Source organism: Natator depressus, chromosome 23, assembly GCF_965152275.1.
Source record: "Natator depressus isolate rNatDep1 chromosome 23, rNatDep2.hap1, whole genome shotgun sequence".
In the NCBI taxonomy this organism is placed as follows: Eukaryota; Metazoa; Chordata; order Testudines; family Cheloniidae; genus Natator; species Natator depressus.
In genome coordinates this window covers 8,710,144-8,779,287 of record NC_134256.1, presented here as the reverse complement: position 1 = coordinate 8,779,287, position 69,144 = coordinate 8,710,144, and the positions used below count along the sequence as shown (strand labels likewise).

At 55.9% G+C, this 69,144-nt stretch overlaps 3 protein-coding genes across 5 annotated transcripts; 1 reads left to right on the top strand and 2 right to left on the bottom strand.

Moving 5' to 3' along the window:
• Positions 1-13,906: 13,906 nt before the first annotated feature.
• On the top strand, positions 13,907-16,439 carry ATF5 (activating transcription factor 5). The gene is made up of 3 exons (XM_074937600.1): positions 13,907-14,056; positions 14,589-14,885; positions 15,290-16,439. The coding sequence occupies exons 2-3, from the start codon at positions 14,720-14,722 to the stop codon at positions 16,003-16,005; spliced, it is 882 nt and encodes a 293-aa protein (XP_074793701.1). The 5' UTR covers positions 13,907-14,056; positions 14,589-14,719; the 3' UTR covers positions 16,006-16,439.
• A 272-nt stretch (positions 16,440-16,711) lies between these two features.
• Positions 16,712-35,057, bottom strand: LIG1 (DNA ligase 1). 3 transcript variants are annotated; one of them, XM_074937593.1, is made up of 27 exons: positions 34,930-35,057; positions 34,211-34,358; positions 33,359-33,436; positions 33,060-33,252; positions 32,378-32,513; positions 30,881-30,979; positions 29,865-30,077; positions 29,057-29,180; positions 28,449-28,547; positions 27,681-27,737; positions 27,418-27,590; positions 26,428-26,594; positions 25,809-25,885; positions 25,211-25,302; positions 25,024-25,123; positions 22,756-22,841; positions 22,064-22,179; positions 21,879-21,974; positions 21,583-21,693; positions 21,340-21,411; positions 21,070-21,214; positions 20,857-20,939; positions 19,562-19,714; positions 18,730-18,783; positions 18,136-18,279; positions 17,743-17,835; positions 16,713-17,022 (listed from the first exon to the last, which is right to left on the bottom strand). In XM_074937593.1, exons 2-27 carry the CDS (start codon positions 34,228-34,230, stop codon positions 16,942-16,944), a joined length of 2,862 nt encoding a protein of 953 aa, XP_074793694.1. In that variant the 5' UTR covers positions 34,231-34,358; positions 34,930-35,057; the 3' UTR covers positions 16,713-16,941. The 3 variants fall into 3 exon arrangements, with proteins under 3 accessions (XP_074793695.1, XP_074793694.1, XP_074793697.1); XM_074937594.1 differs by lacking the exon at positions 30,881-30,979 and having other exon boundaries at positions 16,712-17,022; XM_074937596.1 differs by lacking the exons at positions 30,881-30,979; positions 32,378-32,513; positions 33,359-33,436; positions 34,211-34,358; positions 34,930-35,057 and having other exon boundaries at positions 33,060-33,194.
• A 1,857-nt stretch (positions 35,058-36,914) lies between these two features.
• Positions 36,915-57,471, bottom strand: ZSWIM9 (zinc finger SWIM-type containing 9). Its single transcript, XM_074937961.1, has 7 exons — positions 57,369-57,471; positions 56,373-56,663; positions 54,374-55,729; positions 50,771-50,861; positions 50,040-50,249; positions 40,428-40,684; positions 36,915-38,698 (listed from the first exon to the last, which is right to left on the bottom strand). Exons 2-7 carry the CDS (start codon positions 56,618-56,620, stop codon positions 37,345-37,347), a joined length of 3,516 nt encoding a protein of 1,171 aa, XP_074794062.1. The 5' UTR covers positions 56,621-56,663; positions 57,369-57,471; the 3' UTR covers positions 36,915-37,344.
• Between the last annotated feature and the right edge of the window lie 11,673 nt (positions 57,472-69,144).

Here is a 69,144-nt window from a genome sequence, read left to right as displayed (position 1 = left end):
AGAGTTGAGGTCTGTTATTTCTCACTTCTATGTATTGTTTATTTAAAACATTTTTGCTGTTAACAAGCATGTTACCTCTGGAGACACAAATCCACCATTTGAGAACTGCAAAACTAAGCATCTCTGATGGTATCTTCTAGACTGAGCACTGAGTCCCATTGGGTAGATAGAAAAATTAACCTAAATAATCTATACAGAAGCCTGTGGAACCCCATAAGATTGGGTCCCTAATCCATGAACTATTAGAACTCATTTATAAAACTTTTCTTAAAACATTACATGAATATATTGTCTCATACTATAGAAATAAAATTTATAATCCCTATTCCATGATGAAGTATAATGTACCTTAATTAAAACTATCTTTAGATATTTTTTCCTCAAAAATCCAATTTAAATTTAAAAAAATCGGATTTGAATTTTTAAAAAAAGTCATTGAGTTTTATCACCCTGATAGTTGGGCATGGTTGGGGGGGGGGAGGATTGGTCCCCAGCTGGAGCGAGGCAGGGGCCAGGGGGCAACAATAACACAGTGGGGAATGGGGGGGTGGGGGAGGAGGATTAGTCCCTGTTGACTGGAGCAAGGCAGGGGCTGAGGGCAAAAGCACAGAGGGGTGGGTGCTAGGGTTGGTTCTTGGAGCAAGAGAGGGACTGGGGGTAAACTGCAAGCGCAGCAGGGCTGGGGAGGGGGTAAACAGGGTCCCCCCCACCCCTGCCCACATAGAGGGGGTACCTACCTTTGCCTGGTTCTAGCCCAAGCTGAGGGTGGGGGTGCTCTGAGCACAGGGTTGGGGGTGCAAGGTCTGGGAGGGAGTTAGGGTGCAGGAGCAGGCTGGGGGTTGGGGTGCAGGGTCTGAACAGGAGGTAGAATGAGGGAGGGGGCTCAGGGTTGGGGTGTGGAGCGCTTACCTGGGGCAGCTCCCATTCGCTGTGAGGGGTGCAGGTGGGAATGTGGGGGGGAGGGTGCAGAAGCTCCCGTTTGGTGCTCAGGGTGGGGGTAGTGATGTGTGAGGGTGCAGGAGTCAGGGCATGGCAGAGGCTGGGTATGTGTGTGGGGAGTGCAGGAGTCAGGGCAGGGGTCTGGGGGGGTCTGGGGTCATGGGGGTGGTCCCAGCCCCCTGCCCTCAGTGGCTCATGGCAGGGGGCTGGAGGGGGTATGCCCCGATTCCACCCCCATCCCCAAGGCCTCTTCTCCGCTTCCTCCTGCTCCCTGGCTCTGGCAAACAGCTGATCGGCAGCAGGGAGAGGGATGGAAGTAGCAAGCTGGGGGAAGAGGCCGGGGACAGGGGAGCTTGGTTGCCAGCAGAGCCTGCCATGCAGGAGAGAGCAGGGGGTGGAGAAGAGTGGCTGGCCGGGGCCCCTTTGGAGCATGGGCCTGGCGCCCTGGCAAATCCGCTACTGTTAAGAGCTTTTGGTGAGAGACCTTGTCAAGGCTTTCTGAAAATCTAAGTACATTATATCCACTGGATCCCCCTTGTCCACATGCTTGTTGATCCCCTCAAAGAATTCTAGGAGATTGGTGAGGCATGATTTCCCTTTACAAAAACCATGTTGACTCTTCCCCAACAAGATTCTGTTCTTTACAATAGTTTCAACCAGTTTGCCTGGTACTGAAGTCAGGCTTACCGGCCTGTAATTGCCGGGATCACCTCTGGAGCCCTTTTTATAAATTGGCATCACATTAGCTATCCTCCAGTCATCTGGTACAGAAGCTGATTTAAATGATAGGCTACAGACGACAGTTAGTAGTCCTACAATTTCACATTTGAGGTCCTTCAGAAGTTTTGGATGAATACCGTCTGGTCCTGGTGACTAAATACTGTTTATCAGTTTGTTCCAAAACCTCCTCTAATGATGCCTCAATCTGGGACAGTTCCTCAGATTTGTCACCTAAAAAGAATGGCTCAGGTTTGGGAATCTCCCTCATAGGGTGACCAGATGACATGGGGGAAGCAAAAGAAAAAAAAAAAAAACCACACACCACAACGGACACAGGACAAAGAACTAAAAATCGGGACAGTCCCGATTTTATCGGGATATCTGGTCACCCTACTCCCTCACATCCTCAGCCATGAAGACCGATGCAAAGAATTCATTTCTCCACAATGGCCTTATCGTCCTTGAGTGCTCCTTTAGCATCTCGATCGTCCAGTGGCCTCACTGGTTGTTTAGCAGCTTCCTGCTTCTGACGTACTTTAAAAAAAATAGCTATTACTTTTGGAGTCTTTGGCTAACTGTTCTTCACATTCTTTTTTGGCCTTCCTAACTATATTTTTACACTTCATTTGCCAGAGTTTATGCTCCTTTCTATTTTCCTCACTAGGATTTAACTTCCACTTTTTAAAGGATGCCTTTTTGCCTCTCGCTGCTTCTTTTACTTCGTTGGTTAACCACAGTGGCTCTTTTTTGGGTCTCTTACTATGTTTTTTAATTTGGGGTATACATTTAAGTTGAGCCTCCATTATGGTGTCTTTAAAAAGTTTCCACGCAGCTTGCAGGGATTTCACTTTTGACACTGAACCTTTTAATTTCGGTTTCACTAACCTCCTCATTTCTGTGTAGTCTCCATTTCTGAAATTAAATGCTACTGTGCTGGGCTGCTGTGGTGTTTTCCCTGCCACAGGGATGTTAAATTTAATTTTATTGTGGTCACTATTACCAAGTGGTCCAGCTATATTCACCTCTTGGACCTGATCCTGTGCTCTACTTCGGACTAAATGAAGAATTGCCTCTCCTCCAGTGGGTTCCAGGACCAGCTGCTCCAAGAAGCAGTCATTTAAGGTGTCAAGAAACTTTATCTCTGCATCCTGTCCTGAGGTGACCCAGTCAATATGGGGATAGATGAAATCCCCCATTATTATTGAGTTTTTAATATTAATAGCCTCTCTAATCTCCCTGAGCATTTCACAGTCACTATCACCATCCTGGTCAGTAATACAGCCTTATTATTAGGGCATGGAATTTCTATCCATAGAGATTCTATGGTACAGTTTGGTTCATTTAAGATTTTTACTTCATTTGATTCTACACTTTCTTTCACATATAGTGCCACTCCCCCACCAGGATGACCTGTTCTGTCCTTCCGATATATTGTATACCATGGTATTACTGTCCCCCATTGATTGTCCTCATTCCACCAAGTTTCTGTGATGCCTATTATATCAATAGCCTAATCTAACGAGACACTCTAGTTCACCCATCGTATTATTTAGACTTCCAGCATTGGTATATAAGCACTTTAAAAACTTGTCACTTTTTAGCTTTTACAGTACATGGTGTAATTGAATGGGGCTTTTTTTTTCAGGCTGTTTTTTTTGACTGTTTCTCATCAGATCTTACCCGTCAGAGGCGGATTTACAATGAAAAACACAGTGCCCTGGCACGGGGCCCCCCCAACTATAGGGGGCCCCAGGGCCGGGCAGCCCAGCACCGTCCAGCACCCCCTGCGGGGGAGCAGAAGCTGTGGGGGAGAGCAGGGAGGAAGCCATTTAAGAGGCGTGCTCTCCCAGCCAGGAAGCCGGGCTCCTGCTGGCTCCCGGGACCCCTGCTGCAGGCTGGCGCCCCCACGCACCATGGCAGGCAGGCGAAGGGCCGGCTGGGGGCGCGCTGTAGGGGAGGCATGCGCGTTCCCCTGGTGGGGCGTCCGTCCGCGCCTGGCCTCTGGATTCCGGGCAGCGCAGGTGCACTGGAAAAAAGCCTAGGGAAGGTAGCAGCAGGCCAGGGGGTCTCAGCTCTCGCACGCTGCTGCCACCACAGCTCCCTTTGGCAGCGAACAGGAGCAGCGGCAGGGCAGGGACGCATCCACCAGCCAGCCAGGTCCGGTAACCCAGCAGCCGTGACTGGGACTGCCCCAGCCCTGAGCTCCTCCCGCCCCCCAACACCTATACACACAGGGCAGCGAGCTGGGGTGGCCCCCACACACACCCAGCCCACCCCCCTGCCTTCACTCCTGCACCCCCCCACAACCCCAGCCCTGACTCCTGCACCCCCCTCATCCACCCTCAGCCCCCGACCTCCCTGACCCCTGCACCCCCCACACATTCCCTGCCCTGACTCCTGCACCCTCCCCCACCTGCATCCCTTGCACCAAACAGAAGCTGCCCCAGGTAAGTGCTCCACACCCCAACCCTCTGTCCCCGCCCTGAGCCCCTTCCTGCACCCTAACTCCTGGCCAGACCCCAAACCCCCGCCCGCTCCTACACCCTAACTCCCTCCTAGGCCCTGCACTCCCAGCCCTGAGGCCCCCCCCACACACACACACTTTCTCTCCAAGTCCTGGGCAGACCCCGCACCCCTATGTTTGGGTTTGTTTTTTTTTTAATTATATATATAAAGCACTCTTCTCGAAAGCCCTTTACACTAGTTAGCTAACGGTACAAACAATATTTGGAAAGATCATTAAGTGGTCTGCCTCGACCCGTAGCGATTTTCAAGTGGTCTGTGGGGAAAAAAAAAGTTAGACTACAAAAACAATCAAGGTACCTCACGGTATTTTCATTTACTTCCTATTACTTACAATATAGGAGGAGGATGAAGAAAAAAAGAAGGAAGAACAGGGATGGGGGAAGATCAGAGAGAATGTGCTTTTTCTTGGCTGGGTCCCAAGGGGAGGCCCCAAAAGTGAAGCTGAGCACAAGGCCCCACCTACTCTAAATCCACCACTGCTACCTGTATTTCGTCATCTTCCCTCCTCTCCTCCTTATGAGGACAGAGAATCTCCACTAATAGATCCTCCCCAAAGGGAGGTCTCTGTCCGAACCACGTGCTCCTTCGCACCTGTTGGCTTTCCCCTAGCCCTCAGTTTAAAAGCTGCATTGAAGTAAAAGCATTGAAGTGTTCTAGTCCTTGCCTACAGACAGCCCCCCAACCTGAAGCAAATACTCACCAGCAACCACATACCACACAACAGAACCACTAACCCAGGAACCTATCCTTGCAACAAAGCCCGTTGCCAACTGTGCCCACATATCTATTCAGGGGACACCATGACAGGGCCTAATAACATCAGCCACACTATCAGAGGCTCGTTCACCTGCACATCCACCAATGTGATATATGCCATCATGTGCCAGCAATGCCCCTCTGCCATGTACATTGGTCAAACTGGACAGTCTCTACGTAAAAGAATAAATGGACACAAATCAGATGTCAAGAATTATAACATTCATAAACCAGTCGGAGAACATTTCAATCTCTCTGGTCACGCGATTACAGACATGAAAGTTGCGATATTACAACAAAAAAACTTCAAATCCAGACTCCAGCGAGAAACTATTGAATTGGAATTCATTTGCAAATTGGATACAATTAACTTAGGCTTGAATAGAGACTGGGAGTGGCTAAGTCATTATGCAAGGTAACCTATTTCCCCTTGTTTTTTCCTAACCCCCCCCCCACACACACACACACTCCTCAGACGTTCTTGTTAAACCCTGGATTTGTGCTGGAAATGGCCCACCTTGATTATCATACACATTGTAAGGAGAGTGGTCACTTTAGATAAGCTATTACCAGCAAGAGAGTGGGTTTGTGTGGGGGGGGGTGTGAGAAAACCTGGATTTGTGCTGGAAATGGCCCAACTTGATTATCATGCACATTGTAAGGAGAGTGATCACTTTAGATAAGCTATTACCAGCAGGAGAGTGGGGTGGGGGGAGGTATTTTTTCATGCTTTGTGTGTATAAAAAGATCTTCTACACTTTCCACAGTATGCATCCGATGAAGTGAGCTGTAGCTCACGAAAGCTTATGCTCAAATAAATTGGTTAGTCTCTATAAGGTGCCACAAGTACTCCTTTTCTTTTTGCGAATACAGACTAACACGGCTGCTACTCTGAAACCTTTAATTTTAAGAACAACTGAAATGTGCTAACATTATGAATTGAACTGTGCACCAACACTGGGTGGACCCGTATTACGCAATGTTCCAGTCGGTGACAGTGTTCGAATGTTAACCCTAATCCTTCAGTTCACAAGGTCTCTTCTCGCCTTTGCCCTTGTGAAGTGAGTCACAGCATCAGAGAGAGCCAAAGACTGGCCAATAGCACGTTCAAACAATAAATTAGCAAGCAATGTCAGTCTCTTATTGGCCATCGTCAATCAAAGATCCGTTTTAATGAGCCCGAGCTTCGAATAGCCGCGCTCCCCACCCGCGTTGGTTTGCGCCTGATCCCTGTAAGACAGGTCTGACCCACGGAAGTGCTCTGAGCTGTATGTACAGGCGCCTTCCCCATGACAGTGGGGTGGCGTGTAGGAGCGGGCTGGTACGGCCCACAGACTCATTCCTTCGTAATCCAAAATGGAGCAGCTTCAATGGGCAGGAGTGAAGGAGGCCCCTGAATATGCCCTCGCCCAGCAGGCAGGGCTTTGTCTTGAGGCGTGGGAGACCTCTGCTCGGATACGGGCTGCCCTGCAGGTGGGGGAGGGGAGTTGAACTGGGGTCTCCCACAGCCCAGCTGAGTGCTCTGGGGTAAAGAAGGGGGGCCTCTGTTTCAGCCCCTTTTGTGTGGAACGAGGCAGGCGCCCCACTCATTCACACAAGACACCCCCATCTCAGCTACCTGGCTCCAGAGAGGGGTTCCCGCTCATGGGCCACAAGCAGAGCTGGGTGCCTTCTTAGGCGTCTAATTCCATGCGTGGGGCAGGGCTTCGCACACATCCCTTTGGCTCAGCATTGTCCATTGGCTGGCATAGGCAGCTCCCTACCTGGTGTGCTGGCTTTTGGGGTCCCATCCGCGAGTGTCTGTCTCACCCCATCCGTTGTGCCGGGACCCGGGCCCCCCCAATGCAGGCTGCCTGGATCCCATCGTTGGTCTGCTAACGTTCTCAATGCCCAAAAGTTGGGGCAGGGGGGTGATACAGAGCATCACAGCACCTAAGTCCCTTTGTGGATCCAAAGAAACAAACCAACCTGCTCCCCGAAGAAGCAGCTGTAGGCAGGGGCCTGCCCCGCGGGCGAGAACTGGCGCTGGTGCTAATTAACCCACTAATTGTTGGGTTATAGCCGAGGACGACAGCAGGTGAGGGCAGTGGCTTCAGCAGATGTTCCTGAGCCCCTCGGTCGGCGCTGGTTGGACGGGTGAAGAATAACGAAGGGTTAAATCTGGTTTCAGGATGAGAACTGGATGCTGGTTTTTGAAATGTGCCCAGAATGTTGCCCTCATTACCCCGTGAGGGAAGCGGGAATCCGCTGTGATATTGGTGACCAACAGGCCAGGTTGGGGATTGTGCAGAAGGGCTGGGAGTGGTGGTTTGGAACCTTGATGGCTCCCATCAGCCAGGACAATCGACTGTGGATGGCTCTGTTTGCAGGCAGGCCTTCCTGTGAGTCAGGCTGGAAGGAATGAAGGCTTGGGGTCTTACAGTGACATGTGACCATGTCACCTGGTACTGAAATCCATCTTAAACTTGGTGCTTTTCCATTGAGGGGGGCGTGGGACCCAGAGAGACAAAGGATTCCCGCCTTGTGCCAAAGCCATGCTTCTCCTGGGGCAGGGGGCTGGTGTGACGGGGCGAAGGCATGACTGGCCGCAGCAGCAGCGATGAGCCAGCAGGAGCTGGCTGGGATCAGCACGTACCAAGGGAGGATCCAGAGAGGCAGTGGGAGCCCTGCTGAGCCAAGAACTGGCTCTGACCATGTGAACGCTGCGTGGCTGGCAGCAGAGGCTGGGGCCTGGAGGGGACAGGAGCCCCTGATAAGAGCAGGAATCACAGGTGCACACGCAGCGGCTCTGTTGGGATGGGGGGGAGTGTGGAGCTCAGGGAGCAGGACATGGCAACGCCCTGGCTTCCACCACCAGGAACCCTCACCTCAGCTAACCCAAGGACGGTCAGATTCCATGCTGCGGGCACTGATCAGTAGTTACCTTACGCCATGGAGGGGCTCAGGATATCTGCAGATATCTCGTTGGGCTGCACACGGAGGGAGAACACCTGAAGGCCCAGTCCGGGAGTCCTGGAGGGCGCAGGCCTGACCATGGCGTGGTCTGGCACACTCCAGGGGTCATCCCCAAGGGGCTGGTTGGTTACGGGCCATAGCCCAGCCCCAGTGGATCCCGGACAGCGTCACCTTGTTACAGTAATAAATGTTCTAAGTGGGAGAAATCTGCTTTTATTTGTGTCCAGAATTAAAAGAGAGATTTCACAGGGGTGGCAGATGGTGACAGGGCCCCTAACCATCACAAATGGCTCCCCCGGGCCCAGACCATGACACTGCAGAGGTGGCACCCAGCACCACTCTTGCCCGGCAGATGAGGGGGCGATCGCTGTGGAGCCGGGCGGTGGTCTGGGGTCCCTGCCGGGGCGATCTCATTTGGCAGGCTGGGCTGTTGGGGGTGCAGAGCTGGGCTCTGCTGGTCCCTCCCCAGGCTCCCCTGCCAACTTGTCTTTTGTCCCTAAACCCACCCAGGCGATGCTGCATCCATGGAAACCAGGTGGGGGCTGCTGTGGAGACTGTGGCAGTTGCTACGGCTACGGTACCAATGGGACATGGCACAGCTCAGCAGAGGGGTGGGCATCGGTGGGGGCAGGGCAGCTCCATTGCTGCTGGCCCGAGTTTAACCCCGGGGGACTGTGAAGCAAGGGGGCCGGAGTCCCAGGAGCGATGGGCATGGCTGGCCAACACGTAACCCCCCTCCGCACAGGCAGGGCCTGCAGTGAGCCCCGCCGGATGTAACGAGTGAGATGGGCCTCTGGGGGAAGGGCCATAGATACCCCACCCCCAACCCATCACCTGTGCTTGCATGTGACCAGCACCTCTCACCCACCTGGTGCCTGGCAAGAGGGAGGGCAGGGGGATGGGGAGTGTGCGTCTGCCCCCCAGCACCAGCACATGCCCCGAATGCTCGGCCAGCAGGGGAGGCTGTGGGGCTGTCTCGGCGCCATGGGGCCGCAGTACCCAGCTCCGTCCTGAGCCAGCGTGACGCCAGCTGGTATCTTCACCCCATTGCAGGGCTCCAGGAGCGGGTGCTTCGAGCCACTCCCAGATACCGCCCTGCCGCAGGCCAGGCGGGGGGCAAGCGGGTGGGTCCTGTTACGGCCAGCTGGGATCGAGCTATCGCTCAATGTATCCCTCCACTGTGCCCATATTGGGGGTGTGGGGATGGCCCCCCATTGAAGGGGGTGGAGGGGCAGGTATCCCCCTAGAGCTGAGGCGGGAGGGGGCAAGACAGGGGGCTTCATTCCCATGAGGAAGGTCTCATCTGTGCTGCTGCTGGGCCAGGCAGGACGGATACACAAGAGACAGCCCCTGCCCACCAGATTCACAGTCTAACTGGACAGCAGCTCAGCTAGAGTGCCACAGCCAGGGAGAGAACCCAGGTGTCTGGGCTCTCAGCCCCTCCCAGCTCTAACTACTAGACCCCACTCCTTCCCAGGGCTGGGAATAGAACCCAGTCATCCTGACTCCCAGATCCCCAGCTCTAACCCACTAGCCCCCACCCACCCCCATGCGGGGGTGAGGATGCTGTGAGCCTGGTGCATGCTGGGGCAGTCACTGGGGCCCTCTTTGTGATGTCTCCAGGCCCCTGATGTGCTGGCCCTATGGCACCTGGGAGGGAAGGGTGAGGAGCAGGCTCCTGTTAGCTCTCAACCCCCCTATGGAGGTCTCCATGGCAACCTGCCCCACCCAGAGCTCACACTTGGATACCAGCAGGTTGCTGTGGATACGGTGCTGCTATTTGGCAACACAATACACTCTAGGGACAGGTGTCTTGCTCAGCAGGGACCAGAGTGTGGGGGGGCTGGAGGGGTCTAGAGCCAGGGCCATATTCTCCCCTGGGGCCTGGTTGAACCATTAGTCTCTCCTACCAGCCAGGCTGGCGCAGCCTTGCAGGTGGGGGACTGGCAATGCCTGGCTGGCAGGGGCTGTGTCTGGGAGGGCAGGATCTCACCCCTCCACAGTTACCCTCCTGAGCTCTGCTCTATGGCTGGCAGTCATCCCTGCCCCGGCCCCACATCTAGCAATGACCCAGCTGTGATGAAGTGGGAATTTTCTGTATTATTTTTATGAGTCCAGTGTGTGCCTCAGTTTCCCCTGTACTTTGCATGGCTAGCCAGTGTACCCCCAGACAGTACAGTGTCAGGGGGCGGGGAGAGGGGCTGCATGTCCATGTGTGTCAGTCACCTCCCTGTCTGGGTGGAACCAAGAGTCGTTAAGGAACGGCTGAAACTGACCCAGATGAGCCCAGGGCCAGAGAGATGATGCCAGCTCCAGTGACTCCAGGCTCAACGCTCTCAGCAGGGAGCGGGGCACAGACCCCAGCAGGAGACGAGGAGGTGACCAGCAGGGATAAGTGTGGACTCTGGAAGAAGTTTCTCTTGCCCTCTCCTGGGAACTGACAAAGGAAGAGACTGAGCCTGAAAATGGCATTTACCCCAGCTCGCTTGGGTTCGGGGCTGACCAGAATGGGCTCTGCTTGACCCTTCCTCTCTCTGCACTGCGTGCCAACAAACCCGACTGCTTTGAAAATGCCACTGGGTGTCATTTTCAATCCTGGCTGAGGTGCATGGATCCCTGCAGGGTGGTGAAGGCTCTCGCTGTTGGACGCGCTGGGCAGAGCTTGCGGGGTAGAGCAGGAGGCTGGAACCCAGAGGTTCAGTCTAGGAGATGGTGAGGACCCATGGCCTGCCCTGGAGAAGAGCGAGACCCCTTGGGGGTCTGGCACACTAAAGGGTTCCTCCAAGAGACTTTTCCAAAGTTGGGGGCGTAGTACCGATCCTGTGGATCTGTGACCCAGCCCTGTCCTGACCCCCAGCAATGACTTGGCTCTGCCCCGGCCCCCAGCAGTGACCTGGCTCTGTCCCAGCTCCACCCTGGCTCTGCCCCAGCCCTAAGCAGGCCTTAGCCAGGCAGGGGCATCTCTCCCGGTGCCCAGATCACAGCCATGTCAGCAGATGCTCCCCCTCCTGGATGTTCCCCAGGACAGTGGCCTGGGGTTGGCAGGGCTCCCCAAGCTCCATGCCCCCCGCACTCCAGGCCCAGGGGACACACCACTGGCTCCTCCTGCCATGGCTGCAGTGTGGTGCCAGGTGGCTCCAGGGCAAGGGCCATGTCTAGTCTGGCTGGGCTCCACACCAGGGCCAGTGAGCACCCACCTGTCTCCCGCATGTCCTGGTGTGAGGGAAGTAGGGCCGGCTGTGGGGTGGGGCTGGCCCTGCAGCTCCAGTTCAGCCCCCTCACCCCATCCCTAAGGGATACCAACCTGTCTCCTCCCACAGGGACCAGGCCGGGCCCGGCAAGGGAAGAGGGGGTCACCAAACCCAGAGGTGGCCTTGGACACAGGGGCAAAGAGACCTCCACATACCTGCTCCACGGCCTAAGAGGCACAGCCTGACCCTGCAGCTCATGGGGGGGCAGTGTCAACCCCCCTAGCCCAACCCTGCACTGCCTAACTTCCCCAACACCCGCAGTAACAGCTGCCCCCCGCCCCCATCACTGGCAGGGCTGCCCCTCACTCCAGTGGGCACCTCGCTCTGGGCTGGGCACCACCAGGCTTAGTCAGGCGGCGGCAGGATGCAGGGCAGGAGGTTAGGTAGGAGCCTGGGGGGGAAGTCAGGGGAGGGATGGATGTCCCTGCTCCCTCCTGTGCTGGCGCCACACAGCGACCTCTGGGCTATTGATCCGTGGTAGAAAGAGCCAGGGGACAAGGGCCGCGGCGCCAGCCCGGGGCCAGGGAAGCCGGTCGAAGCCAGACTGGGCAGGTGGCAGCATGGCCCGGGCTGCTCTGCTCCTCCACGACCTCCCCCCATACCCTGCATGGGTCTTCGGGGGCTGGGGGGGAGCATGAGGTGGAGGTGGGTTAGTTTCATTGGAATAAATGGGGTGAGAGCACAGAGACCTTGGCCTGCCTGGTCCTCCGGCAAAAACGGGCACTGACAACCTGCTTAACCTGTTCCTGAGGATACAGTGCAGAAGGGAAGGGAAGCACAGCACCTGTCGGGCTGTCAGGGTGCCCACAGCCCGTTTCCCCTCCCGTTAGCAGGAGAAAGTTTTCCTAGGGACCCCCTCCCGCAAGGGTTATACCAAAGATGGAACTAACGGCCCTTTCAGGGAGAAGAGACACAGTGTGCTGGGCTGGGGGCATCGCTGCTGTTAATGTGCGATCCCGCTTCCTAGAAGATAAAACAAGACAAACGCACAGTGGGGAGAAAAGCCAATGCAGAGGCTGTCTCCAGGGCTGGCTCTCATGTGCAGCCTTCCTGCTGCAGGAACCCAGCCTGGCCCAGGTGGATCAGCCACTTGGAGAACTGGCAAACTCGTACCAGCGCCAGGCGGGGTAGACCCTTGCTGGAACTGCCCCTCAGGCAGAGCGCTCAGCACCCAGCTTGGAAAGGACGGAGATGCTCATTAAGCAGGAAGGGAGCGGGGAAGAAAAGTGACACAGGATGGACAGAGGGTGTCAGCAGGCACCCAACTCTCACATCCCAAGTGGGGGTAATAATTTTGCCGGCGGCACGCCAGCGGAGATGTTAGTGGGGGCACAGTCAGGACATGTCAGGATGATGAAGATGCAATGGTGCCATGTTGGATCCTGGGGTCCCAGGAGATGGGTGGGGGGCAGCCTGGATGGGGAAACTCCCTCCTCGCAGACCACACTTCACCATTTTGATCCCCCCAAAGTCTTTTCCTGCGGACCCCCAAGGCGGGGCAGGTATTTTGCCCACCAATTAGGTCTAGTTTCCAACACACTTGTTGATGCCCTGATCCCATGCCTCATTGCTTACCCATTGCGCTCTCCCATGCTGCTGGGGTGGGCTGAGGAGAATGTTTTGCACTAATCCATGTCCTTGTCTCCTGGCACTAATCAGTGTTATCACACAGCAGGCTCAGCTGGACTTTTTGTTCCCCTGGACACGAGAGTCCACAGACCAGAATCAGCCCAGGGTGGGGTGGGACATGCAGGCAAGCCCCAGCCCTATCGCCTGAGCCTGGTATTTGCCTGGAGACACAATGCCCTGGTTCAGGTCACAGGCTGCTGAGTGCCGTGTGCCCATCTCAGCAGCCCAGGACCTGAGGGAGGCCCCCAGCCACGCACCCAGCCTATGGCCCGTATGGGGGCTCCAGTGCTGGATGCGCCTCGTCGTGTCTCCCCCAGCCCCGCACCCGACTGGCCAGGAGCACAGAGCAGGGTAGCTCCTGGCAGTGCTGCAGGGCAGGGTTGCCCAAGACTGGCTGGCAGGCCCTGCTCCCCACTGGGATTGGGGCCATGGCAGCACAGAGCTGACACTGGCCTCAGCTCAGAACCCTCCTGAGTCAGAGAGGGCAGACCGTGGGTGCTGGAGTTTGGGGGGTACAGTGTGCTCATCATGGGCGTTGGGGGTGAGTGGCGAGTGGTTCTGGGGGAGGGGGAGCTGGATGCTATGGCAGCTGTATGGGGAGCACAGGGTGCCCCAGAGAAGTGCTGGGGGGGGAGCTGCAGCAAACTGGATGCTCAGGAAGATGAGGTTTGGGGGGTGCTCGGGGGAGCTGGGGATGCTAAGAGCTGGCCACTCGGGAAAGGGGGGTTGGAGAACCAGACAGACACTTTGTCCCAGGTGACGTCTGACAACACCTACCACTTCAGTTGGGAGGAGGAGGGGGCCGCCCAGCTTTCCCTGCAGCCAATCACTACCCCGCTCCCGCCGCACTGCAGCCAATCATCGGCGAGCTCTGCCCCCCCCCCCCCACAGCTGATGCAACCCTGCTGCAATCGGGCCCCCCCGGGTCCTGCGCCCCTCCCGCAAAATAGGCCTCTGGCTCCTGCCTCGGGGGCGCCGCAGCGGGGGACGGGGAGCCGGAGCCGCGCAGCCCTGAGGCACAGCGCGGGGCGGGCCGGGTTGGGGGGTGGGGACTGGTGGACGCACGGCCCAGCTGGCGGGGCGGAGGGACACGGGCTGTAATGCGGCCCGGGGGGGGGTAGGCGGTATAGATAGCGGCCCCTCCTCGCCGCCCCCTCACTCCGCCTCTCTCCGCACACGCAGACTCCGGACCCGAGCGCCGCGCGCCATGGCTCTCTAGCCCTGCCCGACCCCGGACCAGCGAGCGCCGCGCCGCGCCGCCCCGCCGCCGCCGCCATGGAGTGAGTGCGGCGCCCCGGCGGGGAATGGGGGGCTCCCTGGGCGGGGACAGCAGGGCCCAGCGCGCGGGGACCCCGGGGGGGGGGAGAGTCCCGCGCCCGCCTACAGCCCCGCGGTGGGCGCGGGACCCCCGGGGGCGCGCGCACTGTTGCACGGGCAACGCACGCGGGGTGTCTCCGGGGGTCGGCGCTGGCTGGCTCCCAAGGCGGGGGAGCTGCCGGGATCACGCTGCAGCCTGGAGGTGTCTCCCCATGGACTCGCTCCTCCCCACACGGGTAGAGCGGACGGGGCGGGCTGGCCCGCCGTCTCCTAGCCCTGCCGGGGGCTTGAGCCTGCGCGAAGGGACGGGAGCTGAGCCCCCAGCCCGGGCAGGGCGATGTGGTTTGATGAGTGGAGGGAAGCTGGACAGGGTTGTCCTTTCGCTGTTATGGGGTGCTGCTGTGCAGAAGGGGGGGGACTGAGCCCTGCCATGGGTGTAGGGGTGCCCTCCTCTATGCCAGGGGCCTTGCTCACCCTCTCTTCTCCCCCCAACAGGTCTTCCTGCTCTGCCCCCATCTCCTTACCTGCCACCATTCTTGCCAGCAGGAATCGCGGCCCCCGCCCGCCACGCTCTGGCCCCTTGCCCTATTGTGCTGTGGCCTGCGTGAACCCGCACCTGCCCCACCATGTCAATGCTGGCAGCGCTGACCCTGGACCTGGAGAAGACTCCGCTCCCAGCTAGTGCCCTCTCCTGGAGGGCCGAGTTCCTCAAGATCCCTGGCCACTATGAGCCTATGCCAGGGGCCACGGATGGGCACTATGCCCATGGCACAGAGGCAATGATGCTGGCAGGTACAGTACTGGCAGGAGTGGGAAGTACCAGGGGTGGGGGGAGAAGATGGGGGATACTGGTTGTGCTGCCTCCAGTGAGTTTGCCTCATTAGGACATTGCCAGGCTGGGAGATCCCAGCCCTTCCCCATTGATGGAGATGGCGTTGCTGAGGGGTTAGGATGTCTGCTCAGGTGTCTCAGTGCCCATGGGGCACCTAGCTCCTAGGTTAGGCTGAGGCCAGGACAGCAGAAGGCAAGCTGTAAAGCCTTAGGGGGCTTGGCTAGGCCTGGTACCTGCCTACCTAGCCCTCCCTTCTCCAGGCCAGCCGCAGCCAGGTTCCCTTCATGGGGGCAGCATGCTCTGTGCTGCTTGCTTCCTGACAGGGCTCCCCAATGCAGCCTCTGAGCCTGCTCTCTCCACACAGGCGATGGCTTCTCAGACTGGATGACGGAGAGGGTGGACTTCTCCTCTCTCCTGATGGAGTCAGGGGACCCATCGCTGCCCTCACCCCCACTGCCCGACCTGGAGGCCATGGCCTCCCTCCTGAAGAAAGAGCTGGAGCAGATGGAGGACTACTTCCTGGAGGAGTCACTGTCCCCCGGACTGGGCCTGGACCAGGTAGCCCCAAGCACACCACCTTCGCACCAGCCTGCCTTCCACTTCCCTTTCGGGGATAGGAGTGGGCCAGCAGGGTCCTTCCCACCCTTCAGCTCTGATAACCCCATGCCACTGCAGACCCTGGATTCGGGATGCCTGGAGCTCCTCAGCCTGTATGGGGCAGGGGTGCCTGGGGAGTGCCCTGGCCAGGGCCTGCAGGAGGAGTGTGCCAGTAGCCCAGCAGCCAAGCGCAGCAGGCCAAGCCCCTTGGAGCAGCCAGCAGCCCCCTGTGGGCCAGCCCTGCCCCAGCAAAAAGGGGACCGTAAGCAAAAGAAGCGGGACCAGAACAAGACAGCAGCACTGCGGTACCGCCAGCGGAAGCGGGCTGAGTACGAGGCACTGGATGATGAGTGCCAGGGCCTGGAGGCCAGGAACCGTGAGCTCAAGGAGAAGGCAGACTCCATTGAGCGAGAGATCCAGTATGTCAAGGACCTGCTCATTGAGGTCTACAAGGCTCGGAGCCAGAGGCTCCGTGCCAGCTAGGGCAAGGGCCAGCTAGCCCAAACTCCACCCCAGGTCTAGAGCATGACATGCAAGTTAGTGGGGGTGGGGCTCTGGCAGATGCAGAGCTTCAGGCCTGGCGCACAATATGCCCTAATGCAGTAGAGGGGGGTTCAGGGGATAGTGAGCTAGACAATGCTCTGTCTGGGTTAGGGAAGCAGTGTCTAGACATGTGGGGAAGTCTGGGTGACGCTGACCTGGGAGGGGGACCAGGCTGCCAGGCATGTCAGCGCTCCAAGCACCAGCATTGCCTGTGCCAGCCTACCCTGCCTTGAGAGAGGGATGTTGGAGTGGGGCTGGAGCCGAACAATGGCAGGAGCAGGGTGCTGCTGTGGCAGAGAAGGGATGTGTAAGAAAGGTGTGGGAGGGTGCTGGAGGGGTACAGTTGAGGGTGCATGAGACAGGCAGAGTTATGTACAAAAACATTTGTATAGACTTTTTTGTAGCTTCCTTTATAGAGTATAAAAGCCAATAAAGGCTGTTCCTGCCTTCAGGCTGGGTAGTGTGTGAGAGCACTCCCTCTTCCCTGGGGGTTGGGGCTCCCCCTGCACTCAGCCTCAAGGGAGCAGACTTCCCCACCCCACTTCTGCCATCACTGCTAGAAGCAGAGCTCCCCATTGCATCACAGGGCTGACAGTGTCCACACCTGGCTTTCCCTGCACACAAAGGCTGGGTGCTAAGAAGGAGATTAAGGTTTATTGTACACAACAATGCTCATTACAACTGAACAGATGCCACTGCCTTAGGCCAGCATTTCCCTTCCCTCCAGGGGCTCAGTGCACCAAGGGAAGGACAACAAGAGCTCTGGGCCTTGGTGCCAAGCACAGAGGAGGCAGCAGGGAGCCTATGGCACTCACTCATCCTTGCCCTGGCAGCCACCGGTGTCTCCTACCCCCTCCTGGGCTCCCCACACCAGCACTAGTAGAAGTCCTCCTCCTCAGCTTTCTCCACAGGCTGCTGGTTCTGAATCTGCTGCTGCTGCTTGTAGAGCTCAGCTACCTGCAGCCAAGAGAAAGGGATGGAAGCTGCCAACCCTGTCCCATACAGTGCCAACCACATGGCTTGGAGAAGCCCCATTGGAGTTGTGCTGGAAAAGGAGGCAGGCCTAACTCAGAGAGGCTTCATCTCCATTGCTGCCCCTACATACAGGAAGATGCTCATCTAGAACTGTGCCCATCAACTCACCGGAGAAGAAGAGGGCAGTAACAACCTATAGGCCCATACCAAGCTGAGCAATGTGCCCTGCTGTTGGGAGGGACAACCCCATGCTTGCAGTGAGGTTAGCTCACCCCTGGCACTGCGGCCTGTCCATAGGAGGGATTTAGCCAGGATGCTGGGATCAGCACCCTGACTGGGCTAAAGTGCTGTGGGGACATCAGCTTAGCATCTTGGAAAGAGCCCCTTAGTGCCATGCTGGGGCATTATGGCCAACACTGAGGGGCTCAAGCCCCCTACTTTCCCGCCACCCTGCTCCTTGTAGCACAGCACCCCTAGCACAGTGTCAGTCAACACTGCACAGTGAGCAATTTCTGCTGGGCCCAGCCTTTGTCCTGGAGGTTACCCTCCTCTGTGCCATGTGCATGCCAGTCTAGGGCTGCCCTGGGCACAGGCCTCTAGCACTAGTTCCCAACAGAGCAGTAGCCCCAAGTCCAGCTGAGAAGAGAGGAAGGTGCTCTGCAGACTTAAGCCACTTGTTCCTACCCTTGCCCCATGTGCTACCTGGGAACTGGTGGTGGCTTCCTCAGGCTTCTTGTCATCACGCACACGCAGGAACCGGGGAAAGCGCAGGGAGATGCCCTTCTCCTCATCCACCTGGGGGCCAGAAAGGGCCTATGAGACATGGATGGGGCCAGCCGGGCACCTGGGGGAAGGTTGGGAGGGTGCTCCCAAGCTATGAGGGACAGGGTAGAGCCCAGGGTTACAGGGGTGCTGGGACTGACTGGGCCAGCAGCCCAGGATTAATTATGAGGGGTTCCACTCCTCCCAATGCATAGACAGCAGCCCCAGATGGTCCATTAGGGAAGGCCTGAGGCTGGTCCCATACTGCAGGCCGGTTGCAGGTCCTGCTCCACCCTCTCCCTCCTCTCACTGCAGACCCTGCCCCAGACTCACCAGACCTATAGCTGCCTTGTGCACAGGAGAGATGGACAGGTCAGCGCACTTCACTTCCCACACCTGCACAGCTGCCAGCCAGTGGTTGGGCTCAGTGCTGCTATCCCAGCGGTAATAGGGCCGTGGCTTCTCTAGCACATGGTCCTGCCACAGTCAGAAGGGAAGGGTTACAGGCCCAGCTGTTCTCCGGAGGTGCGCATCTAACTCCAAGCGGACTCCAGAACAGCTGCTACACAACTGTAAGAGACCTTATGCCCTGGGAGCCAAGACTCTGGGAAGGGAGTGGGGTCTGATGGTTACAGCAGGGGGCTGGGAGCCAGAACTGGGTTCCACCAAAGGCTCTGCCACTGATTGGTTGAGTGCCTCTGGACAAGTCTCTCACTGCATGCAGAGGGGTTAAAGATCTTCCCAGAGCTTGAGGGTTACCTCTAGCGACCAGCAGGGGGTCCTGAGAAGCAGGCTCAGGGCAGGGAGCCAGGGCCCAAGAGGGCAATGCTCATGTCCCTCAAGAGCACCCAGCAGCTGGGCTGAGCTAGCAATGGGGGAGCTCCCTGTGAACAGCCCTGCAAGCTAGCTCTGGGCAAAGCCTCCTACCTTCAGGAAGCTGTAATGCTTCTCCAGGATCTCCTCTGTGAAGCCAGTCCCAATCTGGTGGAGAGAGCAGGGCGTAACTGTTATAACAGCCCTCCCCAACAACCTGGCCTGCTCACTCCCACCACCGCCCCTACTCACCCCGACCATGGCGCCCCCCTGCCCTGCTCACCCCTGCCACCCCACCACACACGATCCCCCTCCGCCAAGGCTGCTCGCCACCACCCCTGCGCATGACCCTCCTCCGCCAAGCCTGCTTATCTCTGCCATTGCCCCCCTGCACGACCCCATACTCACATTCCCCCTCAGCATGCTCACTTGCACCTCCTGCACAACCCCGCCACTCATCCCTGCCCCCCAGCCTGCTCATCTCCATGCCCCAGCATGCTCATGCTCACCCTTACTCTCCCTGGCATACCCACCTCCTCCCACTCTTGGCCCACTGAGGTTCCCCCCGCCATGAAAACCATTCTCTTCCCTCTGGCCTGTTCCAGTGCCCTCAGATGGGCCTGACACCTGAGGGGAAACACTGCACCCAACAGCCATCCCCCAACTACCCCCACTTATTAACATCCCCCTAACCCAGGAAGGGAGCTGCTTTCCTTCCCCCTGCTCCTGCCCACAGGCAGCAGCCCAGAAGGGGGCACTAGAGAGGGCAGTGCTGCTCTGCTTTCTCACCAAGAGTGCTTAGTGTAATCCCAAATCACAGCCCCATCCATGGGGCACAGAACAGCATGGGAGCCTGGGATTGTAAGGGAGCCCACCTCCCAGGGGCCCCTGTGGCTGTGCCAGCCTGAAGGCTCCCAGCCCTGTGCGAAGAGCCCATGCTCCCTACCTTGCAGATGCTCTGGTACTCTTCACTCTCCTCATCGTAGCAGGCCAGCAGGAAGCCGCCATACATGCCTACTCGCTTGCCCTTGCCCAGGTAGGCACCAATCACCACCAAGTCCAGAGTGTCACCAACACCTTCCAGGTAATCCTTCTTCAGCTGCAACAGCAGAGCCAGCCTCAGCAACAGTATATGTGGGACATAGGGCCTTTCTCCTCAAAGGGCTGCCTGCTCCAATCCAGCCACAGGTGGGGAGGACTGGCTGGTTCAGAGGGGTGGGGAATGGAACACGGGGCCTCTCTCCTCCAGGGGTCAACAGCGATCATGCAGCCCCAGGACAGCAGCGTAATGCAAAGCCACTTCCATGCAATGATAGTTTGCTGTCCTCATGTCATGGGAGAGGGAACTCTGGCTGGAGCAAGTGCAATTGAAGGAGGCAGGATATGGATCTCTCAGTTGATGCCAACCTGTGTCCCCAGAGCTGGGGCTCCTCGCCCTGCCGCCATTGTCCTAGATGGATGTGCCTTGGCACCGGGCAGCATCCAGGGGCCCAGAGTATGGTTAGCTGCCTCCAACCCACTCCGATTCCTCTCCCCACTGCCAAGTCAGAGCAACGGGCCTCCCCACTGTGGGATAGCCTGTCCCCTTCCTACTGCCAGAACTTCCTGGACCCCCCTCCACATCTGGAACAGCATGTCTCCTCCCAGTGCCAGAAACCCAGTGGGGTAGCAATAGAGGGGTGGTGGCTGAGTGGTTAAGGTGCTCAACTACAAACCTGAAGGTTTGAGTTGCACTTAATCTCACACTGAAAGGCCACCTCCAGTTCACACAGCTGCAAAATGGGTACCTGATCCATTGGGTTAGGGTTGCCTATGGTGGTCAGATATGATATTGGCCACATCACTCCCTTGTGTGCCACTGGCTGAGAAACTGACCTGCCTTAATCACATCAGCCTAATGAGGCCGCCTTCACCTGCACGGAGTGGAGGAGGTGTGTCAATGCGTGAAAGGACAGGATGCTCAGTTCTAGCGACTCCTGGATTGACAAGATCAGCAGGAGACTAGGAGGTGACCAGCAGGGATAACTGTGGGCTCTGGAAGAAGTTTCTCTTGCTCTCTCCTGGGAACTTACTATGGAAAAGAGAGCCTGAAAAGATCGGTTTCAGATCATTCACCACAGCTGGGCTGAGGGCTGACCAGAATGGGCTCTGCTTGAGCCTTCCTCTTTCTGTGTGCCACTGACTTGACCGCCAGCGAAGTGGGACATATGGTCCCCACTCCACCAGCAAGGGCTTTCTCACCTTCAGCCACTTGTGGGATCTCTTGGCGATCTCGTACGTGGCATCCACCTCCAGGGACTTGACCATGAGGCCCTCGCAGGAGTCTGCGAGAGAGGCTGGTTACCAAGGCCTGAAAAGCAGAGTGGAGTGCCCCATCTCCCCTCACCCATTGCCAGTGCTTAATCCATTCTCCCTAACAGGCAGGGCAGTGCATCCCCACCCCCTCCAGCTCACCTTTGATGGACTGGTCAAGAAATTCAGAGATCTCGTCCAGGCTGGAGGTGTCCATGGAGGTGGCAAACAGGAACTCCCCCTCCGTCTCCACAAAAGACTCGTGCAGCAGCTGACGGCGCCTGGAAAATGGCTTCTTCACTAGGGACTGCAGGGACAGAGGGGCACCATGCTCGGTCACAGGCAAGTGTGGGGACATAAGGGATGGGGCAGATAGCATGTGGGGGGTTGCGGTGAGGCCAATGGGGTTAGGGAGCACAGGCAGGAACTCACCTCCCCATTGAGGTACAGAATGTCGAAGGCATACAGACACACCTGCACTTTGATCTCAGCAGCTTCCACATCCTGAGGAGACAGCCAGCAGCAGGGGTTACTGCCCTGCTTTGTCCACCCCATAAGCCCTGCTCTCTTCCCCACCCCACCCACTCTGTACCACCAGCCCCACTCTCCTCCCCGCTTCACCTGCCCACCCAGGGACCAGCCCCACACCCCTCTCCACAGGAACTGCCCCCTCACCTTGCGCTTCCGCGTGGTCAGGACCTGGAAGGGTTGAATCTGCCTCTTCTCAGGGTCCCAGGCCACGGCCTCAGCATCCAGGATACACGACCGCACACTGCCCTTCTTCACCTGCACAGGGGGGTGTCAATGCGTGAAAGGACAGAGGGCTGGCTCACGGTGCCAATAGCACTGCAGCCCCCAGCCTGTATCCCTGCCCCACCTCCTTCCGTTTCCTGCTGCTCGGGGGAGCACCCTCCCCTTAAGTGTTCCTGCCTGTTGGCACCCCCCAGCACTCTATGTCCCAACTCCCTTACCTTGGGGATGCGGCTGATGATGTCAGGGTATTTGGAGGTGTTGTCCTCCTGGTTGCGGCTGTAGATGTGCACATCACCATTCTCCAGGATGTGGATCTGGGCAGGGGAAGGGGCACAATGAGAAACAGTGGAGGCTGCAGGGGGTGGGGGGGTCCCCCCCTGGTTTCCGGGTGTGGCATTGTTACCTGGGCTCGCTCCCCGTCATACTTGTACTCGCAGGTGAAGGCAGCCTCCTCAAAGCGCTTCAGCACCTCCCCAATGCCCTTGGTGGGCTGGGCCAGCATGGGCTTCAGGGGGATCCCTAGGGAGGCCACGCACTGGGGCATCAGGATCCTCAGCATGTGGATGATAGCAGCATCCAGGGGCCGTGGCCAGGAGCCGGACCCCCTGCACCAGGTACTGCACACACATCACAGGATGGGCACTGCCCCACAGCACAGTGTCTGACCCCGCCCCCTCTCTCCCCATTCCAGGTGGGCCCTGCAGACAATCACAGCACTGGGCACTGCCCCACAGCAGTCTGCTTAACCCCCACCCCCCATGCCAGGTGGACCCTGCACACAACACAGTCTGTCTGTCCTGCTCCCCCACAGCACAACACTGGGCACTGCCCCACAGCAGTCTGACTCACCCCCAACATGCCAACTGTGTGCTGCCCCAGAGCACACACTGACTCTGACCCAGTCCCTCCCCAATCCAAATGGGCACCGCACACTATCATAGCACCTGTCCCTGCCGCAGAGTACAATCAAAACAGGCCCGTTACACACAAGGAGGGGCGCAGATGGGAAGAGCGGGGCTATGCCATAGTGCAGAAGGCTATGCAGGTGCAGGAGGTGCTAGGTGGGGGGCTCTGGTGCCAGGGAGCTGACGGTACCTGGGGTGATCTTGCAGTGCTGTGGCAGGCTCTCCACTCCGTGCTCCAGCAGGATGGGCACTATGATGTCATAGCTAGGCAACTCACTGAAACACAAACATAGAGGAGGCCTCCTGCCAGTCTCCGGTGCACTCACTCCCCGCACTCTGTCCCATGGGGAAGCACCAGGACCTCACACAGCCCCAGTCCACCGGAGCTGGGGTCAACAGAGCTCTCTGGATGGCTTGGAGATGGTGCTTCTGAGACAACCTCCCTTATCTCACCCACCGCTGCCCTTGGGCACCACTGTGAGACAGTCCTGAATTGCGACAGCCCAGGGCAGCCCTTCTGGGATAGGCCACCAGGCTCATGCATCTCTGAAGACTCCCTGCTTTGTAGCTCTCTCTCCTGGAGCATCACAGAGAATGCACCCTAGAGCAGTGGTTCTCAAACTTTTTTATCAGTTACCCCTTTCACATAGCAAGCCTCTGAGTGCAACCCCCCTTATAAATTAAAAACACATTTTTGTACATTTAACACATTATAAGTGCTGGAGACAAAGCGGGTTTGGGGCGGAAGCTGACCGCTCGTGACTCCCCATATAATAACCTCACAACCCCCTGAGGGGTCCCAACCCCCAGTTTGAGAACCCCTTCCCTAGAGCCAGCATCAGCTGGAGCTCTTCAGTTATTTCCTTGGGGTTACAAACACTGTGCACTTCCCTCCCTGGGGCAAGGAGCATTCTCCCCAGTCAGCAGGACATTGACACTGCCTTCTAGAAGGAGGATGGAAACCGCCACACACATCCATTCACACATCACACCACACTGGGATGCAGGTGGGACTGTCACTCGGGAGAGGCCTGTTTTCTCCAATAGGACCCAGCTGCCAGGCTCTGTGCTGTAGAGCAAAGTGAGAAAGCTAACTACTGGGAATCAGGCTAGCTGGGGACCAATTTATCTGTGCTCCCCTAACAGCCAGGTAGCAAGCTCGAGTGCAGGTAATTCTGCATGGAGAAAGAGAAAACAAGAGAAAGTGAACAGCAGAGACCAGGTTTGTTCGTGGAAGCAACTACCCCCAATGCAAAGGCATCCAGAGAGGTCAGTCAGCAAACCAAGGAAGCACTTTGCAGAAGTACTGCATGCCACTCAAAGCAGCCAGGTAACAAGCACAAACTACACTGCAAGGCAAGTGCAGAAGAGAAGCTCCCAGGGGAGGAGGCTACGGAGCAGGGCTCACCGTGGGGTTTCTCTGAATGGATGAAATGAGGTTCCAGTTGGTAACACGGGAGAATGAACGCACAGCAGCACTGGAGCAGAGTGTAACCTCTCAACAGTGAGTGGATTCAAGTCCACAACAGGGTGCGTTTTGTATAGCAGGCTCACAATGAGCCCCTTTGGCAAAGCGGCACTGGTCTCCCCTCACAAGGACAGACCCACTGGGAGATGGTGAAAGAGCCACAGGAGAGAGCAGTTTGCACATACAGATGATCAAAGGGGTGCATGAGCTGCAAATTACACAGGAGCTGAAAGTATACTAAAAGGAGCTGGGAGCACGATGCAGCAGGATACAACCCATCCCCAGAGAGAGCCCCATGTGCAGCCACGCACCCCTCAGCACTGAAAGCCAGAGGAGACGGTGCACTTAGCGCTTCTGGAGGGAATTCGGACACAAGCTGGCACTCCCTGGAACAGACCCTACCAGCCAAGGATGTGTGTGGATCCCATGCCTGTCATCCGCCAGCCAGCACTACCCCAGGAAGAGCCCAGCTTCCAGGAAGGATTCAAAGGGATTTGTCAGCCCAAGGCAATACAGAGATGGAAGAATGCTGCTCTTTGCCACTGCCTCTGCCCTGGGGAAACCAGCTGGCAGGGATCAGGGCGGAGTGGCAGCATGTATTGCCGATTTTGGGGAGAAGGGGGGGACTGATCCTCAGCATGAGCCCTGAGACAACAGATCTTACTTAGCGCTGCAAGGGCAGGAGGACATTGCCCTGCTACAGCCCCCACACCAATAGTGCTGGAGATACAGACTAGCTCTCCAAGCAAGGCCATGCTGACCTACTCTCAAGAGCAGCAGAGCCCCCAGAGAGCCAGGCCCCCAGCCCACCCTGCATGCCATCCCCAGGGCATGATGGCCAGCCCCTATCCCCACCTCTGGGGAGTCCTGCAGATGGAGATGGAAGGCTGGGGATCCTGCTGGTCATGCTCTGACAGCTGTCCTAGCATAAGGAAATCTGTGTGGCTGTGGCTCTGCCCCCACCCTGGTATGGGCAAAGGCAGCACTCACCAGAAGGTCTGCTTGAGGATCTGGGTCTGCTCCTCCAGCCAGGTTTTGCGTGCCTCTGCAGACTTGCCCTGGCCAGCATCCAGTACCTCTGGGGGAAACCCTGCAAGAGAAGTATGTGAATGGGAAGTGATGTGTACAACTCCCACCAGGGCACCTGGCCCCACAGCACCCTGCCCCATGGACTCGCCTTGTGCCGGGGGAGTAAGAGACACGGCATGGGCAATGGCTGACAGCGCCGACTGCTCTGCCAACCCAATCCGAAGCTTCCCGCCCAGGGACCTGGAATACACAAGGGAAGACAGAGACAAATCATAAGGCTTTGGGTCAGGATTGAGGGGCATTGGCTGACCTGGCAGGGGGGTAGAGGGGAGCCCAGAGCTGGGATAGCAGTGGGCTGTGGATGGGGATTGAGGGCCCCAGCAGAGGTGGGCTGGGAGTGCAAAGCCCAGGGCTGGGACAGCAGGAGGCTGCAGGTCAGGATTGAGGAGCACAGAAAGAGCTAGGGGGCAGGGGGGGCCCCAGGGCTGGGACAGCAGGGGGCTGCAGGTCAGGATTGAGGGGCAGCGGCAGACCTGCAGGTGGGCAGAGCACAGGGCTGGGGTAGCAGCATGCTGCAGATCAGGATCGAGAGGCAACAGCAGAGCTATGGGGAGCTCAGGCTGGACTGGAAGGTTCTGGCAGAGCCATGGCGGAGCGGGAGAGCGGCTCCGGCTGGAGCAGCAGCACAGTGATACTGACACAGGCCTCACCAGGCCTTGGGATGCAGGAGGGATAGCATGTCTCACCGAGTGATGTAGCGAGCTTCCGAGTGCCGGCAGGCCACAAACAGCCCTTTGATGATGTCGATCTTCTTGTTCATGGACTGTGTGGGGGGAGGACAGACAGCCCAGCTGAGCCAAGCCTGGGCTAAACACACACTGGGCCAGGAAGGGGCTGCAGCATCCACCAGCCTGGCTGACTGCTGCACCCCTGCCTTGTCTTCTTCTCCCACATGGTCTCCACTCCCATTGCCTGTGCCCCCAGGCCAACCTGGCCCCATGCAGTAGCTTAGGCCCTTGGCGAAGGGCTGCATCACAAATGTAAACTCCCCCCTCCTTGCACCACCCCTTCCATGTTTATTACAGGGGCTGCAGGCCAACACCCTAGCATGGGAGCAATGGCGCAGAAAGCCCTGTCATTCTGAGGAGCCAGCCAAGAGGTGGCCATGCCAGCCCCAGAGCCAGAGGCACTTCTCCACCCCTCTTGGGGGCCAACCCCTCTAGACAGCCAGTAGCTGCGAAAAGCTTGAGCGCTCTGCATGCCCAGGGCCAAGCTGCCTACAGCCCTGTCAGAGGGACACGGAGCTAGGTCAGACAGGGCCAAGCCCACCAGCTCCACCTATGCGAGCAGACCCATCCCACTCACAGCACTGCCTGTCATCCTGGCAATCTCCTGTAGCTTGCTGAAAACCCCAGCAGCACTCAGCTTGGGCGGCGTAAACATGGTGCGCTGGTTGCTGCGGCTGCTCTCTGCTACCAAGCCCAGATCCCCCTTCTCCTGGGCCTCGGCTTTGATCTGATCCAGCTGGCGGCCTGCAGGCAACAGGGAGGGAGGGAGGTACCCAAGCTGGCAGCTTACCCAGCACACCACAATGCCCACAGCACATGGGTGGCCTGACCAGCTTCCCCCACCCCTTTGCCATTCCCCAAACAAGCGGGCCTGCTGCTCAGTGCAAGTCGGGGTGCCCAGGCACCAGGGAGGGGCACATCAGCTGTTGCACTGTGAGGCTTAGTGCCCAGATCCTCCCCCCCGCTGCTGGAGCTGAAGGCTATTCCCCTCTGGGTGGGCCCAAAGCAGGCAATGGCCAGACCCAGGCCAGGCAGGCAGTTCTAGAAGATGGGAGCAGCCTCTTGGGGCCCAGTCTTTTGGGGCCAACCCCCCATTTGGGATGGCAGCTTGGCCTGTCCAGATTGCAAATACAGCATGGATTTCTCACCCAGGCTGTGACACCCTCAAACCTGTTACACACACCAGCGTCTCTCCCAACTCTCAAGTCAGTTCACCTGCAACCACAGTGCTGCCTGTGCATGTACCAGGGCATGCTGGGAAACTCTGGGCAGCTCAGCCCTAATACCCCAAGGGGAGACTGAACCTCGAGACAGAGACCAGCACCTGCAGTCATGCACTCTGGGAAGGGGGAATGGTCACAGGGAGACAGCCTTGGCCCTCGGATGCTATCGGCTACTTTGGTAACTCAAAGGGGGCACACCCTATGCCAGCACCACCACACCTATAAGTGGATGGAAAGCGGCAGCATGGCCAGGGTCCCACTGCCCAGGAGCCGCACACCCGACACCCAGAGTCAGCAGGGATGAAGGCCATAGCACAGCCAGGGACCTCTTGCCTGGTCCCTACCCGTTGCCTGTGCGACAGCCTTCATGAGGATGGTCTCGCCGATGCCCAGCTCCAGCCCCTTGTAGGCAGGGCCCAGGCGGTTCAGGCAGAGGTAGATGCAGGGCAGAATGTCGGATGGCGACAGGGCGATCACCGAGCGGAAGAGGTTGCTCAGGGTCTCAATGTTCTTCAGCCTGGAACACACACACATAACGAGGGAAGGGCATCAGCCACCGCTAATGCAACCTAGCAGTCCAGGCGCAAGTAGCACAACGGGGCCTTACCGGGCAGACACCTCCTCGATCCGCTCAAAGGTCCGAGCCACAGCCAGGTAGGGGACCCTGCAGAGACAGACACAGATCTGTCAGAACCACCACCCCAGCACATTTCCTCTCCCTGCAACCACAGGCTAGCGGGGAGAGCAGCATGGCAGGAGCCACGACTTACGGGTTCTATTCCTGATCGCGGCAGGGGAATGGGTTCTAGTGGTTGGACCAGGGACAGCTGGGAGTCAGGACTCCTGGGTTCTATTGCCTGCTCTCCTGCCAGCTCACTGCATGTTCCTAGGCCCACCACCTAGTCCTGCAGCCCCCCTGCGCACATCCCAAGGAACTTGCTGTATCTTCAGCTGCAAGCATACCACTGAAACTCAGAGCCTTGGGCCAGGCCAACAGACCCAAGGCTCCACACCCAAGGCTCACACCGCAGCTCTGTCTGCACTAGGGAATCTCACACATGAATCCCCAGGGCAGCCCAAGCCCTCATGCTTCCCCATTTCCAAGCCCCCCTGCCCCGTCACTCCTCAGGAAGCTTTTTTAGGCCCAGCCAGGTGCTTTCCCCCACTGCCAGTGCAGAGCACCCTGCTGCTCTTCTGGGACCAGATGTGCCATAAAGGAGAATGGTGACAGCTCTGTGATATGACAAGATCCCTGATAGCAGGGGAAGCACCCTGGTGTGCACCTCCCATTACACCCCTCCTTCCCCCCCACCCCCAGATGGGGCAGGGTTTGCAGGCTTCATAAGGGAGCACTGCCTCTTCATGGCCCCCTCACCTCTGACCATGCCCCCAGCAGGCATCCTGGATGGGGTGGTAGCTGCTCTTCGAAGGATTGTACTCCATAGGGTCCAGTGGCACAACTGGCTTGGAGAAACTGGAGGGATCACAAAGCCAAAGAGAGATAGGAAGCCACCAAGCCCAGTACAAAGGCCCCACCACACTAGTGTTTCTTGGAGTCTCCCAACAATTCACTTGCACTAGCACCCCCAACGAGGGGATCCCAGCACAGGCAGCAACAGGCACCATTATAGAATGGATGAGACAGCACCCCCTGCACCAATGCCCCCATGGGGGAAGCTGCAGTGTCACAGGAAGTTGTGTGTGCACGTAGGCCTGGGTGCAGCCCAGGGGTGTGTTCGATGGGATGTGCAGCCCTTGTAGGAATTGTACCTCGCAGGAGGGCGAGGGGGAGGACTTAAGCTGACGCTGCCTCCTGCCACCCCCAAAAAGGGCCATGCTTGCCGGGGCGAGGGGAAGGCTACCGCCCCTGATAGAAGATTGCCACCCCACACAGGTACTGCCCTACAGTGTGTTTGTTCCCCCACTGCGTGGGTGGGGCATAGCACCAGGCACAGGAGATGCTCCATGCCCACAGCTCCCTACCTGCCAGCTGTGCCATCACTCCCATTGCTGCTCGCTGTGGCTGAGCCAGTTGGGGCAGGTGGTATCTCCACTGCTGCATGTTCATCTGCCTTCCCTGCCCTTGCCACTGTCACCTTCTTGGGGGCTATGTGGGATTTAAAGGGCCAACACAGCACATTATTCATTGGAGGAGAGCAGGCCCACCTGCCTGCAGGAGAGATACCCACAGGGGAACCCCACTGCCTTTAACGCTAAGTCCCCCTCCCCGGGATCTGCACACATCAGCTCCTGCTCATAGATCATCAGGGTTGGAAGGGACCTCAGGAGATCATCTAGTCCAACCCCCTGCTCAAAGCAGGACCAATCCCCAATTTTTGCTCCAGATCACTAAATGGCCCCCTCAAGGATTGAACTCACAACCCTGGGTTTAGCAAGCCTCCACACCCATCTCCAGATCCACCCAGCTCCCATGCCCCTCCCCTGGATCCTCCCATCTTGGGGGCCAGGATGTCTTCCTGTCCCCTCCCCTGGGTCTGCCTGTCCTGGGCCAGGACTGCTCTCCCCACTATTGGGAGGTGACCCTCCACCTGGGCGCAGTTCTGCTCTGGAGAGTGCCGAGGACAGTGGCACTGAGCCTTGCTGGCCACATTTGTTATGTTTATGAGGCGGTTTCCTACATGGCAGCTCCAGATTGGAGAGCTCAGTTGGGGACAGTCTGACCCCACACACAAGCGATGGATTATGCCTCATGCTGGAAACCGGCTCCCCAAGCCCAGCCCCCAGCCCAGGGGTCCCTGAACCAGTGGAGCTACACTGCCCCCACACTCACCAAAGAAGCTGGAGATGGCTCTGCTGGGCTTGGGTGGCTCAGGCTTCTCCTGGGCTCCCCCTTTAGTGCAGTCCTCTTCTCCCTTGTTCACAGCCCCCTCCTCCAAAGTGCCATTAACTTCAGCCAGTTCTATCTCTGAATGCTGACCTTTCACCTCTTGCATGTCCATGGCTGCTTCTTCCTTTGCTCCCCTGCCTACCTCATCTCCTGGGCCTGCAGCAGAACAGAAGCCCACAGCCGATCAGGCACACAGGGTGCAGGGAGGGACCCCATGCTCAGGCAGCTGGCTGACCCATGCAGCTGGGGATGAAGGGTGAGAGCCAGTCCCAGAGGATAGGTTCTACAACAGTGGTTCTCAACCAGGGATACACATACCCCTGGGGGTATGCAGAGATATTCCAGGGGGTACATCAACTCATCTAGATATTTGCCTAGTTTCACAACAGGCTATATAAAAAGCACTAGCAAAGTCAGTACAAACTAAAATTTCATACAATGACTTGTTTATACTGCTCTATATACTATACACTGAGATGTAAGTACAATGTTTGTATTCCAATTGATTTTATAATTATATGGTAAAAATGAGAAAGTAAGCCATTTTTCAGTAACAGTGTGCTGGGACACTTTTGTATTTCTATGTCTGATTTTGTAAGCAAGTAGTTTTTAAGTGAGGTGAAACTTGGGGGTACGCAAGACAAATCAGACTCCTGAAAGGGGTATAGTAGTCTGGAAAGGTTGGGAGCCACTGCTCTACACAGGATGCCTACAGCAAGCTCACTGCTGCCACCTCCTGGTTGCAGGTATGGTAGTGCAATACAGGCCCCTGTGTCGGGGGAATACTCAGGTCTTGAGCACCCCAAGGAAAGGCCACGCAAATGAGCCCCCAGCCGAAAGAGACAGATCCCCTTGGGAGTGTCACTGGCAGCAGGACCCTCCGGGAAGCAGCAGGAGATATCCAGGGAAGGGAAGCCAGAGGCTCTGCATTCCCAGAGCAGCTGCTGGCACACTCTCACCTTGCTCTTCCCGGCATCTCTTGGCACTTGGCTCCTCATCCCTGTTGTTCTCCCTGCTAGTTGGCAGCTCTATTTTGCGTTTGGGGATCTGCTTGCGAGCTGAAGAGCAGAGTTTAGAGTCAGCCTCCTTCAAACTACTGGGAGGGATGTCTGGAGACAGCCCCGAGCCTTTGGACCGGGACAAGTTGTGGGAAAAACGGGGGGTGCAGAGTCCAGAGGTGCACAATTGCCACAGTGCAGAAGCAGGAGCAGCACTGGGTTACAGAGAGCATGCCAGGCCAGCATAGTAACCTACAGCGCCCAATGAGGCCAAACTCATCCAGAGGCCCCTCTGGCTTTAGGTGCCCTGTCTGACCCTCAATTCTCCAGCTGACTTCAGTGGAGTTTGGGTGCTCAGCCCCTCTGAGAATGGGGCACAGCTAGGCACCCCAGATCAGGCCCCTCGTGAACACTGAGGCCTGAGTGACTTGGTGGGCAGAGGGAACGTGGCAGCCATAATACAGCTGTACTGCAGAGAGGCACCGACACTGCATCTCGCTCTACACTGTTCTACCGGTTCCAACCTTCCCCAAGACTTAAGAGTTCAGAAAGACAGAAGCCCAAGCCAGCAGAAAGCCAAAAGGAAGAGAGAGGAGCAGCAATCAGAGAAACATCTCCTGGAGCCCAGGACCCCAACAGTGAACGCACACATGGGCAGGTCTCTGTCAGGGCCCAAGGGAGAAAAGGCAAACAAGCAGCATGGATAGGATTTAATGAGGAGAGCTCAACAAAGCATGGCCCAGGGAGAGCGCAACACATTAACTGCTGGCAATTACATTGTTCATAGCCTTCGAAGAGCAAGCAAAACACAGACACTGGTTAGACTGATTTGCTGGGAACAACACAGGGCAGGCAGGGATCATCTGCAGCCTGGAAAAACAGTGGTCAGGCGGGAGAGAGATGCATGTCTCTGTCCAAGAAAAGCAATGGCTGGAGAGCTGGGAGCCGAGAGTTGGTGCCTTTGCTGCACCACAAGGAGGAATACAGGAACAGTTGCCCTGCACTGTGACAGGAAAACACAAGAGGGGCTGCTCAGGGCAATAACATGGGAAGTCCTACGGGCCATTTAGGGTGCATGCAGGCAAGGCTCCCTGCTGGTGTGGAGTCAGGCTGAGGGCTGAGACAGAGCCCCAGCCCCAGCTCACTTGTCCTGTCCCACAGGAGCAGTGACCCATGGGGTCCAGCCTGTCTCCTGTGGCTGTCCTACCCAGAGCCCTGGGGAGAAGAACCAGGGAGTCATCTATAACGGACTATTATTCTGCCTGATTGCACAGGGCCTAAGACACCTGCTCAGGAACCCTGACAATGGAAATAAGGGCCTGGTAGCCAGGTGATCCATCCTAAAGTGGGCTGAACCATGGAGGCCCACTCTGGGAGAGTGCAGGTAGAGGCCTGCCATTTGGAAAGAGTGCCCAAGGACAGAGTGAGGGCATGATCACATCCGGGCAGGGTCCTTACCCGTCCTGCGTCTGGGGATGCCAGCACGGCCAATGGCAGGGGAGTCAGAAAGGGCCGGGCTGTCTCCAGCAGAGTGGCTACTGCTTGGCGAGGGGCTATCCGCAGAAAGATCAGACTGAGGAGTCTGCATAGGCTCCTGAAAGACAACCCCCCCAAGAGTGCTACAGGCAGGACAGAGACATAGAGCACAAACCACAGCCCACCTGGCTGTATCACTAGCACTGGGCAAGGTGGGGTGGGAGCAGCATTCAGCCCCAAGAGAGGGGCCAGCAGGCTTCTGGAAGAAATTTGGGCGGGGGTTCCAAGGAGGCCTGTGAGAGATATAGGGGGCAAAACAGCCACCTTCAGGAGAGCTCCAAGTGGAGGGAGGGGGCACACACAGGCAGGTCTCTGTAGCAGCACAGAGGACACTGTACTGTATGTACCTCTCCCACCAGCAGAAGGCACTCTGCCCAGGACACACTGCAGGACTAACATTAGGGGACACGTACAAGAGGGAGCCCAGAGCCTCGCTGGAGTGAAGGGCACTAAGGCAAGGCATGGAGGAGGCACTGGGCTGGTGCAGGCCGAGTGAAGGGCACCATGGGGCAGCCTACACTCCAATTGGTGCTGAGGGGATGCAGGATCCCAGGCTAGCCCCATGGGGATTCCGGGAGAGAGATGGGTGGTGCGCAAATGATACCTCCTTGCTGCTGGCTTTCTCTGAGCTTTTTTCCTGTATGGGATCCACCTCTGCTTGGGCTGTCAGCACGGCCTCCTCCTCGTCACTGTTGCTCTCCAAGACCCGGCGCAGGGGCCTCTTGGCAGCGGATTTCACTGGGGAGTCCACAGAGAGGCTTAGGCCATTTCTCTGTATCACAGCTGCCTCTGACACCCTGTAACAAAGCTGTGGGTCAGAAAGGATGGCCCCGGAACCAACACCAGCAAGACTTCGCTCCAACTGCCCCCCATGCTGCGTATCGGAGCCCGGCAGTAACTCACTGGCTGGCTGAGTCCCCTTCTGCTGGCAGTCTGATCTTCTCCTCCTCCTTCACTGCCTTCATGGGCTGGAAAAATGACCTGGCCAAAGCAACAGACAGAAATGCCTGACTAACACCCCTGCATGGGCAGACTAGACAGTCTCTTGAGGAAAGGAAATCCCTTTGTCCCAGCATAGGAGCCCATCAAGGCTCCCACCAGCCACTTGATATACTTAGTCATCCAGGCAACAAGCTACAGTCCAATGAGAGAAAACCCTGCATTGGCAGCCCCAGGCTCTCTAACTGCATGGAGGTCCAACAGAAGGGCCTGGAGTGTTCCAGCAATACCCAGAACAACTGCTGCATTGCCCCACCTGTGGGCTCACTGCATCATCCCACACATGCAATGAAGCAGCTCTTGTCTGTGCCTCACTTAGCTGCAAGCCGTGTTATATCCTTGAAGGGAGCACATGTGGCCAGAGCTCTGTGGGGCGGTAAGTCTCTGCAGGGCGCTCCTGCAAGGCAGGCGCTCTGAGACACTCAGGTACTCGTGCCCACAGCACTGAGCACAGGCTAACAGCACGAGAGACAGGCCAGGAGACCCAGGGACCAGCCTCAGCTCTGAAAGGCAACGCATCAAACAGTGCAGGCAGGGCCTGTGCCTTCCCCAGTGGGCTGAGACACATTGCGGGGGGGCACAGAAACAGCCATGGCACAGACGAGTTCTGCTGCCACAGGGATGGAGGGGCGAAGGCAGGGGGCTGGCAAGGAACAACCAGCCTCTCCCCATCCCCTGCTCCTTCACCGCTCCCCTGTCGCTAGTGGGGCAGCAAGGGAGTGCCGAGGCTCCAGGCCCCCGGGGGGCATTACTCACGTGATGGGGCGCTGCATCATGGGCGGTGGGGGGGAGCTGTCACTGCAGGCCAGACAGATGCAAAGCCCTTCTGGCACGTCAGCTGCTCCGGGACCTGTGAGCCAAGCACCAGGGATCACTCAGCGCCCCTCCACCATGGCGGCTCCAGCTGCAGGCAGAAAAGGGGAGAGAGGTGAGAGGCCCCCGAGCTGGCCCAAGAACTGAACCTGGGGCAGAGCAGGGCAAGCATTAGTCTGCAACACAGACAGGAAAGCGAAACCATCTGCCTAGGCATTGAGCCCAGTTCCCACTGCTCAGCCCCAAGCTAGAGTCCAGGGCACAGAGCAGAGGGGGCAGCTGCCCCCTGGGAAGCACCAGGGTCATGGCTAGGGACTGGATTCCCTGGACCAGACTGGGAGTTGGCCTGGCAGTGGGGGAGTTAGATGGCTGGGGGAGCAGGTGGCTGGATTGAGGGCGGGTGGGTGCGCCAGGTGTGGGTGCACGGCTGGGAAGGGGCAGGTGGCTGGAGGGGAAGGTGGATGAAAGGGGAGGGGCAGTCGGCAGAGAAGCGCAGGGGGCGTTGGAAGAGGGGATGGGGCAGCTGAGCAGCAGCCCCTTTTCCCGCCATTTCTGCCCCACAGGGGCTGCGCGCGGTCCTTGGCCCCCAACGGTCTATGTTCAACAGTCCCCACTCTACTGGCCGCGGGAGGGGGGGCGCGCGCGTGCGCGCGCGCGGCTACCTGCGGGTCTCGCGCCCAATTCCAACCCGGGGCTCGCGCCTCCCAGCGCCCTTTCGCGGGGAATATCCAACCCGTCGCGTTCCGACAGGCACCGAGCTCCTGACGTCACAACAGCCGACGTGCGCTGCGCGCGCAACCCAAAAACTAACGCGCTACGCCCGCTGGGAAATGTAGTCTTGGTAGCACCTGACGCTCGGGGCTCGCCAAACATACCCAGGGGCATGCTGGGAAATATAGCCTCACTCCTGCCATTGTCCAACCCACATCTGCCCAATCTACAGCCTGGCCTGGCCCTGTTACCCCTGCCCTGCCCCCGGGCACTCCCCCATGGTGCCCTATGGCGTCCCTGCACTCCCCTCCCGCCCGCATGGCCCGTCTGCCCAGCTCCTGGAGTCCCCATGGTGCTGCCTTGGCTACGGTGCTGGGCCGGGGTCACAGGGCTGCTCCCCTCCCGCTCTGCCCAGAGCTAGCACCAGGCCAAGCCACCTGCGCACGCTGCCCAGGGCAGAGGTCCAGTCCAGGACTGTGTGGCTGTCCAGGCTCAGCCCCTTGGTGGGCACTGAAGGTGCCAGGGACTCTACTGGCTTCTTCCTGGGGGTGGCAGAGCAGTGCCCTCTGTCACTGCCAGGACAAGGCGCAGACATGACCCTGCCACTGTCCCATGGCATGAATCATTTGCCAGAGCTGACATCGAAATCAGCATCGGCACTGAGCAGCAGAGTTAGCACATCTTGGAGCTGAGCAGGGCAGGTCACACCTCCCCTAGCTGAGTGGGGCCAAGCTCTCCAGCTGCCCAGGCAAATGTCCCTGCACTGGTTACGCTATGGGCACTTTGGGATTTTTTCCACACACCCAGGCTGCTAGAGACAGACTTTTTAAAGCAATGAAAGCTGAGACCGTGACAAGAACCAGCAGCTGGAGAGAGGTGGGGGCATGGCACCAGTTGACTCAGAGCCCTGGCACCACAGCAATGGGCACCAAGATGGGCAGCCCCAGATTGGGCCCTGAAGGAAACCACAGAGCCATCAGAGCACAAGGGAATTGAGGGAGGAGCAGTAAGCCAGGAAGGGTCAAAAAGGAAAATATACGTTTATTGAATAAAGTGTATTCTCTGTACAAAGAGCGTTACCTGACATCATCCACAGACCCACCTCTGACAGCACAGACACCCCAGAGCATCACACCCCACATGGCACCATCTGCCCACCCGCCACTGTCAGAGCAGACACCCCAGAGTGTCACATCCCACATGGCATCATCCACCCACCCGTGTCTGCCAGTGCAGACATCCCAGAGCATCAGACCCCGTATGGCATCATCCGCCCACCCGCTTCTGCCACCGCAGACACCCCTAAAGTGTCAAACCCTGCATGGCATCATCCATCCAACCACCTCTGCCAGCACAGACACCCTTGAAGTGTCACACCCCACATGGCACCATCCGCCCGCCCCTGCCAGCGTAGACACTCCTGAGCGTCACACCCCAAATGGCACCATCCGCCCACCCACCACTGTCAGCGCAGACAGTCCAGAGCATCACAGCCCACATGGCACCATCCTCCCACCCACCACTGCCAGCGCAGACACCCTTGAAGTGTCACATCCCACATGGCACCATCCGTCCGCCCCTGCCAGCGTAGACACTCCCGAGCGTCACACCTCACATGGCACCATCAGCCCACCCACCACTGTCAGCGCAGACACCCCCAAGCGTCAAACCCCACATGGCACCATCCTCCCACCCGCCACTGCCAGCACTGACACCCCAGAGCATCACACCCCACGTGGCATTGTCCACCCACCAACCTCTGCCAGCACAGACACCCCAAAGTGTCACACCAGGCATGGCATCATACACCCACCATCCTCTGCCAGCGCAGACACCCCAGAGCATCACACCCCGCACAGCACTATCCTCCCACCCACCTCTGCCAGTGCACACACCCCAAAGCGTGTCACCCCACATGGCAACATCCGCCCACCCACCTCTGCCAGCGGGATCAGGGTGCTCTCAGCTATGGGCCAGCAGTGCCCAGCCCACCATGGGTACACAGACACCTCGGGATCTCTACCCGGCCTGGGCTGCAGGTGCTCTGAGCTATGGGAAAGCAGCATCAGGCCCATGATAGGCACCCAACCCACTGCGGTCCCTGCCTGGCACTGGCTGTAGGTGTTCTCAGCTACAGGACAGCACCACCCGCCACTTTCTCTTTTTTGTGAAAACAAGTCAAACAGGACCAGCACCCAGGTATCCCATCCATCCTGACGTCATTGCGGAGCACCGCCATCATGGCAATGGGCTGGCTTCTCCCCTGCTGTGTGAGCTGCCGATGTGCAGCCAGCCCTGCACCAGTGCCTGTCCCCCTAACTTACACAGTAAGCACCCGGAGCAGCTGGGGTCCATGCCCCACGGCCCTAGCATGCGCCCAGAAGTGCTGCCCGGTTCCTGTGTAGCAGGCCAGGGTCGAAGAGTGCCAGCCCAGTGCGCAGACGCGTGGCGAAGAGGTGGCGGCAGGGCAGCAGGCTGGAGGTGTAGATGGAGCAGGAGCAGCGTGTCAGGGCCTGGTCCATAGCAAACTCAGACAGGCCGTCGTGGAGCAGGTAGCCCTCGGCTGTCTCCTGGAAGTGGTAGCGGCCGTGCCGTGCAAAGCCCAGCTCCTCCTCGATCAGGCCAGCCGGCTCCGGCTTGCAGATGGCACGGTAGTGTGTGGCCAGCTCTCCCTCGTCCAGCTCGTGGGCCTCGCTGCCCACCTGCATGGCCAGCAGGTCCAGCATGCACTGGGCTACGGTGGGCGAGGGGCTGAGGGCTGCCAGCAGCCGGCGCTGGTGCTGCTTGAGCAGCTCGCAGGCGTTGACGTTGCGGGCTGTCTCAAAGGCCCAGAACTGCACCCACATCTCACTGCGCGGCTGCCAATGGCGCCGGAAGTAGCGCACAAAGCGCGGGGGGAGAATGGCCTTCATCTCCTGCACTGCCTGCTGGTAGGCGGCCGGTGACTTGGCCGCAGCCAGCCGGCAGAGCAGGGGCCAGATGCGCTCGTCTTCGGCGGCGCCCAGCTCCTGCGCCTTGCTAAAGAGTGTCTCCAGCACCTGGGAGCGACAGATCTGCACGCGGGCGTTGGGCAGCAGCTCCTTCACCGCCTCCAGGTGGGCGATCTCCACGCCCAGCGTGATGCACCGCACCTGCAGCTTGACCTCAGGCACGCTCTGCACCAGCGAGGCCAGCGTGAAGCGTAGCAGGTCGGGCGTCTCCCGTTGCGTCAGGCAGTAGGCCACCTCGCGGCCGCGCCCCGCCCCGTCCACGCACAGCACCGAATACAGGTCAAACTCCTCGTTCAGCCCCACCATGCGGTCGAAGAACAGCATGAGCGGGAAGCGCCGGCTCAGCGCCATCATGCGTGAGCTCAGGAAGAAGATAGTCTGGACGATGACCTTGTCCTCCATGAAGACCAGCTTGACCTTGGCGCTGGGGTCACTGGCAAAGAGCCCGTCCAGCACTGTCAGCACGTCCAGCACCCCATGGTCACGGCTCTTACAGTAGGAGAGCAGGCGCCGCACGTCCGGCCCCCCCACAAACTGCTTGGAGATCTTGTTGGTGGTGCGCACCGGCAGGCACGAGTTGGCCATCAGGTAGCCCTTCTTGAAGTAGTAGGCAAACTCGATGGGGCACAGGGCGTGGTTGTGGGCCAGCTGGCACTCGGTGACGATCAGCCGGTCCTTCTTGGGGCTCATCTTCAGCACAATGCTGGCGCAGCAGCCCTTCTGCTGCTCCCTGTGGGCAGAGAGAGAGGCTGAGCACGCTGGGACCCCAGCACACGCCTCACCCATGGGCCAGGAGGCAGCTGTGGGAGCTGGCAGAGCGGGGCCTATGCTCACCCCATGCCTGGCGGGTACCAGTGCAGGGCTGCAAAGGGGCCTGTCCAGCATATACCTGTGTGCATGGAGCCTCCATTAGCTCTAGTAGTAGGGGCCTGGCTCACCGGCTCACTGCCCTGGGATGAGGGCACTCCACTGCAGGTCTCCTGGGGAGACCCCAGAGCCATGCCAGCTGGAGCTCAGATATTGTGCGGGCGGGGCTCCCGACTGGGGGGCTGAAGAGCCCAAGCAGGTTACTGCAGGGAAAGGATGGGACAGAGGGACCTACAGCATCAATTGGGACAGAGACAGGAAACGGGTACCTCTGCTCCCCTCTCTCATGAGGCAGGAACCAGGACATGGGCAATGAGACAGGCAGAAATCCTTCCCTCACAGTGCTATAGGCCTGGGGAACTCACTACCACAAGGAAGCGCGGGGCCAGGGCCGAGCAGGGCTCAGAGTGGAGCTGCGCCTTTGTCTGGATAACAAGAACACCCAGCATTACTGAGGCAGTGTGGCCTACTGGATAGAGCTCTGCACTAGGCCACAGAAGAGCTGGGTTCTGTTCTCAGCTCTGCCTGGTGTATGCCCTTGGGCAAGTCCTGTCCCTTCTCTGTGCCTCAGTTTCCCCTCTGTACAGTGGGTAAAGCGCTGTGAGCTCTACAAGGGAAAGGACTAGATAAGAGCTGGGGACTGTTGTTAATTATTAGTCAGGATTAAATGGGGCAGGGAGATGACCCACCTCCCAGCCAGCCACAGATTGACAGGAGCCGGGGGGAGTTCCCTGGGGCAGGCTATGCCAGCACTCCCCACTGCGGGGATTCGGGCAGCTCCCACAGCAGCAGGTGCTGCCACCCTCGGATATGGAGCTAGGCAGCCTGGGGCTGTTCCAGTCTGGCAGTGCCGAGGGATGTAAGCTTTGTCCCATCACAGCCTCACCCACATCAGACCGCGCTCCTGCCTAGGGTAACACACACTGACAGCAGCCACGCACCTCTCAGCCCCAATGGGACATAGGAAAAGGCTAGAGAGGGATCCCGTGCCTGGGGTGTGGAGGCTTTTTATACAGGGATTCCTTGCCCGGTACTGTGATGCAACTGCCTCTGGGGTGGGACATGAGGGCTGTTTAAAAGTCACACAGAACCAGTGCACAACAGTTGAGAGCAGGAAGGGGAGTCAGACAGAGGACAGAAATGGGGGTTGTAGCCATCTTAGTGTTTCAGCAGGATACCTGGGTTCTCACCCCAGCTCTTAAGGGAAGTCTCCATGGGATTGTTTTAACTACAAGCGAGGAAGACTACAATTTTACATCTAGATCAGCCACTCAGCTACCTTCAGCACAGACCCCCTAGCGCCGGCCGGGCATCGGGGCCAGCACTTACTGTCAGGGGAGAGTGCTCCCTACTGAGACCCACACAGCAAGGATATGGGCTCCAAGCCCTGGCCCAGTTAGACTCTGCTTTGCAGGTGGGCTCTGGTGGACACCACAATGCACAGGAGCCCCACGGGGGAGATGGTACATGCCCAGTTTGGCGCTTAACCGTCCTGCCCAGCTGTGTCCCTGTGCCTCCCCCAGCCCTTCTGCGTGTGCTGCCCCTCTGCCGAACTGCCCACCCCCCATGGCCCGCCCACAGTGGGTCCTCACCCCTGGTCAGGCTTGCTGGAGCCACGAAAGTCCTTGCAGACCAGGCGCACGGAGCTGTACTTGAGGGCCTCCACCACGTCAGGCCGTGGGGGCGCCGTTGCCCACTTGCACTTGCTGAGCGGCACCGAGTTCTTCACAAAGAACAGGACCTTCCTGCGCTCGCACCAGGCGTCGAAGAAGGCGCTGAACTCCTCCCACGAGAAGAACTCCTTCTCCTGCAGCTCGTCCTCCTCCATCCCGCGGGGTGGCTGGGCCTGCTGGGGACAGCTGGGGTCAGCACCGGGACAGGCAGGGTACAGAGCTCAGTGCTGGAGACCCACAGCACACCAGGCACCCCTCAGCCAGCCTCCTGACCAGGGACGGAGCAGAGGGGCACCAGGAAGGGGCTCACAGCTGCACAGACTCAGCCCCCCAGCCCACGTCCTCTGGGCACCTGCCCTTGCTGTTCAGCCCAACCAGCGCTGCCCCCCAGTAACTGCTGTGACTCCCCAGTATCCGCATCCCTCAGCCTCAGGGCAGCTCTGGTGTGACACTGAGAGAGGGGCAGGAGGGAGCTGGGGTATGTATCGAACCCCCACTGTGTATAGATCATGTTCCCATGCAGCTTCACAAACCCCTCAGCCCGTGGGGCACCCCACACCAGCAGCCTGCTATCACACATGCCCATTGTCTGTCTCTCTCTCTCACACACACAAACACACACGTTCAGCAGATTAACAGCTAGCTACATGACAGCTCTCCGAGCACAGTCATCCGTGGGACCCCCATCAAGTGGGCTCTGCAGGGACCAGCTCCCGGCCTGATGCTAGTCTGCATTTTCATCAGCGATCAGGCAGGAAATACAAACTCCCAGCTGAGAAGAGCATTCACGGCTGACACACAGACCAGCGAGCAGTAATCAGCAACGAGGCCAGGGCAGCCAGACCAGGCAAACTGCACAGCTTGGTCAGCTGGGCCCATTCAAACAGAGTGTGTTTAATGCAGCCTGACGCAAGGTCATGCGTCTAGGAACAAGGGATGCAGGTCACACTGACCGCACAGGGGCTGGCCCCTAGAAAGCAGGGACCCGAAAAGGGATTTAGGGCTCACAGGGGACAAACACCTCAACAGGGGCTCCTAAGGCAATGCTGTGGCAACACGGGCTAAAGTGACCTTTGGCTGGATAGGGAGGTAGGAGGCAGTTTTCCCTCTGGGTACGGCATTGGTGGGGCAGGCCTTGGATTTCTGCATGCTGTTCTGGTGTCCATGTTTATAAAGGATGTTGAATAACTGTTGCGGATGCATCCCCATCGCTCGCTGGATTCAGGTCCAGGCTGAATGCTCTTCTGGAAGCTGCTTTAGTCAGATACAAGTTATTGGGCCCAGCAGAGGAGGGTGACTAGCTGAACTCTCGGGCTGTGTCATACAGAAGGGCGGGTGGCACCTGTCATTGTTTCCATAGGCTGAGTTCTGTGCTGGTGGCATCTCAGGTTTTCTGGAACTAACCCCACCCCATGAGATTCCACAGACAGACTAGCAGCTCTGGCAAATTTCACAGGCTGTATCGGCCAGGGGCCGCCATTTCCCCGCTTGGGTGAAGTTTCTATGGCACAGTGCTCTCAGGTACCCTACAGCCACGGCACATCATAATGAACTTCCCATCCCCCCATGTCACAATCACACTGCCTCATTGTGTGTCACATTCCCATGTCATACACCCCTCATGTTTCACAGCCTCCACTGTGTCACACACCTTGTCATACACCCTGAGTCATATACATATACCCTGGGGTCCCAATCATATGCTCCCGTCACACAAATTCAGCCCCCTTTTAGTGTCAAATCCCCATGTCACACACCCCCTGTATCACACACAGAGCCCTTATTGTGTCACACCCTCCCATATCATACCCCTCTGTGTCACACACACAGTCCCTCCCCCACACCATAGATTCCAAATCCAGAAGGGACCACTTTGTTCATCTACTCTGACCTCCTGTATAGCACAGGCCAGAGACCTTCCCCAAAATAATTCCTAGAGCAGATCTATTACAAAAACATCCACTCTTGAGTCAGAAATGGCCAGTGATGGAGAATCCACCATGACCCTTGGGAAATTCTTCCAATGGTTCATTACTCTCAGTTAAAATAAAAAGAAAAGGAGTACTTGTGGCACCTTAGAGACTAACCAATTTATTTGAGCATGAGCTTTCGTGAGCTACAGCTCACTTCATCGGATGCATATGAGCTGTAGCTCACGAAAGCTCATGCTCAAATAAATTGGTTAGTCTCTAAGGTGCCACAAGTCCTCCTTTTCTTTTTGCGAATACAGACTAACACGGCTGTTACTCTGAAACCTCTCAGTTAAAATGTACACCTTATTTCTGGTCTGAATTTGTCTAGCTTCAACTTCCACCCATTGGATCGTGTTAGACCTCCCTCTGCTAGACTGAAGAGCCCATTATCAGCTATTTGTTCCCCATCTAGGTACTCATAGTCTGTGATCAACCCCCCTTAACCTCCTCTTTGTTACACTAAACAGATTGAGCTCCCTGAGTCTCCCACTATAAGGCAGGTTATCAAATCTTTTAATCATTCTTGTGGCTCTTCTCTGAACCCACCGCAATTGATCAATATCCTTCTTGAATGGTGGACACCAGAACTGGACACCAGTGCAAAATATAGGGGTAAAATACTCTCTACTCCTACTCAAGACCCCCATTTATGCATCCCAGGATTGCATTAGCTCTTTTAACTACAGTGTCACACTGGGAGCTCATATTCACCTGACTGTCCATCATGATCCCCAAATCTTTTTCAGAGTCACTGCTTCCCCAGAGAGAGTTCACCATGTAAATATGACCTGCATTCTTTGTCGCTAGATGTATACATTTACATTTAGCTGTATTAAAATGCACATTGTTTGCTTGTGCCCAGTTTACCAAGCGAATCAGATCACTCTGTATCAGTGACCTGTCCTCTTCATTATTTGCTACTCCCCCAATTTTTGTATCAACTTCAAACTTTATGAGTGATATTTTATGTTAAACAGCAAAGGTCCAAGAACTGGTCCCTGCGGCACACACTGGAATCATACCCAACCGATGACCATTCCCCGTTTACAATTACACTTTGAGCCCTATCAACCAGTTTTTAATCCATTCAGTGTGGACCATGTTCATTTTATACTGTTCTAGTTTTTTAATCACAATGTCATGTGGTACCAAGTCAAACCTCTTACAGAAGTCTAAGTCTGTTACATCAACTTTATTACCTATAACAACCAAACTTGTAATCTCATCCACAAAAATCAAGTTAATTTTTCATGTTGATTAGCATTAATTATAGTACCCTTCTTTATTAATCAAGTCCTGTATCAGCTGCTCCATTATCTTGCCTGGAATTGATGTCAGGCTGACAGGGCTATAACTACGCAGGTTACCCCCTTTTTAAATATTGGCACAACGTCAGCTTTCTTCCAGTCTTCTGGAATTATCCCAGCGCTCCAGGACGTATTAAAAAATCAACATGAATGGTCCAGCGAGCTCCTCAGCCAGCTCTCTCTCACACACCCGCTCCCTTGTCCACCCCTTGAGCTGCACTCCCCCGAGCTGCTCGCCCAGCCCCATCGATTCCCAACCCCGCAGCCAGCCCCAGCGCCTCTGCCCAGCCCTGCCACCCCGAGCCCTGCACGGAGCTGGGATCGGACCAGGAGGGACCCACCGACAGCCCCGAGCACCAGCTTCTGCCCTGTGTGGGTCCAGCCCTGACCACCAGCCCCCCGCGCAGGTCAACCCCCGCCCCGGCCAGCCCCGAGCTGCAGCCTGCTGCGGGTCCCGCCCAGCTCACCAGCCCGGCAGCACCAGGATGCTCCACAAACAGCAATAGCCGAGACTGGAGCACCAGCCCCCACAATGCACTGCAGCCCTCGCCCTGCCCCGCTTCCCACAATGCACCGCAGCCCTCGCCCTGCCCCGCTTCCCACAATGCACCGCAGCCCTCCCCTCCCCTCAAGGGTCCCCCACTGCACTGCCGACCCAGCCACCTAACCCGCCCCACAGTGCTCTGCAGCCCTCGCCCTGCCCCGCTTCCCACAATGCACCGCAGCCCTCCCCTCCCCTCCCCTCCCCTCCCCTCAAGGGTCCCCCACTGCACTGCCGACCCAGCCACCTAACCCGCCCCACAGTGCTCTGCAGCCCTCGCCCTGCCCCCGCTTCCCACAATGCACCGCAGCCCTCGCCCTGCCCCCGCTTCCCACAATGCACCGCAGCCCTCCCCTCCCCTCAAGGGTCCCCCACTGCACTGCCGACCCAGCCCCCTAACCCACCCCACAATGCTCTGCAGCCCTCGCCCAGCCCCCACTTCCCACAATGCACAGCAGCCCTCCCCTCAAGGGTCCCCCACTGCACTGCCGACCCAACCCCCTAACCCGCCCCACAGTGCTCTGCAGCCCTCGCCCAGCCCCCGCTTCCCACAATGCACCGCAGCCCTCCCCTCCCCTCCCCTCAAGGGTCCCACACTGCACTGCCGACCCAGCCCCCTAACCCGCCCTACAATGTACTGCAGCCCTCGCCCAGCCCCCACTTCCCACAATGCACTGCAGCCCTCCCCTCAAGGGTCCCCCACTGCACTGCCGACCCAACCCCCTAACCCGCCCCACAGTGCTCTGCAGCCCTCACCCAGCCCCCACTTCCCACAATGCACCGCAGCCCTCAAGGGTCCCCCCCTGCACTGCAGACCCAGCCCCCTAACCTGCCCCACAATTCACTGCAGCCCTCACCCAGCCCCTGCTTCCCACAATGCCATGCAGCCCTCACCCCCTGCCAGTCTCCAGGATACACTAGAAGCTGTCATCCAGCCCCAGTTCCCACAATACACTGCTGTAGCCCTCACCCAGCCCTCCCCCCAGCTCCCCCACATGCAGTGTAGCCCCCAAACCCTCTAGGTTTCAGAGTAGCAGTCTTATTAGTCTGTATTTGCAAAAAGAAAAGGAGGACTTGTGGCACCTTAGAGACTAACAAATTTATTCGAGCATAAGCTTTCGTGAGCTACAGCTCACTTCATCGGATGCATGCAGTGGAAAATACAGTAAGGGGATTTTATATACACAGAGAACATGAAACAATGGGTGTTACTAAGCTCATGAAAGCTTATCCTCAAATGAATTTGTTAGTCTCTAAGGTGCCACAAGTACTCCTAACCCTCTAGGGAGCAATGACAGGGTGGGAAAAGCTGCAGGAGGGTCTCTAGGGAGTTGGAAGCCTCTGCCCATGGACTGTAGAGCTTTTACCCTCCTTGTCTGCTACAGAGAGGCCAACTCTAGTGTGGATGCAGCACCACAGAGGGGTAACAGTGTGTGTCCTGGCATTGCCATCCCTGCATAGAGCAGACAGCATCTATGGACTGGGCTGGCTGATAAGTCGTGACACTGGCCCAGTGCCGAGGGGAGAGCAGGGCTAGTGGGTAGAAAGCTGGTTCCCCCAGTCCCGTTGCGGGGCCCATACCAGGAACTCTGTATCGTTCCCATCTGGGCACTGCCGTAAGGCGTGACAACACAGCAAGTGTATGGCCATGCTGAGAGCGCAGCGCCAGGGACCCATGGGAAAGGCCTAAAGACAGAGTTGGGATTTAGAGACTAGCATAACACCTGTGGGCAGAGATCGGCTGGCTTGCAACCTCTCCTTGTCGGGGGAATACGGGCACTGAGGCTGGACGGAAGGCACCCCGAGGCTACACAATGCTGGGGTGGAGTGAGGAAATGCACATGCCCTCTGAGGCCTGGTCTGCACTACAAAGTTAGGCTGACAGAAGATGCCTTGCGTCAACCCATTTTTGCACGTGTGTCCCCCGCCGACATGTGTGCCCTGTTACTGTGAGTAGCCAACCCATGTCCCCCAACAGCATGGAGCAGACCTGCTGAGGCTGATGCAGTGCGAACATACACGCTACATGATGCTTGTTGACCCCAGCAGTCCTCTAGGAGCTGCCCCACCATGTCCAATTCCCTGTCACAGTGACTGCCCTGCTCACAACTGTGAACTCCACTGCCCAGGACCTGGGCTCACAGAGACCGGAAGCCATCTCCCCACTTCCGGTTTTGAAATGCCTTTTCCTGACAGCCCAGCTTGGCAAGCACACTTCTCAGCTCACCGTTGTTACGTGCAGGTGCACAACGAGCCATGCCAGAGGTGAATTACACCAGCTCCACGCTCCTGCCTGGAGCAGACAGGAGATAGTGGATCTCCTGGGCCTGTGGGGAGAAGAGACTGTGCATACATAGCTACGGAACAGCTGCAGAAACATGGACATCTACACCCAGATTGCACAGCGGTACGACAGGGATCAGCAGCAGTGCAACATGAAATCAAAGGAATTTCGCCAGGGATACCACAAGACCAGGGAGGCCAACAGTCGATCTAGTGCTGCCCACCTGCCACTTCTGTAGGGAACCATGGCGGAGACCCCACCAGCATGCTGGGGTTACTTTGGAGGAGCCCGAGACAGAGAAGAGTGAGGAGGAGGGGGAGACGCACCGGAGAACTCCAGCCAAGCTGCAAGCCAGGACCACAGTCTAGCCAGTCCCGCCAGTCAAGCACGGATGAGGGGAGGGGAACGCAGGGAAGCACGTGCATGCATTTTCCCTTACAGTGTTTAAATTTAAAGATGGTGCCCAGCCCTTCCCCAAGTTAACCTGACATATCTATTGATGTTTCCTTGTTTGACTCTTACGAGAAGAGGTAGTGGTGCAACAAACAGAGGTTGGGCTGGCATCTGCTTTTCATTCTCCTGTTGGGTTGTAGGCGGTGTCACGAGGAACGCTTTATGACCCTTGGATCCTCCTGAGAGATCTCCAGGAAAGGTTCGTGCAGATTCTCTGCAATCCTCTCCCAAAGGTTTCTAGAGAGGGCTGCCTTATTTCTTCCCCCACCGTAGGACACTATACCATGCCACTCTGCAATGCGTTCACCTGGCACCATCGCAGTACACAGGCTATTGGCATATGGGCCTGGGCGGCTTCAGGACACCAGTAGCAGCCGAGATCTCTGTGCTTTGTGACCCTCAGGAGTGAGAGATCAGCTAAGATCACCACCGCCTGTGGAAAACAGTGCCAATATTCAGTGCCATTGCCCTGTACTCATACCTGTGGAATAGGGACCAAAATTTTACATCATGTCAGAGAAAATCCTTCCCCCCACCCCCCAGCAGGCCATACTCACTACGGCTGGGGCTGGAGAGCAGTGCTGTGCCGAGGCGTTCCAAAGCTCAAGTGTCAATAGGCATGTCTTGTTAAAAGGGTTTATGGGAGTAAGAGAAGGGAGGTTGGAAACATATAGTTCCCTTGTGACTGTAAATCCAGGGGTACGGTGATTGTTTTCATCATAGCTGCTGCCATTGCATCCTTGAGGCAAAGGAAGAAGAGGACTAGCGAGGACACATTCACTGAGACTCTGCAGCCATTGCTGCCTTGGACTGTGAACAAAGGCCCTGGATGGCCCACTTGACAGACAGCCTAGAGAAGGAAAGAGCAGACAGAAGAACAGCCCAGGAGTGCCAGCAAGACAAAGAGAGGGAACTGCACCAGGACATAATGGGACTTCTCAGGTAGGTAACAAACCAAACGCTGCAGATCCTGGCGGACCTACAGGTCCAACAATCTGACTCTCCACCCTTTGCAGTCCTTGGAGACCTCCAGTCACTGCTCCCTACACCCCTCACCATACCATGGGGCACCACAGGCCGCATCCTTACCCCTACTACGCCACGCCGGGGGACAGGGAGGAAAACCACGGCTTGCCCCAGCTGCTGTATGCGTACCCACAACGGGCAGCATATGTGCACTCAAATGGACAGTAATGTTTACTTCCTTTCTAATTTTACATTTTCACCCCATTAAGTTATGTTAAAAATGGGTCTAACATGGCCTGCGGGTTTCTTTGCCCATTGGTTTTCTGCACTGTTTTTTACCCACTCGATAAAGTTCTAATTTTGGAAAATCAAGTTTTCTTTATTAGTTCATGACACTTATTGCAGAATGGCCCTCAAAGCAAGCAGGACTTGGGCACATGCAGCAAGCGCCGCCGAGTTCACAGCTCCAGAAAGGCACCTAGCCACATCTCTACATGTCCAGCAAGCATGATGCAGGTCCTAGCAGCACTCAAAGCGCTAGGCCCGAAAACGCTCCACACAGAACGCTGCTGTGGCTAACCGTTACAGTGCTTTCAAAGCCTCCCTCAACTGCACAGCTCCACGCTGGGCTCTTGTACTGGCCCTTGTGTCTGGCTGTTCAAGCTCAGCAGAGAGCCACCCCAGCTCTGCCCTTCACCCTGCCGGCAGCTTGCCCCCCTTCACCTCACAGGACACAGCAGGCAGCTGTAAGCCACAGAGGTATTTTTTGCACAGAGATCCAACTTACTGAGTAAACAATACCAGCGCCCTGTCTATCCACCAAAAGCACATTCAGCTGTCATTCTGCAACTGCTGAGCCGGAAGAAGTTGAACCCTTCCTTGGCGCTGTCGATGTGGCCGCTGTACGGCTTTATGAGCCGGGGCTAGGCTGTGTTGTCAAATGCAGAAGGCTGAAGTGTCGTTGCTTTGAGTTGTTACAGCTGCTCCATGTCTTTGCCGTAAAAAAGCCAGTGTTCTCAATGCAAGCATAAACTCCCCCTAGCTACTTCCACAGACCTCGGTGTTATTCAAGAATGACTATCGGCACTGCTCTCTGACAAAGGCACTCGGCCAGGTTTAGTGCCCTCAAGACACAATCCTAGCACCCCAGAGGAGCTACAGGCATGCTAACACGAGTGCCCTGTGGCAAGGAGCGATTCAGTCAGTTGCAGGAATTTCTGCTGTCCCCCAGGCCGCACAAAGAGATAAAGCGAGGCACCCCAGTATTTATAGACTGAGACAAACAACTCTCCCTGGTTCAGGACATCTGCTTGTTACCTCCCCTGGTATCATGCTCCAGGTTCCTGGGACAAAACATCCTGGTCTGGTGTTAGCTCAGGATGGCCCTGGACTAATCGTCTGGAGTGTGTTTTCACACATACCTCATATCTGTTGCTTCTCAGGGGGGGCCTGTATTTTAGCAACACTAGTGATATTTTTGCCAAGATCATACAGTAAACTTGTAAACAGCTACTTTAACACAGGGCTTAACTTTGACTCAGCCTCTGGTTCAGGCCTCAAATCTTATACCTGGCCCAGAACTTCAGGCTCTCTCTCTCTCTGACAGGCTGGTCCCCCAGGATCACTATCGGCATTTCAAGATCGCCAACGGTAATCTGCCACTCAGGAAAGAAAGTCCCTGCTCGCAGCTTTCTGCACAGTCCTGTGTTCTTAAAGACATGTGCGTCATGCACGTTCCCTGACCAGCCTACACTGATGATCCACCCAACACTTGCATGATCATAAAAAAGCCCTTTCTGTTGATGTCCTCTGTGACGAGGCGGGCTGGTGCCAAAATAGGGATGTACATGTTGTCTATCACCCCACTGCAGTTTGGGAACCCCATTGCTGTAAATCCATCCTCTATGTCCCGCACATTGCTGAGAGCCACAGTCCTGCGCAGCAGGAGACAAGTAACAGCCCTACACGCCACATGACAATGGCCCCATGTAATGACGTGGCACCCACCTCCCTTCCTGGTTGGGTGTGTCTGCAGACTTTAAATTGGTACCTTGCTTGGAGGACTCCTCTACTGCTCCTTTTCTGGGATGGGTGCAGCAGGACCCTGAGGCCCATCACACCCCCAGAGTGGATTTTCCAACTCCAGAATGATTCCCACTGACCGGCAGCAATCCAGCATTGCAAGCGTCCAGAGCGTGATCTCCATACACTTCTCCATTGTCAGTGCAGCCCTCATTCTGGTGTCCCTGCACGGGGGGGCTGGGGCATGCTCAGCACATAGATCCAGGAACGTGGCCTTTCCCATCTGAAAGTTCTGCAGCCACTGCTCGTCCTCCCAACCTGCATTACGATGCGATGCCACCAGTCGGTGCTCATTTCTCGGGCCTGGAAGCAGTGCTCCACTGTGAATGCCACAGACAATCCTGAACTGTTTGTTGCTGTCCCTCAGCAAAGTGTCCTTGAAGAAATCTCACGTCCCCCATTATTGCGGCTCTTCCTGCCGGTCTGCACATACAGAACTGCACATCCTGGGTTTGTAATGTTCATGAGAACAGTGCAGAGCGCTGCAGGCTCCGTGCTTCCCTCACAGACGGCGGAGACAGAAGAGCAGCAAAAGGGTTTGGGGATTTTTAAAAAAAGACACAAAAATGATGGGATATGGATGGCATTATGGGATGGAGAAAGTTGCAAGCTGGGAACTTGACCCCCTAGTTCCCAGATCCCTGCGCAAATCATACCTGTCCCACGATAGATTGTGAAAATTTCCCAAAAGGCATTGTGCCGGACAGCAGCTCATGGCCGTGGGATACCTGCCCATGGTGCACCACACTGTGCAGCGACACAAGCACTCCTGTGGGGTATGTGGAGCACCAACACAAGCAGCCAAGTATGCACACGCCCGAGCAATATACAGACTTCAGCAGTTGTATGCCTCATGCAACGTGCGTGGACTTTAGCAGTTGTATGCCTTGTGTAACAGTCTGCGGTGTTAGACACAGCCTGTGAGCGTCTTCAGTTAATGGACTATAAGGCCAGAAGGGGCCCAGTCTGGTTTCTGCATCACCCAGGTTGGGCAAACCCGACCAGTGAGCCCTGCCTACTGACTTCTGACAGGGCTACAGCAAATACTTGTGGTCCTGATGTAGTGACTGCCCGGGATGCAGAATCTCCCATGTTCCAGGCCAGTTGTTCTGTCAGTTCCCCTCCCTGGTAAACATTGGCCTCTTATTGCTAGTCTGGGATTATCCAGCTTCAGCTCCAGCCAGGCTTTGCCTTTGCTGGGGGAGCACAGAGCCCCCTGCTCTCTGAAATCTCCTCCCCAGGCAGGTACCCAGCAGCGCGGAGATGCTGAATCCACTGAGATCCTTCCGCCTCTACCTGCCCGGCAGGTTCCCAGCTCCCCCTTCTTGTAGCTCTTCTCCAACCCCTTCCCACTCGTCCCTGTCTTGTTTGCAATGAGAACATCCTCTGTCTAGCTGCCTGGGTGCTATCTCGCTCTCATATGTGGGTCACCTGATTTGGGATCGGATGGGAATTTCCCACCAGGTCAGACTGGCAGGGGCTTTGGGGGGGGTTTCACCCTCCTCTACAGCCTGAGGCATGGGTTACCTGCTGGGATCCATTGGGCAGATCTCACCTGATCAATTCCCTGCCATTGCCCTCGGTCTCACCTCTCTGCCTGACACACAGAAATCAGTGCCCTGAGGACTGAAATGCTTTCATCTGACTGAAGTCCCTGGGCTCGGTCCAGGGGTGTCTGTTTGCAGTGTAACACCTCGGCCATACAGATTAGAGCAGATGAGCCCATCTGGCCTTAAACTGTGTGAAACTATGAATATACACTGTACCCAGTACCAGTCTCACTAACATGATCCCCTCCCCCTGCTGATACAGCCCAGCCACGCACCCACCCTCTTAGCCACAGCCTACGCTGGGAGCCTTGGGCAGTTCAATTCCAACAGGACCCTGCCATCCTTTGCAGTGTCCCTGCTCTCCAGGACACAAGCCCCACATCCGGCACGCGACCCCTCCTCTTGCTTCCTAGATGTGTGCCCTTGCCCCTGGCCATGTAGATGTGCATGCTGTTTGGATGCACACACTGTACCAACGATGCAGCTCACCCTGCAGTACTGTGTGTCCCCTGCTCACCACTCCCGCACTGTCTCACCTGTATGCTTCACCAGCAACGGGTCTATCTTTCCTTCCAGCTCAACAATACAGCCATTGCCCAACCCTGGGTTGAGACCAGAGCCCAGTGGGACACCCCCCAGGGATGACTAGTCCCCCTTTATCAATTGTCCCTATAGCACAATGATCGCCTTGCGCTCATTGCTGTCAATTATGGGGCGGGGGGGGGGGGGGAGAGCCAGGACTCCCCAGTTCTATTGCTGGCTGTGGAATGGGAGTGGTTATCTAGTGGGGTGGGAGGCACTGGGTCAGTTGGGCTTGGGTCACGACTGAGTGGTACTTGCAGATCTTGGGCATGAGAGGGGTGCAAGGTCACAGTGATAGTGACCCCATGACCTGCTCCCATCCCATTCCCCCTCTGGCAAATGGGGCTCCTCTCATTCCCTGGCCACACACAGAGCAGGCTCTGTGGGCAGGGGCTCTCCCCTTGGGTACCACCACCCTCAAGGGCTGCCCTCAAGGGGAGCAGCCCAATACCATGACCAGAACCCACCTGTCCTTGCCTGGGTGCGGGTGGGGCTGGCAACCAGGCTGGGGTGGAGGGTCGCCCCTGCTGCCCTCCCTGCTTGACTGGGACCCTCAGGCAGAGGAGCTGATATTCCCAGGGTCCCCCGTAAGGCCAGCTGAGGGCTCCCACTCCTTGCTCCTGCTCCCTCTGCAGGCCCCAGGGCACTCTGGGACCAAGACAAAACCTGGGTCTGTACTGCAATGACAAGAGCTCAGGGCTCATCCATGGGGTATGCTGAAGGGCTGTCAGGCTGCCCCCGCTGGCACCACAGGCTGAATGTGGGGCTGGCCTCTGGCTGGACAGGGGGCCATGGTGAAGTCCCTGGGACAAAGTGGGAATGTCCTGTAATATTTGACCACAATATGGGCCTCAGTTTCCCCTCTCTGTCACATCATTATGGTGGGGATTGTTTGCTCTCAGGGCCTACTAAGAGTATGTCCACACGACACCCCCACGTCTGGCCCCTGCCAGCTGACTCAGCTGTTGAACTGCAGCGCAGACTTCCACGCTCAGGCTGGCACACAGGCTCTATTACCCTGCAGGGTGGGAGGGGCCCAGAGCTCACCCAAGCCCAGAAGCCTACACTACAATTGAACAGGCACGTAGCTGGAGTCAGCTGGCACAGGCCAGTTGCGGGTGTCCAACTGCAGTGTAGACATGCCCTAAGAGACATAGGTAGGAGGGCATCCAGCTGCCTGAGCTGAGATGGGTCACTGAAAGGCCAATCGCCCGTGCAGACAATGGCAAACCCAGGCCCCAGGACATGGACACCTAGCATCCAACGCCCCAGAGGGAAGCTGGGCACAGACTGGGGAGGTGGGGGATAAGGGCTGGCTGCTGGAATGAATCGGGACTCTCCCCTGGGAACTGACCAAGGCAGTCAGACGGGGGGAGACAGAGCTGAAACAATGGGGTTCCCTACGGCTCGGCTGAGCTCTGGGCTGACAAGAATGGGCTCTGCTTTAACCTCCAGCTCTCTGTTCTGAGCCAAGGATGGCCTGTGCTGTATGCCGCTGAGTAACAAACCCGACAGCTTTCACAACCCTGGCCAGTGTCGCTGTCAATCCCAGCTGAGGTGCACTGCCCCTGCAGAGGGAACCTCTCTCTCCCAGGAGTCTGTTTCCCTGGGCAGGGGTGGGGCTCTGAGGACAGCACAGGGAGCCCCCACCCCACCCCTGGCTGGACCGTGTCACAGACAGCGCTTTCCCAAAGGCTTTTTATTGATGGGAAGTTTATAAAGAGTCACCTCCACAACCAGACCCACCCCCCATTCCCTGACCCTCCCAGGCACCCCATGCCCCTTCTCACTGTCCTGAGGCCTCGCTTCCCCAGCTTTGTGCCTTGGGGACTTGCCCTTCCCACATGTCCCCCCCAGTCCTGTACCCTGGACCTGCGGGCAGACAGTTCTCTCCTCCGCCCACAGGAACCTCCTCCTCTCCACCCCCAGAGCGGTGCTCTGGGAGCAGCTCTGAGGCTGTTGGTCCACGTGGCACCCAGGGGCTAGGAAGTCGCTGGCGGGGGGTGCAGCACCCCTGTGCTAGAAGGTGCCAGTCTGTGCAGCACTCCCAGCACTAGGAGGCAGCTGAGTGGGGCTATGCCATGCCCCAGGGCTAGGAGGTGCCAGTCTGGGCTGCGCCTCTGGCGCTAGGTGTCCTGCCCCTCGCTGCCCGATGAGGCATGCAGCAAGCCGGGGTCGTAGAGGGGCTGCCCAGTCCAGAGGCGGGTGGCGAAAAGGTGGCGGCAGGGCCGGCGGCTTGAGACGTATATGGAGCAGGAGCAGGCGGCCAGGTCGCGGCTCACCAGGAAGGAGCAGATGCCGCCATCCAGCAAGAAGCCCTCGGGCACCTCCTTGACGTGGTAGTTTGCGTGCTTGGCCAGGCCAAGCTCCTCAGCGATGAGCGCAGCACTGTCGGGCGGACACACGGCCCGGTACAGCTCCGACACCCGCTCTTCATTGAGCGCCGCCATCTCCACCCGCAGCGCCTGAAGCTCCAGCAGCCCCCGCACGCAGGCCGCCAGCCCCAGGGGCGGGCTCAGCACCGAGCGCAGCTTCTGCTGGTGGAAGCTCATGTGCTCCAGGAAAGGGCAGTCGCAGTTGCGCTCGAAGGCCCAGCACTCCGCCCATGTGCCCTTGTTATGGTGCCAGTGCTCCAGGTAGTACTGCAGGAAGGGCAGCGGCGCCACGTCCTCCAGGTCGCTCAGGTACTGGCTGTAGACGCGAGGCGAGCTGGCGTTGGCCATGTTGTGCAGCAGGTTGCGCACCTTGTCCTCCTTGGGCACGGCCAGCTCGCGCGCCTTGCGGTACAGCGCCTCCAGCACCTGCAGCCGGCAGATCTGCACCCGAGCACAAGGCAGCACCTCCTCCACCGCGTCCACATCCGTGATGCCCGCCCCCACAGTCAGACACTTCACCTTCAGCTTGATGTCAGGCGCGCTCTGCACCAGGGAGGCCACAATGAAGATGACCAGATCGGGCACACCCCGGCGGGCCACGCAGTAGGCGCACTCGCGGCCCCGCCCATTGCCATCCTGGCAGAGCACCGAGTAGAGCTCGAACTCGCTGTTGATGCAGGCCGCCTTGTCCATGTAGAGGCAGCGGGGGAAGCGCTGCACCAGCCCCCGCATGTGCGACGTGGCCAGGAAGATGCTGTTGAGCACAGCCACGTCCTCCTGGAAGACCAGCTTGACCTTGGCGCCCGGGTCGCTCTTGAAGAGGCCATCCAGCTGGCTTAGCAGCTCGCACATGCCCTTGTCCTTGGCCTTGCTGTAGTCCTCCAGGTTCCAGATCAGGTCGGGCGCCAGGAACCGCTTGGACACGCTGTTGGTGATGCGGATGGGCAGCCCCATGCTGGCCTCCAGCTGGTGACGCTTGAAGTAGTGAGCAAACTCCACCTCTGACAACTTGTGGTTGTGCTCCAGGCTGGCCTCAATCACCACCAGCCGGTCCTTCTTGGGGCCCAGTCGCAGTGTGATGGAGGCCGGGCAGTCGATCTTCTCGCTGCTGGGGAGGGGAAACAGAGGGGTCAGCACAGGGCAGCCATAAGGGGTAGGGGGAGAGGGGGGAGGGACAGCCTCTAGGGTCTGGCAGAAGGGGTGAGGCTGAAGCAGATAGACATCACCCGCTGTTGCCAATGATGTGGGCAGTGTAAGTCACTCCGGCAAGCCGCCCACGTTGGCACCTTGTGCCCAACCCATCCCTTGACCTGGGGGGACTAAATGGAGAGGGGCCATGGCCCCATGGGGCGATGTTGCCAGGTGCCACAGAGCACAGAAGCAGGGAGAGGGGCTCAGGCTGCAAACTGCTGCCTCCAGGGCATGCCAGGGAGCCCCATCACCAGTACAATTAACACTGGTCATGGCCCAGCCTGGAGACCTACTGGCGAGGCCAAACGCAACCCAGTAATGCGCAGCAATCCCCTGGCAAGGCTAATGGCAGCTCCCCCAGGCCCAGGCAGGGCCCCTCCACCACCACAGCCGGGGGAACGTGACAGGCCCCCAGCCGCACTGGGGGAGAGCAGAGCGCCAGGTAACAGCAGAGACAAGACAGTGGCAGGCAAGATCTGCCAGCAGAACCTAAATGCTGCAGAGTGTGGACTTAGTTGGGGGGCACAGCGCCGCAGCGAGCCCTAGGGCGTCCCACTCACAGCCGGTTGCGCTGCACGGTGCTCTGGCCCACGTAGGTGCCACTGTGCTTGCAGATGAGGCGGACGAAGCGGAAGCGCAGGGTGGCGGCCAGGCTGGGCTGGTAGTGCAGCGGGTTCTGGCGCAGCGAGATCAGCGGCTTGAGGCTGGCGATGATGAATAGCACCTTGTGCTTCTCGCACCAGTCGTCGAAGAAGCTGCTGAACTGATGCCACGTGTGGAACTCCTGGCCCAGGCCCAGGTCCCCCATGGCCCTGCGGGCAGAGGGTGGGCGTGGGGAGCCACTGCCACTGCTGCAGGGGACACAAGACAGTGTCAGCTGGGCAGGGGGGAAATGCAGCCTCCCGTCCACCCCGAACCAGCCTGCCCTGCCTGGCCCCTTCCTGCTGCCGGGTCCCAGCCTCCTGACACTCCCCATACCCCGCTCCGGGCAACGGGACCAGCCCCCCTCCGGGCAATGGGCCCGGCCCCCCCCGACGCTCCCCGGGCCCCCCTCCGGGCAATGGGCCCGGCCCCCCCCCCGACGCTCCCCGGGCCCCCCTCCGGGCAATGGGCCCGGCCCCCCCCCCGACGCTCCCCGGGCCCCCCTCCGGGCAATGGGCCCGGCCCCCCCCCTACGCTCCCCGGGCCCCCCTCCGGGCAATGGGCCCGGCCCCCCCCCGACGCTCCCCGGGCCCCCCTCCGGGCAATGGGCCCGGCCCCCCCCCGACGCTCCCCGGGCCCCCCTCCGGGCAATGGGCCCGGCCCCCCCCGACGCTCCCCGGGCCCCCCTCCGGGCAATGGGCCCGGCCCCCCCGACGCTCCCCGGGCCCCCCTCCGGGCAATGGGCCCGGCCCCCCCCCGACGCTCCCCGGGCCCCCCTCCGGGCAATGGGCCCGGCCCCCCCCGACGCTCCCCGGGCCCCCCTCCGGGCAATGGGCCCGGCCCCCCCGACGCGCCCCCCTTGCCATGGCCCCAACCCCCGACGCTCCCGGTGCAAAGGGCCCGGCCCCCGGTACCTGCCGAGCTCCCTCCCGTCCCGGGGGCCCGGGCACCGGGGCTCCTCCCCCACAATGCACCGCGCGCGCGGCGGCCGGGAGCCGGGACAGGACAATGCCTCGGTGTCCCAGCGTGCACCGCGCGTGGCCCGGGGGCGGGGGAGTCTCTCCGTGGCCGTGCGGGGCCGGGGGTCGGGGGCTCGGACCCGCCGGGGGGCGGCGTCTGGACTGCACCCCGGAGCGGGCCGGGAGGCAGGACTGGGGGGCGGGGGAGTCGTGGGGCTGTGTCCGCGTGTGCCCGGGGTCGTGCGTTGTGCACACGCGGGGACTAGTGGGTGTGCCCGGCGGGTGTCCGTGGGTGTGCGGCCGGTGGGGGTGAGGGTGCTCTCACCAAACGGTGGCCAGATCTGGCCATTCCGCCCAAAAATCTGTTTAATCAACTCGAAGGTTTGGGACTTTTCCTGTGGGAAACCCATTCGTTTATCCGGCTAACCCAGAACGAGCTCTCGCCTTAAACCTGCACCTGGCCCTGGCCCGCACCCTGATCCGAACCCCCCTCCGAGACCGAACCCCAGCGAAGGAGCTGACCTGGTCGCAGGTCTCTGTGACTTCTTCCGCCAGCTTCAGCCCCGCTCGGGCTCGGGCTTCAGGCCTGGGCGGCGGGGCTCCGCTTCAGCCCCGCCGTCACCAGACCCTGATTTTGTACAGTTTTCCCGTGACTGCACCAGGAATTTTGTTTAATTTTACCGTGACAAAATCATATCCGTAACTATAACCCATCCCTAACTCTAGCCCTAACCCCTCAGGGAATGGGCGCAAGGATGTAGGTTAGGTTTGGCACTGTGGGCCCTGACCCATTTCACACCCTAATATAGACAAGGGTGGTTGGATGTGAAGCCTTGTTCATTGCTTAGTGTTAGCTCCGGGGGGATCTGATTGCCCCCGCCACCACCCCTGCCACACTCTGTACAAGCCCTGAGGAGCAGCAGATCCAGGGAAGAGATGGGAGTTGCATGACAGCATCAGAACTGGATCATGTAAAGGGCAGGAAGCCAGGACTGGTCAAGTGGGAGTGAGAGAGTGTTAGTGGGACTGTGTACGTGTTAGGTGTACTAGGTGTGTGTTAGTATGGTGGGTGTATGTGTGTGTGTGCGCTATCTGCAAATGGTGGCTAAATCTCACCATTTAAGGCAAAATCTATTTAAAATAATAAACTAAACAATTTTGTGAACTTTATATTGGAAATACATTCAGTTTAGACAACTAACCTTAAATCTAATCTGAAAACTGCCCTTCACCCTAATTCTAGCCTTTCCCTAAACCTAGCTATAAAAACAGATAATGAAGTCATATCATATGATAACATTCTTTCCATTCCACTAGTATCTCAGGAAGATGTTAAACAGCAACTACTAAAGTTAGACATTTTAAAATCAGCAGGTCCAGGTAACTGACATCCAAGAGTTTTAAAAGAGCCGGCTGAGGAGCTTCCTGGACCATTAATGTTGGTTTTCAGTAAGTCCTGGAGCAGTGTGGAAGTACCAGAAGATTGGAAGAAAGCTAATGTTGTGACAATATTTAAAAACGGTAAAAGAGATGACTTAGGTAATTATAGGCCTGTCATTCTGACATAGATCCCAGGGTAGATAAGGGAGAAGTTGATACGGGATTTGATTAATGAAGAATTAAACAACGGTAATTGATGCCAGTCAATATGGGTTGATGGAAAATAGATCCTGTCAAACTAACTTGCTATCGGTTTTGTTGTAATTACAAGTTTGATTCATAAAGGTAATAGTGTTGATGTAATATACTTAGACATCTCTAAGGCCTTTGACTTGGTACAGCACATTTTGATTTATATCTAGAACGATATAAAATTAACATGGCACACACTAAGTAGATTAAAAAGCAGCTAACTGATCTCAAAATGTAATTGTAAATGGGGAATCATTGAGTGAGTGTTTCTAGTGGGGTCTCACAGGTTTCTGGCTCAATGTTTCTTAGCATTTTTATCAATGACCTGGAAGAAAACATGAAGTCGTCACTGATGAAGTTTGCAGATGACACACACATTGGGGGAGTGGTACATAATGAAGAAGACTGGGCACTAGTTCAGAGCAATCTGGAACACTTCATAAGCTGGGCGCAAGCAAACAATATGCATTTTCATATGGTAAATGTAAAGGTACACATCTAGTAACAAAGAACGCAGGCCATACTTACCGGAGGGGGGACTCTATGCTGGAAAGCAGTGACTGAAAAAGATGTGGGAGTGGTGGTGAACATGAGCTCCTAGTGCAACACTGTGGTCAAGAAGGATAATGTGATCCTGGGATGCATAAATGGGAATCTTGAGTACGTATAGAGAGGTTATTTTACCTCTTTATTTGGCACTTTGATACCGTCCGACATGCCCATTGTGACACTGCACCCCATATTCTTCACAGTGATATTATTACAATATGATTATGGCATAATTCTGATGTATTTTATCCAAGATAGGTCATGTGGCGATTGGGGGAGGTCCCGGACAATTGAAAAAAGGCAAATATATTGCCCATCTTTAAAAAAGGGAAGGAGAACCTGGGGAACTACAGACCGGTCAGCCTCACCTCAATTCCCTGGAAAAATCATGGAGCAGGTTCTCAAGGAATCCATTTTGAAGCACTTGGAGGAAAGGAAGGTGATCAGGAACAGTCAACATGGATTCACCAAGGGCAAGTCATGCTTGACCAACCTGATAGCTTTCTATAACGAGATAACTGGCTCTGTGGATATGGGGAAAGCAGTGGATGTGATATATCTTGACTTTAGCAAAGCTTTTGATAGGGTCCCTCACAGTATTCTTGCCAGCAAGTTAAAAAAGTATGGATTGGATGAATGGACTATAAGGTGGATAGAAAGCTGTCTCAACGGGTAGTGATCAATGGCCCAATGTCTAGTTGGCAACCAGTATCAAGCAGAGTGCCCCATGGGTCGGTCCTGGGGCCGGTTCTGTTCAACATCTTTATTAATGATCTGGAGGATGGGATGAATTGCACCCTCAGCAAGTTCGCAGATGACACGAGGCTGGGGTAGAGATAGCTACACTGGAGGGTAGGGATAGGGTCCAGAGTGACCTAGAGAATTTGGAGGATTGGCCCAAAAGAAATCAGATGAGGTTTAATAAGGACAAGTGCAGAGTCCTGCACTTAGGACAGAAGAATCCCATGCACCGCTACAGGCTGAGGACCGACTGGCTAAGCAGCAGTTCACAGAAAAGGACCTGGGGATTACAGTGGATGAGAAGCTGGATATGAGTCAACAGTGTGCCCTTGTTGCCAGGAAGGCTAACGGCATATTGGGCTGTATTAGTAGGAGCATTGCCAGCAGATTGAGGGAAGTGATTATTCCCCTCTATTTGCCACTGGTGAGGCCACATCTGGAGTACTGTGTCCAGTTTTGGGCCCCCCCACTACAGAAAGGATGTGGACAAATTGGAGGGAGTCCAGCGGAGGGCAATGAAAATGATTAGGGGCCTGGGACACATGACTTACGAGGAAAACTGGGGTTATTTAGTCTGCAGAAGAGACGAGTGAGGGGGGATTTGATAGCAGCCTTCAACTCCCTGAAGGGGGGTCCCAAAGAAGATGGAGCTCGGCTGTTCTCAGTGGTGGCAGATGACAGAACAAGGAGCAATGGTCTCAAGTTGCAGTGGGGGAGGTCTAGGTGGGATATTAGGAAACACTATTTCACTAGGAGGGTGCTGAAGCACTGGAATGGGTTACCTAGGGAGGTGGTGGAATCTCCATCCTTAGAGGTTTTTAAGGCCTGGTTTGACAAAGGCCTGGCGGGGATGATTTAGTTGGTGTTGGTCCTGCTTTGAGCAGGGGGTCTCCAGAGGTCTCTTCCAACCCTAATCTTCATTCTATGATTCTATGAAGTCTTTTTCAGAGTCACTGCTTCCCCATCCTGTAAGTACGGCCTGTGTTGTGTGTTCCTAGATGGATACATTTACATTTAGCTGAATTAAAATGCATATTGTTGTTTGCACTCAACTTACCAAGTGATCCAGATAGCTCTGTATTAGTGACGTATCCTCTTCATTATCTACCACCTGTGATGGGGTGTTCACCCCACACTTGCCCTGAATGGGTTCATGTAGGATAAGAAGGGGGCTGTGATAGGGTGGGTTAGGCCCAGAGGCCCCCTGCTGAAGGCCTCAAGGTCCTGCCACACTTGTCTCAGGAAAGGAGCAGTGGAGAGGTCCTCTAAGCGGGCTAGAATAGCTGCAGGGGAAGCAGCCAATCAGGGCCCAGGAGGGCCCTATAAACAGGAAGACAGAGCCAGCAATAGGCAGTTCCTTGCTGGAGTTAGAAGAGTGAAGATGGTGCTCTTGGCTGGCTAAAGGGAACTGCAGGAGACTGGTGAGCTTAATGCCAGTAGGGACTGGTGTAGCAAGAAAGAGCTGGCTGCTGGGCCTGAACTTGGAAGAGCCCTGAGCTAAGAATAAGGCATTGGTGAAGGCTGGGGTTGAGGAGAAGTGGCCCAGGGAACTGAAGCTGATTTTCTAAAGGGACATGGCAGCAAGCAGCTGCTATTCTTAGGGTCTCTGGGTGGGCCTGGATTCTCCCCCATAGGCCACTGGGGAAGGGCCTACAATTGGATATCAGTAAACCTGCAGAAGGGGACTTAACTGTCAGGAGGCCCAGCTGAACACTGTGGCCAAAACAGACCAAGAGGGTGAAACCATTGCCTCTGGGGAGGAAACTCTGGGGGTACAGCCTGATGCCAGGGATGGGGCTGCTTTAAAAGACTGCAGACACTCCTAACCAGAGGAAGGTGCTCATGAGAGGTGTGTGCCATGCCATTACAGAGGCCAACTAACCAGACAGGCCACAGTTGCAGGGAATTGGGTGTCTTAAGTAATCCCAGGACTGAATAATGCAGGAGCCCAGCTGTGGAGGAGTGAACTGGGCTGGGTTTATAAAGGCAGGAAGTTGGCAGCTGAAGGGCGGGGGGGTTGCATTTGCTCTCTGGGAGAAGCGAGGTGTGTTTGGGGCTACAGACGTCTATAACTTTGAGTGGTGTGGAGAAAGTGAATAAGGAATTATTTACTCTTTCATGTAACACACGAACCAGGAGTGACCCAATGAAATTAATATGCAGAAGGTTTAAAACCAACATAAAGAAGTATTTGTTCACATAACACACAGTCAACATGTAGAACTCCTTGCCAGGGATGTTGCGAAGGCCAAAACTGTAAGTGGGGTTCAAAAAAGAACTGATAAGGTCATAGAATCATAGGACTGGAAGGGACCTCGAGAGGTCACCTAGTCCAGTCCCCTGCACTCATGGCAGGACTAAGTACTATCTAGACCACTGGTGGGTGAACTTTTTGGCCCATGGGCAACATCTGGGAATAAAAATTGTATGGCAGGCCATGAATGCTCAAAGATTGGGGATCAGGAGGGGTTGAGGGCTGTGGTTGGGGGTGCCGGCTGGGATGGGGATGAGGAGTTTGGGGTGTAAGAGGGTGCTCTGCACTGGGACTGAGCCCTTCGGAGGGAAGGATCAGGGTATTGGGGCACAGGGGAAGCTTGGGGGCACAGGCTCCGGGCGGCGCTTATCTCAAGTGGCTCTCGGAAGCAGCGGCATGTCCCTTTTCTGGCTCCTACATGGAGGCACAGCAAGACAGCTCTGCATGCTGCCCCATATGCAGGCACAGCCCCTGCAGATCCCATTGGCCGTGGTGCACAGCTAATGGGAGCGGTGGGGGCAGCATGCCGAGCAGAGCCCCCTGGCTGCCTCTACGCATAGGAGCCAGAGGAGAGCCATGCTGCTGCTTCCGGGAGCCGTGTGGAGCGGCCCCTGACCCTGCTCCCCAGTTGGAGTGCCCTAGTGGGGCAAGTCCCAGACCCTGCTCCCCAGCAGGAGCTCGAGGACTGGATTAAAATGGCTGGCAGGCCAGAAACGGCCTGCAGGCTGTAGTTTGCCCACCCCTGATCTAGACCATTCCTGACAGGTGTTTGTCTAACCTGCTCTTAAAAAATCTCCAATGATGGAGATTCCACAACCTCTCTAGGCAATTTAATCCAGTGCTTAACCACTCTAACAGTTAAGAATTTTTTCCTAATGTCTAACCTAAACCTCCCTTACTGCAATTTAAGCCCATGGCTTCTTATCCTAGCCTCAGAGGTTAAGAACAATAATTTTTCTCCCTCATCCTTGTTAACAACTTTTTATGTACTTGAAAACTGTTATGTCCCCGCTCAGTCTTCTCCTTTCCAGACTAAACAAACCCAATTTTTTCAATCTTCTCTCATATGTCATGTTTTCCAGACCTTTAATAATTTTTGTTGCTCTTCTCTGGACTTTCTCCAATTTGTCCACATCTTTCCTGAAATGTGGCACCCAGAACTGGACACAAGACTTTACTCTGCGCTGATTAGGCCTCAGCTAGAGCAGAAGAATTACTGCTCATGTCTTGCCTACAACACTCCTGCTAATACATCCCAGAATGTTTGCTTTTTCGCAACAGTGTTACACTGTTGACTCATATTTAGCTTATGGTCCACTTTGACTCCCAGATCCCTTTCCGCAGTACTCCTTCCTAGGTAGTCATTTCCCATCATGGTGGATAGTCCATCGATGGCTATTAGCCAAGACTGGCCAGTGTGCAACTCCATGCTCTGAGTGTTCCTAGCCCCTGTTGTCAGAAGCTGGGACTGGATGACAGGGGATGGATCACTTGATGATCATTCAAGTTCAGTTCATTCCCTCTAAAGCACCTAGCACTAGTCATTATTAAATCACCAAGTGTATATATATATTTCTGGTCTGGACTTTATTCTGCTTGCCCATAAAAACTATACGTACAAAATGATGGGGTCTAAATTAGCTGTTCTTACTCAAGAAAGAGATCTTGGAGTCATTGTAGATAGTTCTCTAAAAACATCTGCTCAATGTGCAGCAGTGGTCAAAAAAGCTAACCGAGTGTTAGGAACCATTAGGAAAAGGATAGATAAGATGGAAAATATCACAATGCCACTATATAAATCCATGGTACGCCCACACCTTGCATACTGCACACAGTTCTGGTTGCTCCATCTCAGAAAAGATATATTAAAATTGGAAAAGATACAGAGACGGGCAAGAGAAATGATTAGGGGTATAGAACAGCTTCTGTATGAGGAGAGATTAAAATGACTGGGACTTTTCAGCTTGGAAAAGAGATGACTAAGAGGGGAAATTATAGAGGTCTATAAAATCTTGAGGGGTGTGAAGAAAGTGAATAAGTGTTATTTATTCATAACACAATTAGGGGTCACTCAATGAAATTAATAGGCAGCAGGTTTAAAACAAACACAAGGAAGCATTTCTTCACACAGCGCACACTCAACTTGTGTAAGTTGTTGCCAGGGGATGCTGCAAAGGCCAAAACTATAACAGAGTTCAAAAAAGAACTAGATAAGTTCACGGAAAATAGCTGCATCAATGGCTATTAGCCAGGATCGTCAGGGAGGGAACCCCATGCTCTGAAGTGTTCCTAAGCCTCTGTTTGCCAGAAGCTGGGAATGGGTGACGGGATGCATCATTTGATGATCACCTGTTCTGTTCATTCCCTCTGGGGCACCTGGCATTGACCACTGTCGGAAGACAGGACACTGAGCTAATGGACCATTGGTCTGACCAAATATGGCCATTCTTATGTACGGTAGCTTGGTCCAGTGGGGTTTTCTTCTGGGCTCGGTGGATTAGAGGAAGCAGCGGGAGGCAGAAAGAAGCCCTTACACCAGTTGAGGATGTGTGTCTCCGAGATGGACCCTGTTGTCCATCCCCGCTCTCAGGCAGTCTTTCCACCATTTGTGTTCCCTGGTAAATAGGTCTCTCTCTGGGTCACCCCACTGGGAGGAGATAGTTATATTTGTTTTCCCTGAGCTTGTCAGATTTGGGTGCTAACATGCTCACACAGAGACACATACATGCTAACATGCACCTGTTACACACAGACACTAACACACACACACACCCAACACAAGCCGACTAATGGTAACTTGGGTACAAGTGATCATGACTTGATCAGGTTTATAATGTGCAAGCATTAATAAAGTCCAGACCAGGAATATATGTACTTGGTGCTTTAGTAGGGTCAGGCTAGATGGTCACAAGGGTCCTTCTGGCCCTGGGATCTATGAATCGCTGCCCTGGAGCCTCTCCAGGCCGGGAGGGAGCTCTGGGGAAGAAACTAGTCAGCTGTCTCTTTGGGTCAGAAGGCAGCTCCATCACTCTCCTAGTTAATATTAGCAGCCCTTCCTGGGCCTGACAGCAGTGGTATTCAGGAAGCTCCCTGCCTTCAGACCATCTCACTCCAAGGAGGGGTTGCATCCAGCACCCAGACTCGGACCCACTCCATCTCGCAGCCTGGGATGTGGGAATCTACCTGCATCGGAGCTGGATTGTGCAGCAGGGTGCAAGAAGCAGCACTGAACTCCAGAACACTACCAGCAAGCTGCTGCTATCCACATGAATGCAGATGAAACACGGCTCCAGGGCAGCCCATACTGGAGTCTCTCTTACGTCTCAAACCCCAAGAGCTCTCCTCTTCCTCAGCCATGGCGCTTTTGGCAGGAATTCCCGTCCCATGGTCCAGTGGAGCAAAACCCCTGTGTTTAGCCACGCTGTGGCTAAAGGCTCCTGCAGGGTCTCGTCAATACCCACCCTCCCAGCAGGGATCTGCCTCCTGCTTGGGACCTTAGTGTGGTTCTAACCCAGTTAATGGGGCCTTGCTTTAGCCCTTGGAAGAATGTTCCTAACATCATTTCTCCATGGAAACAGTTTGTATCATAGCCATAACGTCAGCTAGGAGGGTGATTGAGCTGCCTCCTGATCCAAAGAGACAGCTGGAGAGCTTCTTCCCCAGGGCCCCTGCCAGGTCAGCGATTCATTGATTCCAGGGCCAGAAGGATCCTTGTTGTCCTCTAGTGTGCGCCCCCAAACAGCTGCATGCACAAGAGGCCAAAAGGGCGCTAGCCCTCTGTCTGAATGTGTGAAAGGTTCCAGGCCAGCTTCTCATCTAGACACAGTGTGTATGTGGGGGGAAGCACAGAGGCTGTCACTGCACTGTATGTCCCAGTGGATCTCTGCGGTGAGGGGTAATACTCGGAAAGCCAAAACGCCTCAGGGAGTGGGGGGCATTCATCTTGGGGCAAGGCAACACCTGTAGCTGGGCTTTGACACGCTCCCATTGCAGATAGCTGGCAGGTCTGGTCACAAAACACTGTTCCCTTGTCTGGGTTCCCAGGCTGATGCACAGTGCATCAGTCACTGCCTAGGGACACAGGTCTGGACGGGACCTCCTGGGTCACGGAGTCCAGTCCCCAGTGCTGAATTAAGGTATAAGATAACTAAGCTACAGTTTAGGACCTCGCCATATGAGGGGCCTCTTAAAAAATAAAAAACTGACTCCATTTCAAATTTTATCAAAATCGATTGATAAATAAAGGAGATGGGAGATTCTCTCTAAATATAGAGATTTGAACAAAAATGTGACACAAATATACACATCTGGCGACACAAATACTCTATCCATACCCTTACCCTTTATTAATTGTTCATTGACAGGCGGGAGGCCAGAGCTGAGGAAAAAAAACAATAATTGCACTAGTAAAATTAGTATTTCTATGAGCATGTCTGCTATCAGTCTCCTAAAGCAGAGTTTTGTTGGCCAGCTGCTACTGGTAAAATTCTGACTCTGCCTTCATAACTTATTTAAATAAATGATCTCACTGCCAATAATCTCGTCTCTTAATGTGTTCTTTCTTCTTTTGATCTGTACATATGTACATTTGTGTATTTTAGTGGGCATGCTGCTTTCTGCTTCATGCTCTATCCGTGCTCCCCAGAACTGAATTTGCAGGTGTTTGTCTTATGGACTTGAGTTGAGTGGATCTAGAGGAGGATAAATTTGTGTTGGCTTCCCTCCATCAGTTTCAGGAACCTGCACAGTAAACATCAGTGTGCTGATGAAAGAATAAAATGGGGGTTTTGAGAGAAGTGAAAGAAGCTATATTGTGTGTGTGTGTGGGGGGGGGGGGGTGAGAACCTGGATTTGTGTATGATAATCAAGGTGGGCCATTTCCAGCACATTGTAAGGAGAGTGGTCACTTTAGATAAGCTATTATCAGCAGGAGAGTGGGGTGGGAGGAGGTATTTTTTTCATGCTTTTTGTGTGTATATAATAATATCTTCTATACTTTCCACAGTATGCATCCGATGAAGTGAGCTGTAGCTCACGAAAGCTTATGCTCAAATAAATTGGTTAGTCTCTAAGGTGCCACAAGTACTCCTTTTCTTTTTGCAAATACAGACTAACACGGCTGTTACTCTGAAACCTGTCAAAATATTCTGAGTACTTAGTGAGCAAGTAATTCCAAACTCTGTGCATATATGACTTATAGGCTATTAAAGCCTCTAATATTAATTATAGTTGCTTGAATATAGGCTAGTTTTTCTCACTTTCTCAATGTCTGTCTAGAGATTACCAGTTTTTTTTTTTTTTTTTTTTTTTTCCTGGTGAAGTCTTTCCTTCTCTTTTGCAGGTATAGCTTGTTGTCACTCTGTGTGTCCAAGGTGTTTACTCAAGATTAATTAGTGGTCCTGGGGGACACAGAGGATAAAGAAGCAAATGTGAAAAGAGAGATCTGCCTAGAAAAAAGGGCTTTTCTGGGATTTTTCTGCTCAGCAGGTTTATATATAGACTTATAAATCACATATAATATGCATAATCATGGTATTTTTATAGTATGGTAAAAAAAATCCAACAATTCATTGTTTTGTAGCAAAAATTAAATCAGAATAAACATTTGTAAATATATTTTATATATAGTCTGGATAAACTTTGTATTTCCCTAACAAAATTTATCAGATTTTTTTTTCATTTATTCATATGGAAAGAAGGATAATTTTCCTTATTCGTGGTTTAAAAAAATTATATATCCTCTTGTTTTCCTGTGAGAACATAGACAAAATAGCACTAACTTTCATGGAAATATCCTGGTAAAATAACACTGTTTTTTGGCGCATATAAATAAAATATTTGTATAGATATATACATCTCAATATTTATAAAATTAAATGTTTACAGGTTTTAATAAAACCTTTCTGCTACTAATTTTAGTACCAATATTAGGTAATTCAGCATAACCTTCTATAAAAACAAAACAAAAATCAATTTATTGGAAAAATACAACCTGCTTACAATTTTCTGATGGTTTGCTTATTACCTGGGGGTAATTCATATCAATATAATGGATAGCTGAGCTTTAAGCTTGTGGGTTATCTGCCTCCTATATCCTCTATTGCCTCTTGCATCCTCTATTGCCACCTGATATCCTGTAAGAGTCTCTGTGCGTATTCAGACAAGGAATTCCACAATTTAGATGCCCCAACAGAAGAGAAATTTCCTGAGAATTTTTCTAGTAAACTGTATTTACTGTTTTTTTAATATTGTTTACTTCTACTTTACTTACATACAAAATTAGTTCAAAGAATTTGTCTAAAATTTATTTTTGTCATGATGTCATCGTTACAGAGAGGGCTGCTGAAAATGCAGATTATTATTCGCCTTTGTATATATGCCAATATAAAGCTTTGTGGTCATATATTCAATGACCATAATTTTTTTTTTTAATGATCTGGGGCCTCTTACATTTGACATAGCTTAGGGCCTCAGAATGTCACAATCCGGCCCTGCCAGTCATAGAATCATAGAATCATAGAATATCAGGGTTGGAAGGGACCCCAGAAGGTCATC

Excerpts from the sequence above, each read along its gene's own strand:
- ATF5 (XM_074937600.1), top strand. The coding sequence starts at position 14,720 with ATGTCAATGCTGGCAGCGCTGACCCTGGACCTGGAGAAGACTCCGCTC. Across the intron at positions 14,886-15,289 it reads AGAGGCAATGATGCTGGCAG|GCGATGGCTTCTCAGACTGG; the intron begins GTACAGTACTGG and ends CTCTCCACACAG.
- LIG1 (XM_074937593.1), bottom strand. The coding sequence starts at position 34,230 with ATGATGCAGCGCCCCATCAC. Across the intron at positions 33,437-34,210 it reads ATGATGCAGCGCCCCATCAC|GTCATTTTTCCAGCCCATGA; the intron begins GTGAGTAATGCC and ends TGCTTTGGCCAG. Across the intron at positions 25,303-25,808 it reads GAAGCTCGCTACATCACTCG|GTCCCTGGGCGGGAAGCTTC; the intron begins GTGAGACATGCT and ends TGTGTATTCCAG.
- ZSWIM9 (XM_074937961.1), bottom strand. The coding sequence starts at position 56,620 with ATGGGGGACCTGGGCCTGGGCCAGGAGTTCCACACGTGGCATCAGTTC. Across the intron at positions 55,730-56,372 it reads ACCGTGCAGCGCAACCGGCT|CAGCGAGAAGATCGACTGCC; the intron begins GTGAGTGGGACG and ends TCCCCTCCCCAG. Across the intron at positions 50,862-54,373 it reads AGCGAGGGGCAGGACACCTA|TGTGGTGCACCATGGGCAGG; the intron begins GCGCCAGAGGCG and ends GTCGCTGCACAG.